A 72,089-nucleotide genomic window follows, 5' to 3' on the forward strand; every position below is an offset into this window, starting at 1 on the left:
TCGAAAAAAGGTCTTGCAGAAAGCTTCAGAATAATCAGTCTTCGTTTTATACCAAAACTAGTAAAGCGTGTTAAATGACTTCGTACAACATTAAATGGTGTAATTAATACTAGTACTAGGTAAAGTAACGGTAACATTTAAGACTTATAACGATCAAACGAAAGACGTTAAGTTCTGCTTCTGCTTAAGCTATGTTCTGCTTCTGCTTTTACAAGCCGTTCAGAACTTGATAAGTATTGCTTCTGTTTTAACGATACAAGTGCTTCTGCTATTTATGTTGTCTTCTGTTTTTACTATCACGGCCTACTGGTTTTGACTCACATCACCTACAATTAAATTAAGTCTAACAGATAGTTATAATTATTGTAATCTATCACTCGGAGAGGGGATTGAAGTTAATATTAAAAAAATACATCGCTGGGTACTTATATTGTTCGGAAGACATATAACCTCATCGGAGTCCATGTTAGAACGATCAGTTACACAAACTGTTCAAGTTTAAATTTTTCATAGGAATATTAAAATCAACACTAGATGATATATTATATTTATCACTTGGGAAAGAGAATCAGAAATAAAATTAAGCATTTGTGGCTATTAAACGGGTTGAATTTATGAATGTAATATCATAAAGGAATAATCATCATGACAAACCAAATAATAGCAAACCTCTAGATGTTTTCTCTCATCGATTTCTTGTTATTTAAGTTTCTGGAATTTTATTTGCTATTGAGATTAATTGATCAACACCACTATCGAATTTCTAAATAAAGTCATAGATTATTTTTAATTACAATATTAGATATATTCTTGAATATACACTCTTTATAGGAACGATACTCTATTCATCGTATATTAAAAAACTTGACGTGGTGCACTTGCGACGGAAAATAAGCGACAACATTAAAGTTCAAGACATTGTTAGGTGCTCCTGATCAGACACATGAAAAAATAATGTACTCATTTAGGCCATAACAAATTGGAGTTGCTAAACATTGTCTTTGTTTGAAAAATTGATGAAATAACATTCTTTAGCGCTCCATTAGAGATATTTGAATCAGAGTAAGATTGGTGTGATGAAATCTTTACCTGAATGCCGATTTCTAGTCTTCTGAAACTGGATGCGGATTTTCTAATCGTGTTCGCGAGCTAACTATTTGTGACTTTTCCAAGTGAGGGTTATGATTATTGATATACCTATGTTCTGCATCTCAACAAATTATAAGAAGCAAACCTGTATTTTATACATCTTCAAAATCCATATTCATGTTGGTGAGAATAACTCCAGTATATATGTTTGTATATGTACCGTATACAATTAAAGCAAGCAAGCATGCATGTATATAATTAGGACATCTTGAAAAACCATATGTGCTATAGACTTATCGTTGTGCAGATTATAGAAGAATGTGTGTGGAAGATAGAATCGATGAGCTTGTAGAGACTATCATGCAAAAGTTAATTTTACCGCCACATCCATCACAAGCAAGAACCTACGGAGGAGATTGTCGAGGACGAATTATGACATGAAACGGATCCATGTAAACTAACATTTGTGTTTAATTTATCGAACAAGTTTACGCTACATCGGGATGATCTGGACCTAGCGTAGCCATGACCAGACTGGATGGAAGATTCGCCCAACGGGCGATCTGCACCCGGTGGAGCGTCTCCAACCTGCAGGTCTTTTTTTTGTGTCCTAATGAACTTAATACTGAAAGAAATTGATGCGGAGCCAACTTGGTATATTATGTTTTATCAACTGTAGCCTGGAGAAATTATACATGGAATTTATATTTTATGGAGGGGCCTATGTTACATGTTAAGGGCTGTTCAAATATTCTAGATTTCCCACTTTAGTATTTGTATATGCCTGTCTTACAGCTCAACCTCTGGCCTGCACCGCAAGTTATTTAATCAGAAATGGACCCAACAAGGATACGATACCGACGACCTGAAATATTTATGTATTATTATTATTGGTTCAGAAATTCATACTCATCCTTAGACGTGTCCCCGGTTCACGGTTAGTCACAATTAACCTGACCCGAACCGGTAACCGACCGTTGACCAGTTCGACAGTACAAGCCGTGCGTAACCGTCCCGTCACAAGGCGGAACGGCCACGTTTTGTTAAACTTGAAATCATGAACCACCAATTCAACAGCTAACCGATAGTTCACGGTTTTCACATTTCCTTTTTTTAAAAAAAAAAAAAATTCTAAAATGTAAACATATTGGTTCAAATTCGAACTATGGACATCTCACTCTAAGTAAATAACACTCGATCACCAGGCTAGATATACCTTGATGCAAATACATGGTGTTTCGATTTATTTATATTAATAAATATATCAAATATATCTATATTATTTCATACTATATATGATATTATATAGATTTATTAACGATAAATAAAAATTTTCAAATATTAAATTATCTTTTCCAAATTTTCCTTACTCTGTAATAGCATATTTTTTAAAAGAAAAAAATATAATAAATTTATTACTCAAACGTTAACTTTAAAAAATTACTTTGTATTATATTTCATAAGTAAATTCACTACATATAAGCTTATATTTTATATTAAATTTAATCTATATGTAAACATGTTGAAATGCATGGAGGAAAACGTATTCAACCCTTTTATTATTTACATTTTTAGCAATGTTTTTAAGGTGTTTTTTGGAAAAAAATATTTGAAAAAAATAGAATGCTTAAACTGTAATTGTGATAGTTTGTTAACAGTAACTGTAAATGTAACCGTAATCAGCGGTCCATGAACCGTAACTGAAACCTTCAAAGAAGGTTATGGTGAAGGGTTGAGTTATTTTGAACTGTCGAACCGATGCTTCGGAACCGTCTAACTGACGATTCTGAGCTGTGGTCATATCTACTCATACGCTCTCATCTGTAGAGCTAGCCACAGTTCGGGTCCAGACACAGCTCGTGTTCAACGAGCAGATTAATCGGGTCAACGAGTTTGACCCAGAACCGTGATCGTAACCGTCATATACAGGGGTCGGATACGATATTTTGATCTAGAACCCGTCAACCCGACCAGTTGATAATATTTTTTATTTTTCTAAAAAAAAAAATGGATGAATGTATATATAATTCTATATCAGTAGTTGGATGAAGTATATTCATAGACTTTGCCCTATATACATACATACAGTGATAAGATGACATGGACCCTGCGCTAGAGTATTCTTTAAATCTATAAACTACCTATATTTTAGATAACATTTGAAATAATGCATGAAACCTTGAAAGACTTCCAAAAAGCAATACATGTGATTGAGTGACCACAAAAATTTGTCAAATCAAATATCACTTCAAATAATTTCCCCTATTTATACACAAACTTGTGGCATTTATTTTTTTTTTTTTTGCTTTCTAAATCTTCCTCTAAATTTATAGAATATTCAAATAAGTGTACGTGGTGTGGGAATGGGCAAACTGACTTGACATTTGGGTATGTTTTTCTTTTAAACAAATAGGTATCTATACTCAACCCCTGCACTGCCATGTGTTTGTTATAGGCCAACTTGTCTCACGTAATCTTTAATATAATACGCCCACACCCATATTTCACGTACGTGAAATTAATTCAATCATTCTACAAATCAATCCAATAATTGATTGATAAAAATTTGGCTGGTACGATATCTATGGATCGTATTTTGGGAGACATATTTTTTATTTAGGTTATTCATGAAAAAATATTACTTTTTATGCTAAGAATATTAGTTTTTATTGTGAATATTAATATGGTTGACCCATCTCACAGATAAAGATTCGTGAGAACCGTCTCACAAGAGACATACTTTAATTGAAAATGGTTTTTTTTATTCTCCCACAATAAAATTATATATATCACATTTTTTATTAACACTGGTTGTGGAGCCATGCACATATGTTAGGTAAATTCTGGTTTTTGAAATTTATACAACAGTTTTTCAAATAGATTCGTAGGATAAGTTTTTCAATTTTATTTTTTTCCAAATTTCTTAGTTATATTTACATGTAGTTTATTTGATGTAGGAGAAGTATATATTTAAATTTAGTTTGGTGTCACACTGAAGGACTCAATCGACTAATTTGCTTCACTCAAATTTAATAAATAATTAATAACAAAATTTACAAAAAAATATATAAGAGAGGAAAAAACATGAGAGTTTTTGAGATAAAATAGAGAAAAATGAAAAAAAAAAAATTATGGAGATGAGTATGAAGATTGATGATAAGTTCAAACCATCAAAGTCGCATAAAAAATTACGCAAGGATAACAATGAAAATAAACTTTGATTAGTAAGTGCTAATTATTATTAGATAATAGTAAAGATGCATATATGTTTTTACTTTGATTTGTTTATTAATAATAATTTTTTTAAAGCTATATAAAATTACGAACAACTATATTAAAAATATTTATAATTATTTTACTGTAGTAATTTATAATTATTGTTTGATAATATGTGAAATTTTTTATTTTCATATAAAAAATTTAACAATTATATTAAATATATGCGTAATTTGTTATGTCCAGTAGGAGAGTAACTTGAAAGTTAATTTGTTTAATGAAATGGAAAATAGTTATAATATGGTACCAAAGTACTTCGTGTCAAGAACAGAAACTTTATAATATATATGTGTGTGTGATTATATATATATAAACGAATTTACGATATTACTAATTGTAATCCAATGAAGAAATAGAAGAAAAGAATGAATATTTTTACACCATTTTGAGACAAACAGGGAAAATTGAAAATTTCATTAAATTGAAAGTGAAACATCATAAAAAAAGTAGAAACAGTACAACCAAATATCTGCAATAATTAACTGAGATTGTGAGAATTATTATTTTTTTAATAAGTTTATTGTGAAATAATTTTACGAATATTTATGTTAAGATGAGTTAATTATTTTTATATTTATAATAATAATTAATATTTTTTACATAAAATTAATATTTTTTCATTAATAATCTAAATAAAATATATATTTCGTACAGGTTTTGTGTATATTTTTTTACCAGATGGTTTTGGTCACCACAGTACAGTAAAGCGGAGTGGTCCAGAAAGCCATGAAACTGTAAAATATTTACTGTTAAAAACGTCTTGTCCACAAAATTTTGAATTAAATGTGACCTACTTTTATGTATCTGACTTTTCTGGCCTAAATTATCATTTTTTATTTGATGTATAAACAAAAAATATATAATTTATTTGAATAAAATAAATAAATATTTGTTAATTAAATTTTATTTTTTCTTAGCAAAAAGTCATTTCACTTTTTTGAAAAATATCGAATTGCCATGTTTAAAAATTACTTTTTTTTTTCTCATTTTAGCATTAATTTAAATTTTAATTAACTTTTTTTAGGCTAAACTTTAATTAACTTGATCTCTACCAAAATCAATAACTGGTCAACACCATATGGGACTTGTAAATACGCATTTTGTATCTTCAATTTGAAATTTCTGAGTGATTTCTAATAAATTGAAAATTTTATCGTAACAAAAAATAGCACGTATACCTAGACCAAAATTTATAGTTGTTAACAAAGACTTGACTTAATTTTTGTATACTCATGTTGCAGTGTAGAATCTCATACTAAATGATTGATAGACATGAGAAGTTGCAATGTATGTACATGATTAATAATAGATCGGGTTAAGCTCGTGTGTCTGAAAAAGGTCGTGTCTTATTGACGGTGTTGTCCCGTGTCATCTTACAGAAATCATTCTTACTTTTTCTTTTTAGTTATCTCTCTTTCACATATCAGTCTTGATCATTAAAATATGATATTTCTCTTTTAAAATTCACCCAACAAATCAAATCATATAATAACATTTATAGTTCGATACATGAGAACTTCTTAATAAATCATATCCATGTCAAACTTCTTTTACCCAAACGCGCTTAACCAAACATGCGCATTATCATATGGGTAAAATATACCACACTTGATTAATTGACATGAGAGATATGTATGTGTGTGTTATGTAATAAATGAAGTCAATAATTATTTATGGAATAAATAAAAGAAAAAGATATCTACCAAAAAAGCGTGTTTGGTGAAAAAATAAATAATAATTACATTGAAATAGTGAAATGCTCGCATGCACAATAATTGAGTTATTGTTTTAAAAAATAATTGAGATATAAAAATTCAGATATTATTTCACATCAAATGATATCCCTAGTAAAAAGGGTTCTATGAGGAGTGCTGTGCAAACAAGAGAGGAAATAGTTATTACTTATATAATATGATTTTCTATTATATATTTATATATATATATATGTTGGGAAGTTGGTTAAAAATACCTAATCAAAACATTTCTTTGGGTTCACTAAGTATATACAAAATTGTGATACTATGTCATACAAAACGTGGTACACTTCATGTGGAAATGTGGTAAACTTCATGTGAAAATGTGGTACTAAAAAAGTAACCAGGGACTGAACACAAAAAAAATCGACGGCTGGGAACTGAAGGCCAATTTCTCGTATATATAATAAGAGAGGAAATAGTTATTACTTATATAATATTATTTTCTATATATATATATATATACACTATTCAAAAACAAAAATAAATCTATATATTAAAAAAATTATCAAACTGTTAAATGACCATTTATTAAATTTAAGTGTGTGTCTAACTTTAAATTCTTTGAAAAATTACATTGCCATAATATACATGTTAATTAATTACTTGTTTTGACATCAAAATTATTCAATCGACTTAATTTTAGCCACTGTGTATGATATAAACCACTATATTAGTATGACATACAAAATTTTAAAACCAAAACTAAACAAAAGATGATCCAATTAAGTTGAATCTAATCCAGCGCACCAAACTATACATACATAAATTTACGTGTTTAAGAAATAAAAATAGACAAAACATTATAATTTCATATGAAATTTCAAGATTTTTTTTTAAAAAAATAATAGCAATGACCAACGTCGAGTAGATGCATGGTCCTTTATCTAGCTAGTTTAAGCTATTTAGAATCACTAGACATACCACAATAATTAAATAAAATTCGAAGAATAACTTAAATACAAGTATTAATTTCTTGGCAAAACATATATGAGCCGATCTCACATGTCGTATTTTGTGATACGGAATTTTTATTTGGATCATCCATGAAAAAATATTACTTTTTATAATAAGAGTATTACTTTTTATTGTGAATATCGATATGATTGACTCGTCTCACATATAAAAATTCGTGTCTCACAAGGTACCTGCTCTGTTTTCTTTTAGGCATACAACAATAATTAAATTAAATACGAAGAATAACTTAAATACAAGTATTACTTTCTTTCAGTCCCACATCACATGCATTAATGCATCCCATAAAGCCCACCACCAAAAGAGGGAAATAACCAGTAAACATTGAAACTAAAATAATGAAATTAATATATCAATCATTTTTTATCATTATTTATTTTATTTTTTCAATATTTTATCAATCAAATTTTTAAAAGACAGTTAGAGATGGAAAAATTACATTCCCAAAATTCTTATCTATCTCCCCAACACTTCAAACATAGGGAAAAAACAAGAAAAATATGGGTATTTTTTTTAAGATTATCAAGAAGATAGAACTAATATCTACGCAAATTTATAATTAAAAAAATCAGAGAATAGCAAAAATCAACAAATAATTAATAAATAAAAACCAAAATAGTTAGGAAAAAATCTTTTCCAAACCTCGAAAAGTTTCTTATCGAAGTACCCTACTATACAACACTGTGTTTGTGCAATACAATTATACCATGTGACAAGAAGTCATTGCCAAACAGTACAAATACAATTGATTTGAAAAGCCGAGACAGAACCAAAAATTTAATCGAGAGTACAAAAAAAATCAAAACTCACATGTTTTTTTTTTCGAATAATAATTACATGTTCGTCCCCTCAAGTCCTCTGGATTTAACTGATTGATCGTAGTTGATTTTTTTCCTCAAGGCATGAAAAGTTTGTTGCCACACTTGCATCTCCAAGCTTCTGGATAATACTCCAATGGCATACTAAAGCCTGGCTGAATCGGAACATGAACCGGTATACATGGCATACACCTCCAACACTTGGATCTGCAAGACGGCGGAGATGATCCCGGTCCGCCGAGCCTCCGCCGTGACAAGATTTCCTCCCCCGCGTCCTCTTTGAATTTTCTTGATTCAACACCTACATTGCAAAAAGAGAGTATTGGGCATCAGTCACATGGCTAGTGAATAGGATAATATTAGTACTTTGATGCTTAAGTTTATGGTAATTTCGAATGCACTTACTTAATTTAGCAGATGGGTTGGAGCCGAGAACTGAGACGGAGGAGAGTAGAAGAAATGCTACGGTGGCAAGATAGAGTGAGAGTTGCCGCCGGCAGCGGCGGCGTGGGTGGTGCAATAAGTCCATTGGTGGTGGTGTAAAAAATAGTGAAGCAAGATATGTGGGATTCAGTGTTTATAAGTAAAAAAATTATATGTATGAATTGGAATTTAGTATAGAAAAGTGTGGAGTGAAAAAGGGTCGAGAAAAAGAAGAATGTTAGGAATGAGAGAATGGGAAAAAAATTGATTGCAAGTTATAGCTAATATTGACGATAGTGTTGCGTGCAAGCGTGCGAGTCAGTCCAAGTCAAAGGGGCGTCCTAATTTACAGAAGAAAAATAGATATGTATATATAATATATTTAATTTATTTGTATAGGGTGAAAATTATGGGGATATTTTTACACTACCTTGACTCGAATAAGCTACATGTTCAAAATAAAAATTACCTCTTTATGATTCCAAATCTTGACCATAACTTTTCATTTATTAAAATAACATAAATTCGAAATTATCCCTACTACGTGACCTGCATCCGCTAGTTTTCATTTGTTTCCGCAAGTCATTTGATATCCCCATAAGAGCCTGGATCGTGGATTACCCAGGAATCTAAATAGATAGTCCAATTAGATTCAATATGCAGATTACTTTCTTCGTCAACCGGGCATGGGATAACCCGAGATATTTTCTACCAGGGCAGTCGGGAGCCGGGCTCTCATATAAGCTCTCGGGAACTTTTTACCGGGGATGCCTCGATAAGCGCACCACACTCGAGTGTATCGATATGAGCTATCTTATCTGTCAGAAAAACATGAATTTGGCGTGTTAGAGAAGTTATCAGAAATAGGGTATGGACAGCCACCTTACCATACTTAGCAGGTGGGCACTGAAAACAAAGTAATAATGAGATTTTCTCCTATAAATAGCAGGTACACTTCTCATTTACAGATTCTGAAACAGTGAATACTTGAGCACTTTCTCGTATATTCACACATATACAAGCCATTTCACCTTTAATTTCTTCTTCACCTGCTGACTTAAGAGTCGGAGTGGATACGTCGGACACTCCTCCAGCGCTCTTTCACGAGTTCATCTCATTCTGTCCAGGTCATGGTAAAAGCCCAAAGTCATAGAGATATATTTTTCTCACAAGATATATCATTTCCTTACTCATTTTCTTTAAACACTATATCAACTTCCGGTGGATCTCCTCGATTCCATCTACCCGATTCACCCGGATGACATCATTGTCGCCGTATGTGGAAAATTGAGTCTAAGACGTTGACATGGATCCTACCAGAAGAACAAATCAAGATACTTCCCAAGCTCCTGGAGACGATGCGCTTGTCTCTGGACAAGGTGTTCTTCCACCAACAGGACCTCCACACGTTATCACTTTATCCCCCGAGGAGTTGGCTCAGATTATATTTGAAGCAGTGGAAAAAGCCATAGCCCGGAGAGATGCTTCTCATCAAGCTACAAATGCAGAAGGAGAGCAGGAGAGAGAGCAGGAGGCAGGAGAGGAGGAACCAAGGATGGAAGAAAGAGAATCGAGTGCTGGGTCCAAGTCCCTGACTGTGGTAGAAGAGTTGCAATAGTTGAGACAGAAGATGAGGGTGTTGGAGGGACAGATGGAGGGTAGAAGTCATTCCCGGGTAGTCATTAGGGGATGCTCGTTTTCTGAAGCTATTGTCCGGGAACCTCTTCCCGGGAACTTTAAGCCTGCCAAAGTTAAAGATTATGATGGCAATGCAGACCTCGAGGAACATCTGGCCAGGTTCGAGAATATGGCCATGTTGCACTGTTATGCTAACAGAATTAAGTGCAAAGTGTTTTTGACAACTCTGGTTGACTTGGCGCAGAGGTGGTTTGAGGGATTGGCTCATCATAGTATCCATTCTTTTGAGGACTTTCAGAAGGTGTTTTTACACCATTTTTGTAGTAGTAAGAAATACAAAAAGACTACATTTAGTCTTTTTATGGTTAAACAAATCCTGGAGGAGAGTTTGAAGGCTTATATTCGAAGATTTAACAGAGTGGCCTTAGATGTCCCTTCTTGTGCCTCCGAGAATAAGACAACTGCATTCACCCAGGGGCTGACGGAGGGTGAATTTTTCAGATCACTAACGAAGAAGACACCTGGGGACTTTGAAGATTTGCTGGCCCGGGTAGAAAAGTATATAAATATGGAGGAGGCCCAGAAGCAGAATAGGGAGTCGGTAAGGAGAGAGAGAGGAGACCGAGTATCTAAGCCCGAGGATAGGGGGCCGAGAATGAGTAACCCGGGACATTTTTCTCATCATGTGTCCTTGAAAATTATTCGGGACCGAGAGGTCCAAGAGTGTAGCAGGGACTTGCCTCCATCTCAACAATATACTAGGCCTGAGAAGAAGGGGTTTTGCACCCTTCACAAAGTGTGTTATCACAACACAGAGGACTACAAAACGATCAAAATAGATTATGTCTCGCCCTCTGTCCAGAGACATAATCAACCCAGCAAGAGGCCGAGGTTGCCACCTTGGGCAGCTCAGTAGCCCGGCCCTAGTGCTAGGAAAGATTCAAGAAATGCCCCGAGGGGGAGGACAGATGCAGAGCCCGAGAGGAAGAAGGCTTCGCCCCCTAGCATGGGGGTAATTAAAATGATATATTGAGGCTCCACCGACGGTGATTCTAATCGGACTCGTAATTCGAGAAGCAGAAGGGATTGTATGGAGGTGGAAGGGGTAAGGAGAAGTGAGGTAGTGATTAGTTTTGGCCCAAAAGATTTGAAGGGTGTCAATATTCTCCAAAATGATGCCCTGGTAATTCAAGTCAGGGTAGTAAATTATGATATTATGAGGGTCTTTGTGGACTTAGGAAGTCCTGTAAATGTTATTTTCAAGGAGGCCCTTGTACAAATGAATTTGCAGGGATATCATTTGGAAGCAGTGAACACAAAGCTTTTTGGCTTTGTTGGCCATGATGTCTATCCAGAAAGGGAGATTCTATTGCCCTTATCTTTGGGCACCGGAGAGCTGAAGAAGACGGTGATGACCACTTTCATGGTGGTGGATGCCCAGTTTTCATATAATATCATCTTGGGGCGATCGCCCATAAATGAGCTAAGGGCCGTAGCATCCACCTACCACCAAAAGATTAAGTTCCCAATGGGAAGCCAGGTAGGTGAAGTCCGGGGAGATCAGTCTTCTTCTCAGAAGTGTTATGTAGAAGCAGTCAGGGTGGATCAGAAGAGAGCAAGGGAGGAGGGGAAGAAAGTTCAGAGTTGTGGGGAGATGAAGAGGGTAGTGGAGAAGGGAGAATTGCACTTTGTAGCAAAAGAGGAGCAGGAGGTGGTGGAGATTGGGCCAAGAAAAGAAATCCGGGTGGCCCAGGACCTTTACTTATCCCCCCGGGTTAGTTTGATAAATTGTTTAAAAAATAATTTTAATGTTTTTGCCTGTTCCCAGCAGGAGTTGATAGGGATCTCACCCCTGATAGCGGAGCATCACTTGAACATCCTCCCGGGATCTCAACATGTGAAGCAAAAGAAGAGTCATTTTGGTCTTGAGAAGAACAAAGTGATTGATGTACATGTTAGAGATTTGTTGAAATCCATCCACATTCGGGAAGTACAATTTCCTACCTGGCTCTCGAATGTGGTGTTGGTGCCAAAATCTACCGAGAAGTGGAGGATGTGTGTGGACTTCAGGGATCTCAATAAAGCTTGTCCCAAAGGCCATTATCTACTGCATAGAATTGACCAGTTGATAGATTCCACCTCTGGATGTGAGTTGCTTAGTTTCATGGATGCTTACCAGGGGTATCATCAAATTCCCCTGGCCAAAGAGGATCAAGACAAGGCCAGCTTCATTATCTCGGAAGGCACATTCTGCTATGTTGTAATGCCTTTTTGTTTAAAGAACGCATGGGCCACCTATCAGCGTCTCATGAACAAAGTCTTTGAGAAGCAGTTGGGCAGAAATGTAAAAGTGTATGTGAATGATATCTTGGATAAGTCCAGGGAGGTCTTTGATTTCATCTTCGATTTGGAGGAGGCTTTTTCCACTCTTATGCGATATGAAATTAAGCGCTTAACCCGGCTAAATGTATCTTTGGCGTGAAGAGTGGTAAATTTTTGAGATTTATGGTTACTGATCGGGGGATGATGTAAACCAAGAAAAAGTCAAGGATATACTGAATATACCATCTCCTCGATCTGTCCGAGAAGTTCAAAAACTGACCGGGAGAATTGCTTCTCTTTCCCGGTTCATATCCCGATCAACACATCGAAGTTATCCATTTTTCTAGGTCTTGTGGGAGGCACAGCAGTTCACATGGGATGAGAAATGTGAACAAGCCTTCCGGGATCTGAAGAACCATATAGCAGAGCTTCCCGTCTTAGTGAAGCCAGAGCCCGGGGAGAAATTATTTATTTATCTATCCACTACAGAGTATGCTGTCAGCTCAGTACTGATAAAAGAAAAAAGCTCTGATCAGAGTCCTGTATATTATGTCAGCCATGCTCTAAGTGGCCTCGAGCTCCGCTACAGTGAGGTGGAGAAGATAGCCCTCGCTCTTGTTATGACTGCCCGGAAACTGCGACCTTATTTTCTGTCGCATTAAATTATTGTGCTAACTAATAGTCCTCTCGGGATGATTATGACTCATTCAGAAGTTTTCGAGAGAATTATTAAATGGACAGTCGAGTTAGGGAGAGTATGATATTGAGTATAAGCCCCGGGTTGCAATCAAAGTGCATGCCTTGTCAGATTTCTTATTAGAGATGGTTCAGCCTGCTGAAGAAGAGGTCTGGAGGGTATTTATGGATGGGGCGTCTAGCCTTTCGGGATGTGGTGTAGGAGTTGTGATAATAGCTCCCCCGGTAGAAAAGATTAAAATGGCACTGAGAATTGACTCCCGGGTGACTAACAATGAGGCAGAGTACGAGGCTGTTCTCGCCGGTATCTGGGCTGCCCAGGAAATTGGAGCTTCTCGGATTATTTTATACTCTGATTCACAGCTGATCACTCAGCAAATAAAGGGCATTTATGAAGCTAAGGATGAAAAGATGCTTAAATATCTCAAGCTAATTCAAGCCTAGGCAGAAGTTTTTTGGATTGGAGTATTGAACAGATACCCCGGGACGAGAATGGGGAAGCAGATGCTCTGGTAAAGATGGCCGCCTCTTTATCAGAGGTCAGTACCTGAGACGTATTGCATGTTTTCCGGCTAATCCTCTCCACTGAAGAAGAGACATTGCCAGCACCAGATGACTCGTGGATGACACCCATGATAAAAGTCACTGTAAACAATGAATTGCCTGAAGATAAATCTCAATCTCAAAAGATCAGGAGACAAGCTCCCAGGTTTATTCTCTTAAACAATATCTTGTGCAGGAGATCATTTCAGGGACCTCTACTAAAGCGCTTATCTATGAGAGAGGTGGATTATGTCCTCCGGGAGGTTCACGAAGGGTTTTGCGGAGAGCATCTCGGAGGAATAGTATTGTCCCGGAAAGCAATGCTTGCTGGATTTTGGTGGCCTACTATTAGCCAAGACTCTATCCGAGTGGTCCGGGCTTGTGAGGGTTGTAAACATCATTCAAATTTTCAATACAACCCGGCAACCTTCATGAAGCCTATCTGGGCATCTTTCCCCTTTGATCAATGGGACATGGACATTGTTTGTCCCTTTCTAGTTTGCCGGGCTCAGAAGAAATTTCTGTTGGTGGCTGTTGATTACTTTTCTAAATGGGTAGAAGCCGAGCCCCTGGCAAAGATTACTGAGCAGGAAGTTTTGAAATTTCTGGGAAGAATATTCTTTGCTGATTTTGAGTTCCCAGGAGACTAATCTCGGACAATGGGAGGCAATTCCAGGGAAAGGAGATCATAGCTTGGTGCTAAGAAATGAAAATCACTCAGTCTTTCACTTTTGTTGCTTATCCTCAAGCCAATGGTCAAACAGAGGTTGTTAACAGAATTATTGTGCAAGCCTTGAAAACAAGGCTATAGGGCACAGGAAAAGACTGGGTGGAGAAATTGCCTAGTGTTCTCTGGGTATACAGAACTACTCCCCAAGGCGCTTACTCAAAAGACTCCTTTTAATCTGGTGTATGGTTCTGAAGCAGTTTTTTTGGTTGAAATTGGACAATCTTCTGCCCGGGTAGAATCTTACCCTGATAATAATGATCAAAGTCGGGCAGTAGAGTTGGATTTGGTAGAAGAAAAGAGAGGACATGCTCTGATTCGAATGGAAGCTTACCGAGGCCGAGTTATGAAATCATATAACAAGCGAGTCTGAATTCGAGACTTTCAAGTAGGAGATCTGGTCATGAAGAAAGCTAATACAGCTGGAAGCTCGGTGGGAAGGGCCTTTTAATATAACCCGAAAGGTTAGCTCGGGAGCTTTTTATTTAGAAGATGCTCAAGGACGCTCTCTGAAAAGACCCTTGAATGTATTTCATTTAAATAAGTATTTTGCTTGAATGATGTAATTATTTGTTTGAAGATATAATGAAAGTAATGTTCTTCTCATGAAAATGCATGAATGTGAATTATCTAAACCAGGGAGGTACAAAGTCCCGGTTACTTAAAAAGCCCAGGGCTCCACACCCTGACTCGGGACACTACACCTCGACCATTCCCAAAGTCTCGAGACATGATCCTCGGCCAAGGCTCCGTACCTTGGTTATTAACAAGCCCAGGGCTCTACACCCTGATCGGGGCACCACACCTCGACCATTCCCAAGTCCCGGGACATGATCCCCGGCCCAAGGTTCCGTACCTTGGTTATTAACAAGCCCAGGGCTCTACACCCTGGCTCGGGGCATCACACCTCGACCATTCACAAGTTTCGGGACATGATCCCCAGCCCAAAGCTCTGTACCTTGGTTATTAATAAGCCTAGGGCTCTACACCCTGGCTCAGGGCACCATACCTCGACCATTCCCAAGTCCTGGGCATGATCCCCGGCCCAGGGTTCCGCACTTTGGTTATTGAAATTATCTGAGGGCATGTGCCCTAACTTAGAGGGTCTACACCTAGAGTATTTATTAAATACGAGGATTTTCATTCAGGCTCAAGGTTCAACATCCTGATTACTTATTTGGAGTGATCGGTTGATTTACAACACTTAGAAATTTTTGTGATTTCTTAATCACAAGCCGTGATTGAGATTATTTCTAAAGTCGGGTATATGAAAATCATTAAAGAATAAATGGAAACATGGCATATGATGACAAAATGATTAACATTTCATTAATAAAAGCCCGGAGGCTAGAGATTACAAGGAAAAGAAGAAAAAAAATTACAATCCTATTCTATGTCTATTGGGCCTGACCCCAGCTGCTCTTCCTCTATTTTATCCCCCTTCTCCTCTTCGCCATCCTTGGGAAGGGATGCTATGGCTCGGCCGAAGTCCGAGAAGTTTTCCCTATCCTCAAGGATAAGCCCGACCTCTTCAAATTGCTCCCGGCATCATTCAAAGCCGGTCTTGAAGAGAGGATATGCCCGGTCTGCGACGGCCGCCTTGAATTCAAAAGATAGGAGGAAGGAGGCCTGCCATTTATCTTTGTTATGCTCAGCCAAGGCCAGGGCGTTTTTCGCTTTCCTCGGCCTGGAATTGCTGTACCTCTACCTGTTCGGATAGAGAAATATTCCTCGACTCCAAGGCAGATACAGTACCTTGCAGAGCTTCCTCCCGGACAAAACCCTCATTAATGTCATCTCTGGCCTTGTCCAGAGTGACGCGGAGATCTGCCATTCTTCCTTTGTGGGCTGATTGAGCCCGGGAAAGCTCCCCTCGCAATTGCTCCTGAAGCTCTTGGAAGGACCGGGCTCTGTCATTGGCAGTGGTGGCCGCCGCCGCCGCCGCCGCCACGTCTTCAAAAGCTGAGACTAGCAGTTGAACACTCTATACACAAGAGGTTAGTTCAAAAAAGGAGAAGGAGGAAAGAGAAGATCGAAGAACTTACGGATAAAATACGATTGGACCCCTAGAAGAGTTTGGGGGTGGGAAGGAAGCTTTTCAAATGCGCCTCCTCAATTGGAAGAAGCATATGATTTAACAATAGGAGTCCAGTTGGAGTGGCTCCCTTTGTCAAGATGTTGGCCCGGGAAGGCAGGCTAGGATGCAGAGGCTCTTGGAGTGGCCGGCTTTGGAGGGGAGGGTTGGATTGTGTTGCTTAGGAGGTTGCGCCCTGGTTTTTCCCTTGGGTATTCTCAATCAGCACCAGTTCCGAGCTTTTGGTAGCCTTTCTTTTCCTCTGGACGAGGGGAACATGATGTTCATCTTCCTCCAGAGAGCCAGTCACCTCCCGATCTTGACGACTTTCGACCTGGGCCATTTCCTTCAGCGGGCCGCCTTCTCCTCGGCATTTTTCTCAGCAGCAACTCTCCGGGCTGCCAGCTTCTGCTCTTTAGCTGCCTTCTCAGCCGCCCACACCTTGGCAAAGACCTCCTGCATCTCTGTAGTATCTATACAAAAAAAGAAGGAAAGATGGTCAGGATGATTATAAAATAATAAGACAAGAAATCAGAAAGAAGATAAGGAAGAGAGAGTTACCGGATTGAGCGCCCGAGCCAGCGACTTCATCTATTACTCGGTCGATCGGGTCCTCTACCCAGGTACTCAACCCGTAGCTTATTAATTCTTCTTAGAGATGAGAGTGGAGGAGGAAAATTTTTGACCCTCCACAAATTCTTGGCTTCGGGTGTAAGGCTCTTCAAATTTGTAAGGACGAGGAAGAGAGGGTTGTGAAGGAAGAGAAAGGAGAAACCCGGTAAAGCAAGGGAGGGGAGCCAGGAGTTGTATATAAAAGTAGAGTTCTTTCCATCCCTTCTGAGAAGAAGGGATATCATCAAGGAACCGGGAGTTTTGCCGGGTAGACAGGGAGAAGGCCTTGTCTCCCAGCCGAAAAATAAAAAAGTAATGAAGGACGAGAGGGTTAATAAGAAGATTATTCATTTTAAAGAGGATATAGGTCCGAGGCCATGATTCAAAAAGAATTGGGATGAAGTTGATTGATAGGTACACCAAAAAACTTGACGACCTTGATGTAAAAAGACGGGATAGGAAATCGGAGACCATTTCTGACTTGGTCTCGGAAGAAAGTGGTAAAAGCCGGGAAGGGGGTTGTTGGCCCTATCAGAAGGTTCAGGTATTAAAATTTGGAAAGATAGAGGGATGGAGCCGAGGGTCCTAAGTTCCTCATCTGCTCCCAAGCGCAGAGTGCTGCTCATTAAAGCCGAATCAAGGAACCCCTGAGAATCTCAGATTGGGGTGGGGAGGAAACTCGGGCTTTTCCCTTGCCCTTGCTCTTTTTAAAAGTTCAGGAAGGGCCGGTAGAAGAGGGTTTGGACTGTTTGGCTTTGGGCTTTTTTGAGGAGAGAGTGAAGGAATGCTGCGGGGGAGGAGAAGGTGGGTGGGAATCGGAGCACATCGCGGTGGACTCGTAGCTAGGCGAGCCTCGTACATTTGCTCTAGAGGTAGAGAGGTAGAATTTGAATTTAACATTTCTTAGAAAAAGTAAAAAGAAGAACTTACGAGGGCAATAGAACGATGGAATCGCGAAGGAACGGTGGTTGGAGATCGTCGGAGAAGATGAGCGCCGCACGTCTGGGGATTGGAGAAAATCTTGAGAGATTTTGAATTTCATAAAGTAACAAATGATGGGAGTGTTTTTAAATATAGACGAAATAGGGATTTGATCATAATAGTTGATCTAAAGTTGAATCGAACGGCTAGGATGAACGTTGGAAATTGTGCGGGTAGGCGAAAGGACGTGCACGGATATCGAAGCGTCAGACTTATCATATTTTCGGAATTCGAAGTGTTTTCCGACCGTTGGAATTCTAGGGCATACATCATCATGACATCATCTCCATTGCCCGAGAAGACTAAACGACAAAAATATTTAAAGTCAGGGAGACAGGAGGCCACGGCATAATATTTAAAGTCCAGGAGACCGGAGGCCCCGCATCTTATTCAAAGTCCGGGAGACATGAGGCCTTGACATCTGATTCAAAGCCCGAGATACTGAAGCTCTCGGTATCTCAGCCCAACTTTGGGATATTTGAATCCCCCAATGACTTTAAAATCGGAGTGGATTATGTAACGCCCAAGATTCGACGACTGTCCTCACTGTACCAAGACGAGTCTTTCCAGCGTGCTTATGTCCTCACTCACACGCACCCCGGAAAACTTCCCAGGAGGTCACCCATCACAAAATTGCCCCAAGTCAAGCACGCTTAACTTTGGAGTTCTTATTAGATGAGCTACCGAAAAGAAGATGCACCTTCGTGATATGAGTAGTACAAATCAAATCTTTTAAGCCCTCTTCAACTGTACAGTCCATTACATTGAACAGTCTCGGAATCCCTCTCATTCCTGTGTGGGTCGGTTCATTCATGTTCCCTCCACCTAGAAGCCTGCCGCCAGGAGCCGCTCATTGTCCGTGCAACTGATGGCACCGGCGATCACCCCCCGCCCTCTTCGGCCCTGAGCCTCACATGCCCACCACCTTCCGCTTGGTTCGTCCCCGAACCACACCGTACTAAGAGAGGTCGGCTCTGATACAAACTGTAACGCCCAAGATTCGACGACTGTCCTCACTGTACCAAGACGAGTCTTTCCAGCGTGCTTATGTCCTCACTCACACGCACCCCGGAAAACTTCCCAGGAGGTCACCCATCCCAAAATTGCCCCAAGTCAAGCACGCTTAACTTTGGAGTTCTTATGTGATGAGCTACCGAAAAGAAGATGCACCTTCGTGATATGAGTAGTACAAATCAAATCTTTTAAGCCCTCTTTAACTGTACAGTCCATTACATTGAACAGTCTCGGAATCCCTTTCAATCCCGTGTGGGTCGGTTCATTCATGTTCCCTCCACCTAGAAGCCTGCCAGGAGCCGCTCATTGTCCGTGCAACTGATGGCACCGGCGATCACCCCCCGCCCTCTTCGGCCCCGGGCCTCACATGCCCACCACCTTCCGCTTGGTTCGTCCCCGAACCACACCATACTAAGAGAGGTCGGCTGTGATACCAACTGTAACGCCCAAGATTCGATGACTGTCCTCACTGTACCAAGACGAGTCTTTCCAGCGTGCTTATGTCCTCACTCACACGCACCCCGGAAAACTTCCCAGGAGGTCACCCATCACAAAATTGCCCCAAGTCAAGCACGCTTAACTTTGGAGTTCTTATGTGATGAGCTACCGAAAAGAAGATGCACCTTCGAGATATGAGTAGTACAAATCAAATCTTTTAAGCCCTCTTCAACTGTACAGTCCATTACATTGAACAGTCTCGGAATCCCTCTCATTCCCGTGTGGGTCGGTTCATTCATGTTCCCTCCACCTAGAAGTCTGCCAGGAGCCGCTCATTGTCCGTGCAACTGATGGCACCGGCGATCACCCCCCGCCCTCTTCGGCCCCAGGTGTGATTGATTGGGACAGCGAGTAAGACTCTAGCCCGACTATTTAAAGGATGGGTGGTGATACCCCCATAAGAGCCCGGGTCGTGGATTACACGGGAATATAAATGGATAGCCCAAATTAGATTCAATATGCAGATTACTTTCTTCGTCAACCAGGCATGGGATCACCCGGGATATTTTCTACCCGAGCAATCGGGAGCCCGGGCTCTCATACAAGCTCCTGGGAACTTTCTACCCGGGTTGCCTCGAGAAGCGCACCACACTCTAGTGTATCGGTATGGGCTATCTTATCTATCAGAACAACATGGATTTTGCGTGTCAGAGAAGTTATCAGAAGTAGGGTATGGGCAGCCACCTTACCATACATAGCAGGTGGGCACTGAAAACAAAGTAATCATGGGATTTCCTCCTATAAATAGCAGGTGCACTTCTCATTTACAGATTCTGGAAATGTGAATACTTGAGCACTTCCATGTATATTCACACATATACAAGTCATTTCACCTTTCTTCTTCACCTGCTGACTTAAGCATCAGAGTTGATACGCTGGACACTCCTTCGGCGCCCATTCACGAGTTCATCTCATTGTTTGCAGATCACGGTAGAAGCCCAAAGTCACAGAGATATATTTTTCTCACAAGATATATAATTTCTTACTCGTTTTCCTTAAACACTATATCACCTTCAGGTGGATCGCCCCGATTCCATCTACCCGATTTACCTGTATGACATCATCATTGTTTTTCGATCGAGAGTTTCAAATCTAGAAAGAATAATCTGACAAGTGACTGGACGATACCTTTTTATATTTGTATTTGAGGATATTTTAGACATTTATAAAAGTTAAAAATATTATCATTTGTAATAGTCTGTGCATGAGACACAAAACATACGAGGAAGATTATGTGCTCAATATTTGAAATCATGAGAAGTTAATAGCTCATTGATACTCGCTGAAAATTTAGGGTCCAATTCCAATAAGTGACACTAGTCCAGACGCATGCTTCGAATTTGCCATGAGCCTGAAATCACGAAAAAGATCGTTAGAAAGGGACCTGGAGGGTGTCCCGGTGTAGCCTCTCCGACATTCAAGTCAGAGACTGATGATATATATGGAGAACAGATAAGGGTACTGCTGAAAAATAATATATAGTGAATCCATCAATTGGACGCTCAAACCTTGTATTTATAGGAGCGTACCTGAGCCTGTCATGGTCATTCCATCTGGGTTAGGGATGGGCCGAGGGTTTGGGCCTGATCTTGAGGGACCCATTTATGGGGTATCACCAGTCTCCCACACCCAAGTCGAACTGAATCGCATGTTCGAAGTTTGATTAATTGTGTTGTTCTCGGTTTACAACTTATGAGTTGCGTGTTCTTCCCCTATTGCTCATTAGTATCCAAAAATTCAGAAGAAAATTAAATCATCTCTCCATTCTGAGGTGCCAGATCTGTGCGGGGCCACTTTATCCTCATTTCCCCAACACAGAACTTTCTTCGTGCCTCATTCGCTGATACTCACTCACCTACGCTTCACCCTCGCTTGTGCCCAGTCTCACCTTTGCCACTCGAGCCCTCATCATCATCTGGTCCCTTCTCGCCGGTCCCCGCCCTTCTCACCACCCTGCCAATAGCCCTCGCCCTTCGCACAGCCTCGCCTCTCCTCACCAGCCACCGCCCCTCCCACCGTCTTCTTGCGCTCGCCCACGCATGTCCTTGCGTACCCTCGCCAGCTGTCGCCAACACCAGCCTCGCTGCAGCCTTCCTCGAGCGTCTGTCCTTGCCATCCCTCACCCTCGCCAACACCCACGTCTCACCCTCGCCACATCTGAACGCCAGCCCTAGTCTTGCCCACGCAGCATCCTCTCGCCATCCCCGCTGCCAAAGCCCTCACCCACGCCCATGCCCACGCCCTCGCTCAGCACACCTGCGACTCACCCGCTGCTCTCCATGTTACCTCCCATCCTCACCCACTGCCTCGCAAAAGCCCTGCGCTAGCACCTCGGATTCTCCTAGCACCGCGTACATCCTCCCTCGCCCTCGCCCTCGCCCATCAGCATCTAGCCATCACCTCTCCTCGCCGCAATCTCCCTCAGCCCTCAATAGCCCTAGCCGCCTCGCACATCCTCCCTCACCCTCACCCATCATTACCCTCGCCCATCAGCGCCTCGTCTCCACACATCATCGCCTCTCCTCGCCTGCCATCACCTAGCCCCACGTCAGCTGCAGTCCTTCTTGAGCGCTCGCTAAGTCATCACGCTCGCCCCTTGAGCGTTCGGCCAGCATGCCCTCGTGCTCTCCTAGCCGCCAAGCTCGCTCCCCGCGCACTCGCCTCGCATGCCACGCTCGTGCTCGCCATTCCAGTGTCGCCCTCCGCCTGCACATCCTCGCCCAGTACGTTGAGAATTTTATTTCGAATAGGATACAAAGGAGATACTCCCTTGCGAATGATTGTGTGGTTTCTGAAGAGCTTTTGGGGGCGGCCCCCACGAGGTGGCTCTGTAATTTCGTAGCTGTAAACATTGTTCGTTATCGACAAACAAAATAATTATGAAAATTTTTCTAACACAGCATGTTCTCGTCGCCCCCATTTTCGATGTACTCTACTAAGCTTTAGGTAGGAGAAACGAGTACTTCACTCACCCTCCATACTTCAAACACTTCACTCTCTTTACTTCGAGCTCCTCTACCTAGGGTCCAAACTTACCCCACCACCTCAATCTCTTTTACTAGGCTCCAACCTTCATCCTAATCACCTCAAGCTCCTTCACTAGGATTCAGATTTAGTAAGAAAATAAAACTCTCACCTCTTCATTTCGTAACTCTTCTGCTAAGCCGGGCCTTAGCAAGAAATATAAAAGACCCCATACGAGCTCGCACTCGACCTAACTCCTCTTCTAGGCATAGACCAGATAATAAAAGTTCCACATCCTCACCCGATGACTCCTCTGCTAGGCGATGCCTTAGCATGAAAATAAAAGTTCCACCTCCTCACCCCTGACTCATCTGCTAGGTGATTCCTTCACAGAAAAATTAAACTTCCACACCTCCGCACCCTTTGACTCATCTGTTAGGCGATACCTTAGCAGAAAAATAAACTTCCACCTCCGCAACCTCTGACTCCTCTACTAAATGATGTCCTTAGCAGACAAATTTAATTTTTCTCCTCCCCAACTTTTCTCCTTTACTAAACGCAGCCCAAGTAGGTAAAATTTAATTTTAAGTCTTATCAACTCTTCTCTTCTACTACGCGCAACCTAAGTAGGTAAAATTTAATTTTAAAGTCTCCACCTCCTCTCCTCTACTAGACTCAAACCCAGTAGGTAAAATTCAATTTTTCTCCTCCCAACTCTTCACCTCTACTAGGCTCAGACCCCACTTCTTCTTCTCTACTAGGCTCAGACCTAATAGGTAAAATTCAATTTCAATCTCCTCACCTCTGCTCCTTTAATAGGCGTAGTCTAAGTAGTTAAAATTTAATTTCAATATTCTCACCTCTACTTCTCTACTAGGCTCAGCCCAAGTAGGTAAAATTTAATTTCAGTCTCCTCACCTCTACTCCTCTACTAGGCTCAGTCCAAGTAGGTAAAATTTAATTTCAATCTCCTCTCCTCTGCTCCTCTACTAGGCTCAGTCCAAGTAGAAAATTTTAATTTTTCTCTTTCACTCTACGCTTCTACTAGGAGATGCAGTAGTACGAAAATTTAATCTCAATCTCCTCACCTCTGCCCCTCTATTAGGCTCAGACCAAGTAGGTAAAATTCAATCTCAATCTCCTCACATCTGCTCCTCTACTAGGCTCAGCCTAAATGGATAAAATTTAATCTCAATCTCCTCACCTCTGCTCCTCTACTAGGCTCAGCCAGAGTAGGTAAAATTTAATCTCAATCTCTCACCTCTGCTCCTCTGCTAGGAGATGTCATAGCAGAAAAATAAAAATTTTCCACCCTCAACCTCTGGCTCCTCTTCTAGGCGATGCCTTAACAGGAAAATAAAAACCGTCCACCCTCACCCTCTGACTTCTCTACTAGGTGATGCCTTAGCAGTAAAATAAAAATTCTCCACCTCACCCTCTGACTCCTCTGCTAGGCGATTTCTTAGCAGGAAAATAAAAATTATCCATCCTCACCCTCTAACTCCTCTGTTAGGCGATATCTCAGCAGGAACCTAGAACTTCCACATCCTCGCCCCCTGACTCCTCTGCTAGGCGATAACTTAGCAGGAAAATAAAATTTCCACCTCCTCACCCTCCGAGTCCTCTGCTAGGCGATGCCTCAGCAGGAATGTAGAACTTTCACATCCTCACCTCCCGACTCCTCTGCTAGCGATGCCTCATCAGGAAAATAAAACTTCCACCTCCTCAGCCTCTGACTCCTCTACTAGGCGATACCTTATTAGGAAAATAAAATTTCCAGAGCCTCACCTTCTAACTCCTCTGCTACACGATGTCTAAGCAGGAAAATAATAAATTACACCTCCTCCTAACTCTTCTCTTTACTAGGCGCAGTCTAAGTAGGTAAAAAAAAAATTCCCACACCCTTACGCTCTAACTCATGTGCTAGGCGATGCCTTAGCAGGAAAATAATATATTACACCTCCTCCTAACTCTTCTCCTCTACTAGATGTAGCCTAAGTAGGTAAAATTTAATTTTTATCCTTCTCAACACTGCTTCTCTACTAGGCACAGCCTAAGTAGGTAAAATTTAACTCATATCAACCTCATAATACAACAACATCCACGAACATAATATAAGAACTTGACTTTATTAAATTTCAACCGATTATATAGGACAAATTCAAAAACGAAAAACATTAACAATAAAGTCAAAAGTAATATTTTCTAAGGTGGTAAGCATTCCAGGGCCTCGTTAAAGCATTGCCCTACACATTTTCCAACTTTTCTCTCTACTCTTCTTTTCTACTGTCTATCAAGCGGAGGCAATCTAGCATCACTCTCAACCCTCTGTGATTTCTCCCACTTCCCTCCTGATTCCCTCGTCTTCGTCACCTTGTCTCGATTCCTATTCATAGGAACATGGGATGAGAATTGTCCTCTACCTCTAGTTTTATCATCTTCTCTCTCACTCACACCTCTCTTGATACCCCCTCTCTCCGCCCCCTCAACCCTGCTTCCTCCTAGTCGCTGCTCCATCTTCTTGTGTTGTTGGGCATCTTCTAGATTCACATACTTTTCTGCCCGAGCTAAAAGATCATCATAGCTCAATGGAGGTTTCTTGAACATTGATTTGAAGAATTCGCCTCCTCTCAGTCCTTTGGTAAAGGCACTTATCATGATGTCGGAGGTAGCCGCTTGTATCTCCAGCGCTGTATTGTTGAAACGCTAGATAAATTCTCGCAAAGTTTCAGATTTCATGTTGATTCATCACGAACAAGCTTATGTTATGTTTTGATACCTCTTGCTGCTAGCAAATCGATGCAAAAAAGCAGTGGAAAACTCCTCGAAAGACCGTATGGAATTGGGCTACAACATATTAAATTACTGCTAGGCTGATCTCACCAACGTGCCTAGGAACACCCTGCATCTAACACCATCTGAATACTAATGTAACAAAGCTGCATTCACAAATCTTCCCAAGTGTTCTGCTGAGTCAGTACGTCCATCATACTCTCCCACGCTTGACTGTCGAAAACTTGGGGAAGCCTTCCTCCAAAATGGTGGGGGAAAAAGGACTCTTTTTCTTGGGCGCTGGAGCTCTGTTTCCCAATTGTTGCCTCAACATTCCTATCTCCCTCTACATCTCCTTCATCTCCATATTCTCCCAACTTGGGAGGGGCCGCGTATCTTGATGCCCCTCCGCATTATCCTCTCGTTCCTGGCGAGTGGCCTGTTCTTCGGCACACATAGACTCTCGGTTCCTCTTCATGCCTCGTCTACTGTCTTGTTAATGAATTGATCCAATTGTTCCAGGGTCAAGCTCCCCAAAATCTCATTGGGACAAAGTTGTTCGGCTCTCTTCTCAGGACGAGGTTCTTCGGCTCTCGTCTCGGGACAAGGTTGTTCACGTCTCATCTCCTCAAGAAGAGGTTATTCGGGTCTCAATTGAGGACATGACGACACTGAATTATTTCTTCTGCTTCTTCTCCGGCCTACCATCTCTACGTTTCAGCTCGAACTTTCCCATAGACGGCATGAAGTGATACTCGTTGAAAATTTAGAGTCCAATTCCAGCAAGTGACACTAGTCCAGACGCCGGTTTTGAATTTGCCCTGAGCCTGAAATCATGAAGAAGATCGTTAGAAATGGGTCATGAGGATGTCCCGGCGTTATAGCTAATTTAAAAAATGGAATTTTTATCGCCACTCCAAATTTTTTTCACACTTCACTTTTATGATTAAAATATTAGATACAAACGATAAAAATAAAATATAAAAATAATTTTTGAAGTGACCATAAAAATTATATTTTAAAAAATATGCTCATCTCTAAAGCAACTATATTACTCATTATTTAAAATACTATTTGGACGGTAGATTCACGTTTTTCTGTCTCCTTCATTCCTTTTCTTTTTCTTTCCATTTTTTCTTATCCCATTTAGTAACATTTTTTCCTCTATCCTTCTCCGACGATTTCAGCCAACAAACAAGCATCCAATTTTAATCTCTTTTCCGACTAATCGTTCTTTATTCGGCGTTATGGAAATTTTCCTTTTATTGAATATTTTCAAATGAATCCATGTTTAGACTAGTTTTTTTTTTTAGTTTCAGTATTAATTTCGACTGTGTTCTAGTTTATGTAAACTGATTTAGACTGAATTTTAGCTCACGTGGACACGTGTCGACGGATTTTTAGTTCATGTAGACCAGTGCCGTCGGAGATTTTCAGTTAAAGTAGATTGATGTTGACTGATTTTAAGTTTATTTATTTATTTTTTAAAAACATAATTAATCAATAAGATCTCCAAAAGTGTAGTGGCATAAACTCATTCCAACCCTTAAAACCATATTATTATTGCTCTTGAGTTGAATCCCCCTGCTCAAAACTGTCACGTCTCGGGATCGGGGTTAGTCGATACTGGCGTTGTTTTACAATCATACAATTGAAAACAACAAGTCTCGTAGTATAGTATAAACCAAAAACCAGTATATTCATCATAATTAATCATAAGATTATCTTTACAACGTAGATTCTTAAAATGATAAAAATATACGGAAACGTTTACAACTTACTAAGCGAAAACTAAAATAAATTTCTTGATTCTTCTTTTATCAGCCTCAAAATTAGTCTTGTTCGTCTTCCTCGATTTTCTCTTATGACTTATCCAAGGAGGGTAGAGTAAGGGGTAAGTGATATATCGTAAATCAGTAAGCAGGGGCCATTCGATCATATACATAACAAATACACATGAATTTCGAAAATCACATATCATATCATGCATAACATGATTCTCATAACATATCATCATAACCATAAACATAATTTTGGTCAAGACACTGAGATTCCTCTACTTTCCATGGTTTACTGATATCAGTCCCTAATTTTTACTCCTCTAAGGGGGCGAGGCCATATAACGGTTACAATCCGACCGTGTAAGGGCCACAAACATATAATGCGTACTGGGATTCTCACTCATAGCTAGTTGTATCCTCACAGTGTCGAAACATAAAACATAAGATAACATATCAAGAAGGGGTAGAAACAGAATAACGGTGCTCAATCGAAACTTTCAAAAATTAAATAATTCATACGCAACATATTTTAAAACATGTTCACTTACCTTAAACTGGAAGAAAACGTGAAGAATTCAGAAATCATAGAAGAATCATGCAACTGACACTTCGAAAACACAGTAGCACATCTGCCGAAAAATCAGTCGCTTTGTAAAATCCCTTGCGCCTTATTGCACAGTTGGATCGGGCTCAAACTTGGACATTACATTCAAAAGTAAGTCAAATAAATTATGAACAGTGGAGATCGAGTTTGAAAGTCGTTTTAACCTGTTCATAGACGAAAAACCGTAGATATGTTGTTACCGCCTAGAATCTGAGCAGTTTTTGTACGAAGGCTATAAACAAAAAAATAAGCGTTGGATTTGGCTGAAATTTGGATATGTTATTAAAAACATACGAAAGCATATTATGGATGGTGGAGATCGGATTCCAACAACCAGAGCGAGAGAAAAAAATTTGAACGTGGAAAAAAATTTGATGACTCGTGCAAAATTTTTGGGAGGAAATTTCGAAAATTGGAGAGGAAACTCGAAAATTTCATTGTAAATTTTGAATGAGAGCTTCTCCTATTTATAGAGGGATGATAAAAATCTTATCAAAATTCGATTGATATCCTTCCCTAATTTGGAGATGGTCCTTCCATAAATTTTGAGATACTACTTCCATAAATATCGAGATACTTTCTTGTAGAGAAAAATTGCCTTATATATAATATTTTCTTCCAATTATGTCGATATTCAGCCTTAATTTCAAATTTACTTTGTATCTTGCACTGAATTTAGAATTTCATATATTTATTGACTTGAAATTTCAAATATCACGTATTATTAATATTTTCGAATTTATTATTTTTACAATAATACCATAATTCGAAAATAAATTCTTATACATGTCTATATTTAAAAATTACATTCCAAAAATTTTGGGTTCTCACAAAAACCAAATTACAAATTAAAATAGGCCTTTTAAAAAAAATTCTCACGGATCCTAATTCAACGTTTATTTTCTAAATTTCGGGATAATTCATTATTACATCTCTGCTGTTTCCACTCATTCTTGTTTTTGTATCTCAAGTTTTTAATGAGCCTATGATATTCCTTATAAATTTTAATTTTGCCCAATTATGTCCTTAAGACCAAAATATTTTCAATAAATACCTAAAATAACCCTATTTGTTGAATGTTTATAAAATGCAATAAAACTGGTATAAGAACATATGTTGAACAGTTCGGGCGTACTTTATTATTATTAGTACGTAAATTAAATGTTCGAGGATAAGATATTTCTCAAAAAAATTATGGATCTAAAAATATGATCGAGATTTATTATTTTCAGGTCTTATTTTAATATTATTCAAAACAAGAAAATCTAACAAATATTATATATAAGGAGAAACTAGGAACGAATAAGATTACTAAGGTAAAACTGAAACGTCTGCTACTCGTTTTTTTAAAACGTGCTAGAAATATTTTTTTCTCCTTAATCTCCATAATTCGAAATATACATATATATATATTTTAAAATACCTTGACACCATTTTTAAAATAAAACAACCAACTAACATTTGAAAATCCAAAGAAAATACTTTAAATCGTAAAATCGTCACACGTTTTACCAAACAAAAAAACAGTTTTTGAAAAGTATATCGCATACTATAACCTCTCAAAAACCCCTCATAAACATAAGAAAAGTCATAAAATATCTTTAACATAACTTAAAATCATAAATCATAACTAGAACGAAAAACTAGCGTAGATCCTCGGGTTATGTTCACCTTCAGTCCAGTAAAATCAACCATCAAGACCTCCATTATCATATACATAACCAATATCACCTGCATCAATCACATCTAGTGAGTCTAAAGACTCAACACACCATAATCTTGATAACAAGTAATATATATACAGATTACATGCAACCGTGAAAATATTTGTACTTAAAATATCGTTTTCATGAAGGTGCATAAACTTTAAACAATAACATTCTCGTATATTTTCATTAGGCATAAACTTTGAATAAAAACATATTCATAATAATGCATCAACTTTAAACATAAACATATTCATAACCTTTACATAAACATTTTCGTAAATCTTTTCGTAAACATTTTCGTATCACCCTCAACATATTCATTTGAACATGCATACTTTATACCTCAACATTTTCCTTTTCCTCATTCATAACATGTATCCTTTCATCATGATCATAAACATTTCCTTTTTATTGAATTCAGATCGTTAATTGTGACTTTCCCCATCCTCAAAAGTCGATGGATCCATTTATATGTACCCACAGTACTGAGCGGAGAGGACATCAACGACGATCTCTCGTCAACTGAGCCTTGGCCTATCCTCATCGAATGGAAATACGATCGTCGGGGTCCCTCTAGGGCCTTCTCCCATAAATGGGCTCCCTCTGGGGTCTTTTCCCTCACGATATCCTTATTCTTATCCTCATAGTCACAATTACTTCACTTCCTTCAACGTTTCAAATTTTCATCACTTTATAAAAATCATGCTTTTAATATTCTTTTCCTTTTAAAAACAAGCATGCAACATATCCTTTAACTTTATCGTTTCATTAAAAATTCCATAAACAATCATAATATTCCATAAACATTTAAAATCATAATTTAACATGTAAAAATTCGTAAACATTTGAAAATAAACTTTTTAAACATTATAAAAATCCATAGACATTTAAAATAATCATATTAGCATATTAAATCATAAAAATTTTTAAACCTTTAAAATAAACATTTAAACATGTGAAAATTCATAAACTTTTAAAACAATCATTAACGTTTGATCATAAAATTTCATAAACATTTAAAATAAGCATTTTATCATATATTATTGCATTCGGGCAGTGCCAGGACGTCTACCCATTTTTCAGTGTAAAATGACTGTTTACCCCTAGAAGTATAGTTTTTTCGCATTTATCCTTAGACCTCTAAACGACGAACCAAATCATTACAACTTAACATATAACCTTTAAAACACTCCTATAATTATTCCTTAGGCTAAAAACTTAGCTTTTTGATAGATTCATCGATTCGTTTTTAAACTTAAACATACGTCCCGGTTTTGACTCATATGGACTTGAAACTTAACCAAAACTTACCAAACTTGAACCAAATCCCCCGAACACACAACTAATCCTTTACCAACCCAAATCAAGCCCATATAGTCCCTTGAACACTTCCTAGCAGCTACTGAATTTCTGCACAAGGAACCCTAGTTCTAGAAGGTTTCAAACTCCTCATATCTCCGCTCCAGCCCCTAACCCCTAGGTCCAGCCCCTGGTCGACCCTCCTAGGACCCTAACCAAACCCTCTAGGACACTCTGAGACCAGCCCTCACGAGCCATGCACGAAGACGTGCATGGTTCTCTTCCTTGGCTCGGCCACAGCTAGATGGTGCTCTAGCCGTGTGCCCATCCACTTTTACCGCTTCTAGCCCTGTGTACACCCCCTTGGCTCAAGGCTAGGACCCTCACGAGTCCATCCCTTTGCCCTGATGAAGTCCGCACAGTCGCCTACCCCCTAGTTCTTCCAAAATCCGCAGCTAGCCTCTCGGGTTCTTCCACCGTGCGGCCCCTTACTCAGTTGCTTCCTACCCTTGCACAACCACTTTAGGACCCTCGTACCCTCCCCTTATATCTCCTGGTTGTGACCTTAACAGCAGCAAGCTGCCGAGAGCCTTAATAAACCCTAGTCGAAGGGTCCTTGTAACAAAAGGATTCTAATTCCCGTCTCCCTTGTCCCATGGTGATGTCCAGTCTTTAAACCTTGATCTAAGTACCCTTAAGCACTCTTAAACTCCTCCCTATTGGTGTCCCTATGATGGCAGCCCCTTCAGGCAATCATATTTTAAGTTTTGGAACAAAAATTCATACCTTAATCATATAAGAATGCATAAAAACGAATTTATTCAAAAAGGGATCATGTTTTCATACAAAAGTAATTCAAAACAATAGTATGGTGTGATAGATGAGAAAAAGAAGATTTATGGCATGCCTTTGCGTTTTAAATGCACGAAAACCGTTGACGATTGAAGAACGACGACGAAGAGACGATGGCCTTGTTGTTCCCTTGAATTTACAAAAATTTCTCTTCAAAATATTGTGTGTGCCGTGCCATTTGAGAGGGAGGGTTTGGAGAGAATTTGATTGCTTTTGGCGTGGGGTTCAATGGTTTAATGGGGTGGTTTAGTATATTTTATACTAATTAAATAACTAACAAGGCTTACGCCCACTAAGGAGGGTGATTAGGCCCATATTAAAAATAGTTTTGTTTAAATAAGTTTGTGAATTTATTAGCCGGGTTGCCCATAAGTTCGTATTTTTGTTGAAAATCCAACACCGATAAAAATTACGTCACAGCGTATAAAATCACCTCAAAACTCTTTATTTTCAAAGATAAGAAAAAGGATCACCCATATTTTAAATAATTAGAAACAATTATTTAATAAAAATATTTTCTATTTCCAGCCCTCGGTCTCTGTTTCCTCGATCGCAACTCGAATAACCTTTTAAAAATACATTTTAATGCAACCACATAGAAAAATATAATTTAAACACATCATTATGCATAACATAATTAATCCATGCAATTAAAATATTTAATTAAAATACACAAGGAATTTAATAACTTGCGCATGTGGTTCGCGTGAACTTTTAAATTTCGAGGCGTTACAATTTTCCCCCTTAGTTTGAATTTTGTCCCCGAAATTCGCTTATCCTTAATAATCCAAAGTTTAGATTCAGTTCTAGTATCCCAAAAATCCATGCTCCCGCTGCGCTACTCTGATCAAACTTAAGTTCTAGAATATCCTTACGTCTCCTTGATCCCAATTAAATTTTTTTTCTAAATCTTTATTTGCAAATTGCAACTTAAAAAGACTCAAAATGACTTAGTGATGTTACTATTATAACCTCGACTTCAACTTTTCTTACAATTCCCCATAAAAATATGGATGACCACGCTTATCGTATACGACTTTCCTTATTTTATTCCCAAAATGTTCATCAACCTATCCAATTTCAATCTTAAAATCCCAAACACAATCTGCTAACGCTTAAATTTTTCAAGCCTAATATCGATTCATCCTTAAAAACCCTTGATTAACAATCCTTATAACACTATAACCAAGATATCACAAGGTTCCAAATATTCTTAAAAGTCTAAATCCTCGAAAATTCTTATCATTTAACCAATTCAATTCTCACTTATTGCTAAACTGGTCCCCAAATTCCGTAATAATTGCAAAATATATTCTTAATTTCCTCAAAAATTATCCAATTGATCCTAAATTTCGAAAATAATACGATTAACCCATAAATTTTTGGCATTCTTAATTTCCATCTACAGGTTTCTCATAACTTAATTTCGATAATTTTAAACTTATTTACCAAAAAATCAATTCTCATAACCAATATTTACCTTTCATCAAACTTAAAATCCCAATTAATACATTTTATTGATTCCAAAGATAACCGCAGTTTTCGAATAATGATTCCTTATGTCTAATTATCAAAAATTAATTCAACTAGTAACCATGAATCATAAATATTTTCTTAGAAAATCTACGTGTCCCAAAGCATTCATAATATTCACGATTTACTTATGGCCCAAAAGTAGAATATCAATACTAAAACCCAAAAATCATCATAGTCCAATTCCACCACAAAGCCAACATGCATTGAAGTCAAATAATTTCTTATTTCATATCGTATCACATACAAAAATTCTAAAGCATATAAATCATATATTATCATAAAGCTATTAAACATGTGACGTAAACATATGATTCATATACTTACGCAGGTAACATCATAAAATTATATAAAGCATGTAAACTTACGAGTTTGAGGCTTGATGACAGAGCTTCCTCGCACTGATGGTGGCACAACCCTTTACAGAACCTGGCTCTGATACCAACTGAAACGTGTGCTACTCGTTTTCTTAAAACGTGCTAGAAATTTCCTTAATCTCCATAATTCAAAATATACATATATATACTTTAAAATACCTTGACACCATTTTTAAAATACAACAACCAACTAACATTTGAAAATCCAAATGAAATACTTTAAATCGTAAAATCGTCACACGTTTTACCAAACTTAAAAATATTATTTGAAAAGTATATCCCATACTATAGCCTTTCAAAAACTCCTGATAAACATAAAGAAAAGTCAAAAAATATCTTTAACATAACTTAAAATCATAAATCATAACTAGTGCGGAAAACTAGCGTAGATCCTCGGGTTATGTGCACCTTCAGTCCAGCAAAGTCAACCATCAAGACCTCCATTATCATATACATAATCAATATCACCTACATCAATCACACCTAGTGAGTCTAAAGACACAACACACCATAATCTTGATAACAAGTAGTACATATACAGATCACATGTTACCGTGAAAATACTTGTACTTAAAATATCGTTTTCATGAAGGTGCATAAACTTTAAACAATAACATTTTCGTAAATATTTTCATGATGAAAAAACATTAAACATAAACATTTTCATAATGATGCATCAACTTTAAACATAAACATTTTCATAAGCTTTTCATAAATATTTTCGTAAATCTTTCCGTAAAAATTTTCATATCACCCTTAACATATTCATATGAACATGCAAACTTTACACCTCAACATTTTCTTTTTCCTTATTCATAACATGTATCTTTTCATCATGATCATAAACATTTCTTTTTTATTGAATTCAGATCGTTAATTGTGACTATCCTCATCCTCAAAAGTCGATAGATCCATCTACATGTAACCACATTACTGTGCGGAGGGGACATCAGCGACGATCTCTCGTCAACTGAGCCTTGGCCTATCCTCATCGAATGAAAATACGATTGTCGAGTTCCCTCTGGGGCCTTCTCCCATAAATGGGCTCCCTCTGGTGTCTTTTACCTCACTATATCCCCATTTTTATCCTCATATCCTCATATACTCATAGTCACAAGTACTTCACTTCTTTCAACGTTTCACATTTTCATCACTTCATAAAAATCATGCTTTTAATATCCTTTTCATTTTAAAAACAAACATGCAACATATCCTTTAACTTTATCGTTTCATCAAAAATTCCATAAATAATCATATTATTCCATAAATATTTAAAATCATAATTTAACATGTAAAAATTCTTAAACATTTGAAAATAAACATTTTTAACATCATAAAAATCCATAGACATTTAAAATAATCATATTAGCATATTAAATCATAAAAATCCTTAAACCTTTAAAATAAACATTTAAACATGTGAAAATTCATAAACTTTTAAAACAATCATTAACGTTTGATCATAAAATTTCATAAACGTTTAAAATAAGTATTTTATCATATATTATTGCATTCGGGCACTGCCAGGACGTCTACCCATTTTTCAGTGTAAAATGACCGTTTTACCTCTAGAAGCATAGTTTTTTCGTATTTATCCTTAGACCTCTAAACGACGACCCAAATCATTCCAACTGAACATATAACCTTCAAAACACTCCTATAATTATTCCTTAGGCTAAAAACTTAGCTTTTCGATAGATTCCTCGATTCGTTTTTAAACATAGACATACATCCCGGTTTTGACTCGTATGGACTCGAAACTTAACCAAAACTTACCAAACTTGAACCAAAGCCCCATAACACACAACTAAACATTTACCAACCCAAATCAAGCCCATCTAGTCCCTTGAACACTTCCTAGCAGCAACTCAATTTCTGCACAAGGAACCCTAGTTCTAGAAGGTTTCAAATTCCTCATATCTCCGCTCCAGCCCCTAACCTCATGGTCCAGCCCCTGGTAGACCCTCCTAGGACCCTAACCAAACCCTATAGGACACTCTGAGACCAGTTCTCACGAGCCATGAACGAAGACGTGCATGGTTCTCTTCCTCGCGCTCGACCGCGGCTAGAGGGTTCTCTAGCCGTGTGCCCTTCCACTCTTACCCCTTCCAGCCCTGCGTCCACCCCCTTGGCTCGAGGCTAGGACCCTCACGAGTCCATCCCTTCACCCTGATGGAGCCCGCACAGTCGCCTACCCCCTATTTCCTCCAAAAGCCGCAGCTAGCCTCTCGGGTTCTTCCACCGTGCGGCCCTTTACTCTGTTGCTTCCTACCCTTGCACAACCACTTTAGGACCCTCGTACCCTCCCCTTATGTCTCCTGGTCGTGACCTTAACAGCGGTAAGCTGCCGAGAGCCCTGATAAACCCTAGCCGAAGAGTCCTTGTAACACAAGGATTCTAATTCTCGTCTCCTTGTCCCATGGTGATGTCCAGCCTTTAAACCTTGATCAAAGTACCCTTAAGAACTCTTAAACTCCTCCCTATTGGTGTCCCTATGATGGCAGCCACTTCAGGCAATCATATTTTATGTTTTGGACCAAAAATTCATACCTTAATCATATAAGAATGCATAAACACGAATTTATTCAATAAGGGATCATGTTTTCATACAGAAGTAATTCAAAACAATAGTATGGTGTGATAGATGAGAAAAAAAAGATTTATGACGTGCCTTTGCGTTTTAAACGCACAAAAACCGTTGGCGATTGAAGAACTGCGGCGAAGAGACGATGGCCTTGATGTTCCCTTGAATTTACGAAAATTTCTCTTCAAAATATTGTGTGTGTGCCGTGCCATTTGAGTGGAGGGTTTGGAGAGAATTTGATTGCTTTTGGCGTGGGGTTCAAGGATTTAATGGAGTGGTTTAGTATATTATATACTAATTAAATCACGAACAAGGCTTAGGCCCACAAAATGGGTAATTAGGTCCATTAGTGCGAAATTAGAATATTAAAAATAGTTTTGTTTAAATAAGTTTGTGAATTTATTAGCCGGGTTGCCCATAAGTTCGTATTTTTGTTGAAAATCCAACACCGATAAAAATTATGTCCCGGTGTATAAAAATTCTATTTTTCAGCCCTCGGTCTCCGTTCCTTGATCGCAACTTGAATAACCTTTTAAAAATACATTTTAATGCAACCATGTAGAAAAATATAATTTAAACACATCAATATGCATAACATAATTTATCCATGCAATTAAAACATTTAATTAAAATACACAAGGAATTTAATAACTTGCGCATGTGGTTCGCGTGGACTTTTAAATTTTCGGGGAGTTACAAAAACAATTCAAAATAATATATTCTTATAAATAGTCTTGGATTAGTCTAAACTCTTAGGAGATTTTAGAGAAATCCAAAAGAAGGTACAAAAATACAGCAACAAATTATACTAAATACCACGGAAAATTGAAGAGATCCTCGAAAAAGAAGAAATTATTAGAACATTGAAGGATATTCAAACAAGAAATCAAACCTTATAACAAAAATCTAATTCTACCAATAGCATTTCGGGAGGAAAATTACTACAAACCTTTGGCACTGGACCTTTATTACATCAAAGAGGTAAGATCAAAGTGATACAGAAATATTTAACTAACGACAAGAAAACGATTAATATTATCAAAAATGTATCATAAGAGAAAATAATATGATGACAAATATAGATTTATTCGCAAACATCATGCTTGTAGATCTAAAAATGAATCTAATTAGGCGTTAACAGTCCATAGTTAATATGATACGTTCTCAAGAACCAACAAGAGAAAGTGTGAGATCCTCTGAGACAAATATAGGAACACCCCAAATAGAATTCCAGGTTGGTGGAGAATCACACCAAGCGTGAACACTATCAAAAACTCCCTTGTACCAAACACCATATGTGATGATCGGACGTTGATTATGAGAATCGCAGAAGGAACACTTGATCTTCATATAGAAGAATTCATTAAATTTTTAGAAATGAGTCTTATGAGATCAATTATAATTGCCCTAGACATGACTTCTTCATAAACAAAAGAGTCAGTCCTAGTTAAAAAATCTCTTATGAGTAAATTATTTCAGTAGTCAATAAACAGAGAAGCAAAATAAATATACTCAAATTCTGCATTTTCTTAAATTAAAAACATATGTTTAGTATTTGAATACATTATATTATTCACTAAATATAAATGAAATTCAGGAGTTGAAGAAAGCACAACAATGAATCTTTTCTTCAGGCTATCTCTTAGTGAGATAGCTGGAAGAATAACTACCCTGTTTAAAGCATAATATATATGAGTAGATTATTTCAGTAGTCAAGATATAGAGAAAAACTAATATTCTCAAGCTCTGTATATTCTTGAATTACGTGACATATGTTTAATATATGAATACATTATGTTATTCACTAAATATAGATGGAATTCAGGAGTCGAAGAAATCACAACAATGAAGCTTTTCTTCACCAAAATTCCAAGTAGAGAAATGCTAATAGGAAATACATCATGTCGATCTAGATACTCTGTCTTTAAGAAAAATTGATAGAATAATGTCATTTGGCAGCAAAAGAACTACAAAATTTTAATAGGTATTAAAAAACTTACTCATTTATGTTGTAGATAAAATGATTTTCAAACAATTATAAGAAATAAACCACAAAGACATAAGTAAAGAGCTTTAGATCTCATCTATATGCCAGAAGTGGAAAAGTGAGAGGAGTTCTTGGAAATCAAGAGCAATATGGTCACAAAAATCCGAATTCTACAAATCTAGACAAAGAAGTTGATCATCAAAAAGTAGGATGTTGTCTCAAGCATCAAACTCATATCAGAGTATGAGACGAACAGCTACAAGAAAAATTTTCAGAAGAGCTCATACCAGAGCTAATAAAAGTTTTAAAGATTGTGATTGCTGGATATGTGAAGCAAGAAGTCACATTTAGACCAACTGTCCAGAAAATAATAGAAAAAGAATAAAATGCTTTGAACCAACTATGGAAATTGACAAAATATATACCAGGATCTTGTTCAAATATACAAGTTTGAAGATATTTCTTCAGAAAGAAGAAGAATTTTTTAGCCAAGAAGAAACTAATGGAAAGAGAGAATCAGAGTCCAACTGAAGACGAAGTGTTTCAACACAAAACACGTGAAGATTTGTCTGGTTTCTTTAGACAGACAAACATATATCACATCATGACCCAAAAGATCATGAGATAAAACCCTAGCTTACAGAGATACAAGGATTCTCTACAAAACATGTAGTAAAGTTCTTAGGAAATCTTGGTCTAAGAAACATAAAACGTCATCTAATTTATAAGGTTTCCAGAAAAAAATGACAATCTAAATGGAACTTACAGAAAACCAAATGAAGATGAAATTAAATATTTTTGAAGAAATAAAAGAGGAATTAAAAAAACTCAAGCCAAAAGTAACATGAAACATGTCCTGGATTAATATTGGAAGTAGTTTCACCCATTGATATTGCTATATATGATAAATGAATGAGTAAACTTCAAGACTCGATATTGGGAAATATCTTAGAAAATGTATATGCATAAAAAATTGTAAAAGTAATTTATCCAAAAATTGCTTAAAACCTGACAAATCGGGATTTCAACCGAGCCTTGACGTTACATCAAAATTATTTAAGGAAAAAAGGTTGATGAAAGAAGATAATGGGTCATATTCTATTACTTATCGAGTTCCATATGCTCTTTCTTATATACATCATTCAGATTTATTTATTCGAAATGAGTTTATTTAAATACTAGAAATATTTGAAAAAGTTACTCAAACAATTTATCTAGAAAAAATCGAATTCCTTTAATACAAGAAAAATATGTCAAAATCCAAGATAAATATCACATGTGAGAAAAATACTTGTCCGATAAACCCAACCGGTACCAAAAAGCTTTTCAACAATAGAAAAGCTTAGATGTCTGGAAGAATGAAGATAAGTCCAAATATTATTTTATATTACAAGACAGAAAAATCAATTCCCTTGTAATACTATATATTATTTTGAGCAACTTATGATAGGAACTTACTAAAAAATAATAAAAATAGAAAATTGGAGGTTCATATTAAAGGATTCCGTGAAAAGAACCTGATAAACTATTTATTGATTTAGAGTTGCTCGAGGAATACAAATCTTGGAAACGACTCAAAAATTGAATGAAATCATGGCAGGAGATTGAACGTGGAAAATCCAATGACCACAAATTCATTCTCGATATACATCCCAATAGAGATTTTATACGAACAATATAAAGAAGAATAATTTGTTGCTTATATTGATTCAAGTACTGGAATATATACACCGAAACGAGTAGTTTTCCGAAAAAAAAAATGGAAGAAGAATTGGCTCAAATAGTTGGATGAGATTTCTTAAAGCGAATCTTAATTTTATGCAAAAAGATTAAAAAACATAAATCATAATCGAAGATGCATGAAAATCAACTTGTTAGGAAACAATTTCCTATAAATGTTTAAATCATATACACAAGAAAATGATACTAGAATATTAATGTTAACAACACCATGCAATTGTAATGTCATAGTATAGAGACTAAGAGAAACATTTTACATGTCAATCCAGTTTTGCATCAAGCGTGGTGATGAAGGAAAACTTTTAAACTCAAAAAAGAATTATTCTATAAATTTTGGAGAAACTTTGATGGATTGGTTTGGGCACCTGCGAGGGTGCTTCAAACACAATATTCTCAATGAGCTGCAATAGCTCGTGTTCTAAAATGTATACACCGATGAATTAGATCGAGTTTGGTTTCAAACCAAGCGAAAAATACTCGAAGTATTCATTCGTTAAGAAAAACTAATAGATTTTAAAGTCTAATGATTTGTGTAAACTGATCGACTAAAATACGAGGAATCAGTTTTGGCTTCAATCAGTTCAGCTATGGATATAACTGAACTGATCAAGTCTGTTTAAAACACAGTTGGGCAGTTAATACACAAGATATGTTTATGGATGTTCGGATACTTCAACTGCTCCTACGTCACCCCTTCTACCACCTCGGGTAGGATCCACTAGAAGACTTTGATTTATACAACACCTTGTACAAACCCACCCAGCTTAAGAGTTACCTACTGCTTAACTGAACTCCTAGTCTAGACTGAAGGCATCACCTTCCAGCCAACACTTGTTTAACGTCTGTGTGTCAAAGACTACATACACAAGTTTTACGTCTTTTTGCAAGACATTATATGAGTGGTGGTGTAGATGTGTGTGAGAACTAATCTCTGAAAACATTCCGAAAGTTGTTCTCACACACTGAGGAAAATAAGCTTCTACACTAAGCTGATATAACTTAAAGTGTTTCCCTCGACTAGGTTGATTGCTTCTTCAAAGCTGATAAGCATTATGCGTGCGCTCTCTGTATTTTATCTTTTCACTTGTCAACTCTCATCCTCGTCTTCATTGAGCTTCGGCTTCTATTTATAGGCATTTGGCTGAACGTACAGTGAGACTCAGTGAATGAATCCGTTGCATTTTAATTTGTTTCTCCAAATAGATATCTGGAACATTTGGCTTTATGCGCCATTTTAATTTGTTTCCCCAAATAGATATCTGGAACATTTGGCTTTATGCGCTGTTGCAACGTCTCTTATTGTACCTTGATCATACAATAGCTTTTGTACCTTTGTGCACAGTTGGATTAAGCTTGTCGTATCTGAAAACTGGTTAGCTTCCTAACTAATGTTTTGAACTGGTCAGTTGAATTGGTCTTGAACTGGTGAGGTTAAATAAGTTGACTCGTCAGTTGAACTTATTTCACTTATTCAGTTGAACTGGTCAGTTGGGCTCTTCATTAGCTGGCCAGGCTTCTGAAGATCTTCTACTGGACCACCTATCAACTAGACAATCAGTTGAACTGCTCTTGATACTTCAGTTGTACCGGTTCAGTTCGATCAATTAATTGACACTTTCAGTTTGTGTCTCGATAGTTTCAGTTTAAGCTTGGTAACTTATCAGTTCGAAACCTGATCAGTTTCAGTTTTTGCGCACTTAGGTAAACTTATTAGAAACAAATAAACACATTTTCTTAAAATCAAAATCAAGATTACGAACATGAAATGTTCCAACACATGCTCCAGATAAGAGCAAAACAAAACCTTCATTAAGAGAAAAATGAACTCCTTAAGATAGTGTAACACTAGAAAGATGTAGAGTTTGAATAAAAAAATATCTCTAGAAGGTTTCAAGAGAATGAACAAAGAAAATTGCAATGAAGATCCCTTGGCATGATAGGAAAAGAACCAACTCCAAGCCAATGTTACAAATGAGGAAGACAATGAATATGATTTGTTATATGAAAGCATATCCCAATTAATATAGTTTATCGAAATGATATGAAGATTATTATCAAGGAACATTTGGACCTTGACTTAATCAAAGTAGGAATATCACAATGGCAGTCAAGCATTTATGGTAAGAAGTCATGGTAAAATCAAAATGAACACACCCAATTTAGTAATTAGTTATCAAGAAATTAATAAAATTCTAGAGTTTAATGAGATTTTATACCTAGTAGAGATCATTTAATTAATTATATATGCAACGCAAAAATGTTCTCTACATTTTATTGTAAGTCCTGATTTTATTAGATTCGGATGAATGAAGAAAACAAGAAATTTATAGCTTTCTCTACACCAAATTATCATTATATTTTGGAAGTATTATTACCAATAGATTGGCTAATACACCCCATATATTTCAAAGAAAGATGAATAATTTATTTAAATATTATTTTAACTTTATATATGTCTATATTGATGATATTTTAATAGCATCTAAAAATATGAAGAAACATATTAAACATTTAGAGATTTTCTCTAAAATTAGTAAACAATAAAAACTTGTCCTATATGAAATGAAAACGTCCTCGTTACAAGGAAGATTGATTTTTTTGGAGTAAAAATCAACGAGTCATAAATAATTATGCAAGAATACATTGTGGAAAAAGTGCATAATTTTTTAGATATACTTGCCGAGAAAAAAAACTTCAATGTTTTTTAGAAGTTGTTAACTTTACTGGAATATTCAAAAAAATATAGCAAAGCACGTAAAAGTGTTTAGTTAATTAGTGATGAAAAATGAAAAATTCATATGGACTTAAGAACATACTAAGAGACAGCCAATTAAAAAATATTTGTAAAAATCTTTCAAAAATTGTTTTTCCTCAAGATAAAGATAATCCGATATTATACAGAGATGTCAGTGATCATTGATGGGAAGTAGTTCTTACAAAACTCATGACAGATAAAAGAAATTGAATTCTATGTCATATCCCAGTGCTCATCCTAATTTGCATATAAGTTGCCAAGCAAATGAAAGCAGTTTTAACTTGCTATATGAAAGCAAATACATTCTATGTCATATCCCAACGCCCATCCTATGGAGGTCAAGTCATGGTATGAATTTGAGAATCTTGTCTCGGTCTATACCATAACGCCCAGTTTCCCATAAATATCAGCACTACCGAAATTGATCCAAGAAGATAACGACTATTTTTCTAGAGGAGATATTCTAGAGCTATACTTCTTCAGTGCAGTACCAAAACCGTTTTGGAAAGGATCACACGATACTTTTCATTTCATAAAGCTAAAGAAGCCAGATATGAATACACAGAAATTCATCAAGGATTTTTTAGTAAATTAAACAAACCCTTGTTGCTCCGCTTACTAAAATGACATATCTACCAGAAGAGCATGAGGATTATAGGTGTGTCTCACAAAGATGGATAAAGTCAAGTTTTCGTTTAAATTTTATCAAAATTCAGTTAATAAATATTTTCTGTTAAACACAATGACATGGAAAATATAGGTTTTACGGAAAATATATTTGAAAATTTTTTTGCAGAACAGCAAGCTGTCGGAGAGCAAAGAAATTTGCAGAAAATTGGCTCATATTTGAATATGGTGATAGAGAATTTAGTGGAATGAAGGAACACTAACGGAAGACAGAACCACCCAGTTCAAGACGTTATCGAAAAAAAGTGACAAGAATTACACATAAAGTTATCTACAAGCTTGAATTCCAAATCCGAAATATGGATGAGGCTTCTACAAATAACAAGGTAGAAATAATTTGAGAGTATCGATCATCATCTTCAATTTTCAATCAAATAAATATTGTAATATTTTTTTTCTAGTTTATGTGTATTATATCTTCAGTTACAAATTAGTAGCTAACAAGTTATCTTCTCCTCCACACTGAGGTTACTAGTGTAACAATATTTAGTATATCTGAATAAAATCATCACTCATCATGTTTTTGCCCCTATCATGATTTATTTACAAATTAAATCTATTATCATACTCCTTGAGGTAGGAAATGAAAAAAGATTCTGCTAAGTGCTGCCAAAGGTATTTATGATAGGAACCATATGTTGCGACTATATGGTTATGCTATGAGAAGTAGTTTGTAAAACGAGATAGATACAATCCTACGTCATTTAGGACAAAAAGATAAAATCTTTTAATTTATTTTACGGAAGCATGATGAGCTAGAAAAAAGTTACGAAAAAAGTAAATAAAAAATAAAATTAGTGGTAAAATTGAAATTGAGGAAAAAATTGATTTAGAACGTAAAAACAGAGAAACAATTTTGGCTCACTGAAAGAAAAAAGAAAAAAAGACACAATCGAAAATTAAGGGAAACTAGAAAAATATTTTAAAATATTATCCCCTAAATTTCTAACTTAAAAATTGAAAATATCGACTCCGTCTACTATTCTTTGTTATTGTCTGCAAGTTCATGTACCAGGGAATGATCAATACAATCCATCGTAGTCTAAGAGTATATTATGTAGAATAGTATATATCAAATGGCATCTTACATTTTTAAACCTTGTATAAAAGAAAATTGTAAATTTGATTATTTATATTTATTTCTTTGTGATTTTACTTTCTTATATTATTGAATTTCTGTTTTTTCAGTTATATTTTCTTTTTTTGAAATTTTATTCTTTATTGTGGTGCTCACTTCTACGTAATCACTTTCACGTAAAAAAAAAACTAAAATTGTTGAAAAAGAAAGGAAGAATCAAATTGCACCACAGGAGTTGGCGGTGAAAAATCTTCACTTGTTTTCTTAGTAAAAATATTTGTTCTTTTTTACACACTATTGTACTACCGGCTATCCTACTGCCTATATATATACAAAGATGAAATAAGCGTGTTTAGTATATAAAAGCATATATACAATTCTTAAATGTTATTTTAAGACTCCCCTTCACGCTTGGAATAAGTCCAACATTCCAAGCTTGGACATAAGATATTGATGTTGGACTTTCCCAAGTGCTTTAGTGAACAAATCCGCTGGCTGCTCTCTTGTGAAAATATAAGAATTTTTGATCAGCTTTTCACATATCTTTTCTCGTATTAGGTGACAATCAATCTCTATATACTTCATTCTCTCGTGATACATCGGATTGGCCGCGATATGCAATGCTGCAGTGTTGTCACAGTAGATAACCACAGGGAGCGTTAATTTTATTCCCATATCTTTTAGAATCCCTACAGTCCAGATTAATTCACATGTTGTATTTGCCACGGCCCTATATTCTGCTTCAGCTGAAGACCTCGAAATGGTTTCTTGCTTCTTGGTTTTCCACAACAACAGCGAGCTTCCCATTTTAACGCAATATCCAGTGATCGATCTTCTAGTCATAGGGCACGTTCCCCAGTCGGAATCACAGTATGCTGTTAGATATGATGAGCTTTGGGCAGTGAGTTGAATTCCTTTTCCATGTGAAGATTTTAGGTATCGCAGCACTCTCAAGGCTGCCTCCAAGTGTGATGTTTTTGGATTATTCATGAATTGACTTAACGTTTGCACAACATAGCATATGTCAGGTCTTGTAACAGTGAGATATGTAAGTCTACCTATCAACCTTCTATACTCACCCGCATTTTCTAACAAAGGATCATCATCAGCATCTTTCTTTGCATTGTCATCAAAATCCTTCAAAGTGAACTTAGCATTTTGTTCCATAGGCGTATTACAAGCCTTAGCACCTGCCAAGCCTGCATCTGATATAATTTCCAAAGCATATTTTATTTGGTTCAAACATATTCCATTCTTTGATCGAGCCACGTCTATACCAAGGAAATACCTCAATTTTCCCAAGTCCTTAATCTTGATATGACAGTGTAAATGCTTCGTCAATGCATCAATTGAAGCTTGATGGTTACCTGTGATCACTATATCGTCTACATATACCAGCAATATAGTAACAGACTCTTGATCTTTCTTGACAAACATTGAGTGATCATGCTTCGATTTGTAGAAACCAGCAGCTCTCATGATTGACGAGAATTTGATGTTCCATTGTCTTGAGGCTTGTTTGAGCCCATATAAGGACTTCATCAACTTACATACTTTAGTAATTTTGAACTCCCCTTGGCTTCGAAGTCCCCACAACTCTCCCCTTTGCTTCAAACACCCTGAGGAAGGAGCATATAAATCTCCTCATCAAGGTCACCTTGAAGGAAAGCATTCTTGACATCCATTTGAAACAAAGGCCATTAGTACATAGCTGCAACACTAAGAAGGCACCGGACAGTAGTGATCTTAGCTACGGGAGAAAATGTGTCATGAAAGTCCACGCCATAAAGTTGAGTATAACCCTTGGCAACAAGGCGAGTCTTATAACGGATCCACACTACCATCAGGATTGTATTTAATTTGGTAGACCCATTTATTTCCAATGGGAACTTTACCCGGTGGCAAATCAACAATCTCCCATGTATGATTATTGGACAGGGCTCGTAACTCGAGTTCCATAGCAGATAGCCAACGAGGATCAACCACTGCCTCATGATAGGAGGTAGGTTCTCTTGTGGCAGAAAGTTTGGAAAGAAAAGAATTATATCGAGGAGACAGGTTATCATAAGTGAGAAAGACAGATATAGGATGTGGAGAAGAAGAAGAAGAACACATGTAATCATGAGATCAGATAGGTGGCCGAGGGGTGCGAGTGGAACGTCGAGGATTACATGGGACAAGAGTCACTTGTGGTTGTGGGAAAGGGGGCCAAGATCAAAGGGTAGGTCGATGGGTGGACTGGGAAATAAGAGCTCATGGCGGGGAATTTGTGAAAGCGGGAACATGATCTCATGAAACAAAACATCGCATGAGACAAAGAACTTATGTGTGAGTAAATCTTGGACCTTATACCCTCTCTATGAGCTTGAGTAACCAAAAAAAACACAGGCACTTTCACAAGGAGCAAACTTATCTCCTTAGGTAAGGTGGCATAACAGAGACATCCCAAGACTCGTAGATGAGAGTATGAAGGGAAACACCAAACAAAACTTCGAAGGGTGTTTTATTGGATAAAATAGGTGTCGGAGTACGATTAATAAGATATGCTGAGGTAAGTATACAACCACCTCAGTACTTATTAGGTAGAGAGGCTTGAAATTTCAATGATCGAGCAACATTGAGGATGTGTCTATGTTTACGCTCCACTAGACCATTTTGTTGTGGGGTATAGGGACAAGAACTTTGATGCACAATGCCGAAAGTATGGAACAAATCGGTGCACTCCCATTGAAAAAATTCCATTGCATTGTCGGTTCTAATCATCTGAATTGCATTGGAAAATTGAGTTTGAATGAGTGCGAGAAATCTCTTAACTGTTGGGAGTACATATAGTTTTGAGTGCATGAGGTATACCAAGTCATACGTGTATGGTCATCTACAATGGTGAGGAAGTATCGTTCCCCATTGTAAGTAGGTGAGTGGAAAGGACCACATACATCCATGTGAATTAATTGAAAAGCAGTGGAGGAATTAGATTACCTTTTTTCGGAAAAACCATGCGAGTTTGTTTCGACAAGGGACAAATAGCACAATGAGATAAATCTAAGAAGCTTGTAAGAAAGGTAACATTCTCATTCGAGTCAAAGAAATATGTCCTAGGCGTTGATGCCATAAGGTTTCTTGTGATACAGCAGTGGTTTGTGCACCATTTACAGCTGAAAGTAAAGACCTATACAAAGGTAATCTAGAATCAGTTAATGTGAGATTAGGTTGTGAATCTAAAAACTTCCAACTTGAATTGTCGAGATAGTAAAGTCCTTGTCTCTCTCTACCAATCCCCATGATCTTCCCATTTGATAGGCCCTGAAACACACAAAACCGTGGAAAGAATGTGACAAAGCATTGATGATCTATAGTAAATTTAGATATGGATAGAAGGTTGTGACGAAATTCCGGAACAATGAGGGCATTCGAAAGTGAGCTGGTTTGATTGATAGGAATGGTACCTAGGCTACTAAATTTTGTGGAACTACCATTTGGCAATTGTATTGAATCCGTGGCATCTGCATAGGAATTACGAACATGTGGTATTCCATGATATCCAATCATATGATCATTATCACTAGAATCAATAATCCATTCAATATCAAGAATGAATATTCCATGGCTCCAACCCTTCCATGGTCCCTTATAGAATTTGTGTCCAGGTGGGTAACCAATTAGTCTGAAGCAGTTCTCCTTATTGTGACCAAGTAAATTACAGTGTTCACATATAACATCATTGTTCCTTCTATTCTGAGCAGAGAATAAGGCAGAGGATTCATGTTGTTGCGGAGACACATTCAATAAACTCCGATGTGATTCCTCTTTTGATATGATAGCAAAGGCATTGCTTACAGTAGGAAGTGGATCCATCATCAATATGTGGCTTCGGATATGAACAAAGCTCTCATGAAGTCCTATGAAATATCGAAAAAGTTTGTGTTGCTGATCAAATTCAATGAACTTCCTCGAAGACTCACATGAGCATATAGGTAATGTCACAAGAGAAGCATACTCATCCCATAGTTGTCTAAGCCTCGAATAATACGTTGAGATCGAACTATTACCTTGGGTATAACAGCCTATTTCTCGGTGAAGTGCAAAGATCTGTGAGCCATTAACTTTGTCAAACCGTTCCCTCATATCATTCCATACCACTGTAGCATCAGTGGAATACACAAATACCACCAAAGATTTCCTTCGATACAGCATTCATCATCCAGGACAACACAATCGCATTGCATCTCTCCCATTGAAGTACTCGATCTGATCCAGAATCTGGTTTCTTACAGCTCCCGTCAATAAATGCAAGCTTATTTCTAGCTCGCAACGCGATCTGCATTGCGCGACTCCAAATTCCATAGTTGTCAGTACCAATCAGTTGCTCATTAATCAAATTGAGCCCTAGAGTGTCGGATGAATTCACATAAAGTGGATCCAAAACATCGATCGCATAAGAAGCCATCAGAATAGAAGATGATGAAAGAACTGATTCCAGAATGAACTTACCGATCAACTAGGAGAAGAAAAAAATTCTCCAATCAATTCTCAGAGAAGAAATACAATCCAATCTCCCGCTCTGAAACCATGTTTAAAAAGAAGGGAAGAATCAAATTGCATCACACAGGAGTTGGCGGTGAAAAATCTTCACCTGTTTTTTGAGTAAGAATATTTGTTCTTTTTTACACACTATTGCACTACCGGCTATCCTACTGCCTATATATATACATACAAAGAGGAAATAAGTGTGTTTAGTATACAAAAGTGTATATACAATTCTTAAATGTTATTTTAAGAAGAATTGCAAAACAAATTACTAAATTGTCGAAAAAAATGAAAGATTAGTACTAAAACTCGATTCTGATAGCATATGATTTCAAAATCGGGAAATGTCAAATATAGAGGATAGAAAATGAAATTTTCCCTAGCATCAATGTAGAAACACTAGTAGAAAAATCGCTTTTTACTTCGCGTATTCAATGAAGTAATAAGGTAGTTAATTGCCGAAGTATATGGACGTGAAGTAATAGATGTACCTTTTACTTCGCATAATAACCGAAGTTGTATGATTGAAAATACTGAAGTCTTTGGCCTGTTTTCGAAGGAAAACCGGTCCAGAATTGGACCGGTGCCGAAGTAAGAAATGTGTTTTACTTCATCGATTATTGTAAATAATGAAGTAATATATTATATATAACTTCGTCTTAATTATTATTTAGCGAAGTAGTTTATTATATTTTACTTCATTTTTTACAATAATCGACGAAGTAATTCATCTGAAAGACCTCGAAGTTATGTATTTTGATGAGGTAATAGACACAAACAACTTCACAATTTATCCTATTTGTGGAAGTAAATATAATCTATAACTTTAGCATTTATCCTATTTGTTGAAGTATTTTATATTATGTTACTTCACAATTTACATTTAGTGACGAAGTAAGTGGTTCGAAAGACTTCAGTAATTTGTATTTTGATGAAGTAATTGCGCAAAACAACTTCGCTTTAACATAACAATGTTGAAGTAAATTAATTCTATCACTTCGTCTGATTTCTTATTGACGAAGTATTTAATATTATGTAACTTCATAATTTGCAAATAACAACGAAGTAATTTACCTATTACACTTCATTTTTTTTATTTTGATGAAGTAATTGTTAAAAAAAGACTTCGCAATATATGACTTAATACACTAATATAATTAAACTCATAAATTATCCATCTAAAAATTATTAATATCCACGAATCCACAATTACATATTCATCAATCCACAAGTAACCCAAAAAATGTATCCACAAAACCAAAAGTATATCCAAAAATCCACAATGACAAACAAAATATTTGTCCCAACATACACCATCCATCTAAGCACCTACATAGGAGTAAACAAATTCACTCCATTCACTTCTAACCTCGTCATATTGACATTGGGTGTAATATTGGTTCTTGATGGATCCTGCAAACTGAAATTTGAAACATAAAAAACGTAAGGCTGGATGATTAAAACATAAAAAACGTAAGGCTGGATGAGCCGCCAAGCTAGCTAGGAAAATTAAAACTTAATCTTGGAACACAAATATAATTAACCCATGCTTAAAAACAATTATAAGAATTTTCCATGTACAACATATTTTTTTCGAAGAACAAGCTGTCACAAAAAAGTAAAACCATATTAATTTGAGGATTAACGTAAAAGAATTAATATATGAGACAATTTTGATATGATTAACATGATGCATGTACCAATAAACGCAGACAACAAGAGTCTCGAGTTCAATCCGATATGAGGGAACCAATAAGGACAGATATAGACCAAAAAAACAGGAAAAGACAAAACCAGATCACCTTAAACTCCAACAAAATCTGAAGCCACCCAACTTCTTGTTTCAAGAAGCGAAATCAACTTAAAAGTAAGAACAGATTGAATTTGTGCCACTTGGAAATGATACAAGAATCTTGAAAAAAAGACAACACTTACAGTCCAGAATCTTACTCCCGTATATGATTTCTGGGCTTCAAATTTCTTGATAAAACCAACAACCCACCAAATAAAACAAATGAAAAGAAAGTATTTTAACCAAAACATATATCAGCAATAAACAGAATAAACACAAAAGCTTAATATTACAACACAGAAGATATGAAAATCAGGAACAAAATTTCCTTTTTTTTATCAATAATATAAAATATATCACAATGACAACAATTCATCTCAAGCAATTATCTCAACAATAAAATATATCCCAATGGCAACACATTATCTCAACAACAACACATTATCTCAACAATAAAATATATCTTAATGACAACAATTCATCTCAATCAATCAACAAATTTATCCCAAGAAGAAACTCACCATCTTCTCCAACTATGGATCATCGCAATCGACTATCTCTTTCATGTACCTCATCACACAATATCCACACTCAACCGAACCACTTTGTTTCAGATTACCCTATAATGTAATTGAAAAGTTAATGCAACAATCACAATATAATTAATAACCACTACCAATTCATGTATTCATAAATAAGTACGATACATACCGTCAATATTTTAAAACCTGGCCCTTTAGAAATACCCTTGGAGGCATTTTGACTAAAACCATGGAAATAAAGATGCTCTCGAACGGACTTAGCTGGTCTTTTTTTAAGATTTTTACATTTGCAACAAGGACAATGAATTAAATTGGGGTCAATATGGGGATTCTCTAAACAACCTCTGATAAACAGTTCCACACCCTCCTCGTACTGTTTTGACCTTCTATCCGAGTGAATCCAAGAATTATCCATTTCAATACAGCAAAATACCAGAAATATATAACAATAAATTTGATCTAAACCTGAAAATATTACATTTAATAATGTCATTTTCAATTTAATTTGTAGAGCGCAAAAAAAACGAAAGAAGACTACCTATTGACTAACAAACGAAAGAAGACTACACAGATGCATATAAGTTAGAAAAACAAAAAAATTCGACGGAGACAATGACTAACAAACACCGTCATGTCCAGTCCTCAACACATAGTGCATATAAGTTAGAAAAACCGAAAATTAGACAATGCCTAACAAGAAGGGGACAACAAATATTTTAGACAATGCCGAACATTAAGAACACAGAGACGGACAACCAAGGCCTTAGAAAACAACACGCATCTCCAAAGAAATGGTGTGTATCTCAACCACCAACCTCATCAGAAACTATTGAGTCATACAGAAAGGGACTTCTCAACTAGTAGCTCTTGATAATACAAGACAATAGACTACTGAGTCTTTGAACACAACAATATATCAATTACAGTATCGAAAGACCTACCAATCGCTTGCATTAATTCTGTCAACACGTGAGCCGCATAGAATACACTTGACTTATAAAGTCTTAACACCATGTATTTCAAACTTCTGATAAGGTTGGTGGTGGCCATTTTCAATAAATAACTCAACAGAGGTATGACAACAAAAAATTACCAATTATCGTTTCAATCAATACCATACCTCGGGAAACTGGTGCCAGACTAACTCAGTGCTTTGCACGGTGGTGGTGGTGGTGTTTTGCTTCCCTCTCGGTGAGTGGAACGGCGGTGGTGTTGGTGGTTCGAAGCCCACGGCGGTGAGTGGAACGGCGTGGTGTTAGGGTTAATTTTGAGAGAAAATGTGGATGGATATAATGAGCTCGTCTGTGAAGGAAATATGATATATTCGATATTATTCAGCGACGGTTTCTACAATCCGTCGCTACTAGCGACGGTTTTTGAAAAGTCCGTCGTTAATAGCGACGGTTGTTAATAACACCGTCGCAGACTAAATCGGCGACGGTTTGAAACAAACCGTGACTGGAAATGTGATTACATGCGAAAATTGATGTGTGAGGGGCAGTGTCTCTTGCGCATATGCGTGACACCGATGCGCGCATATGCGCGAGGAGGCCAGTAGCTACGATGCGAGAACAGAGGCACTCGCGCATATGCGCGAAAAAAGCGTCGCTATTAGCGACGGCTATTTGAAAAATTGTCGCTGATTAAATCAGCGACGGGTTTTTAACTGCAAACCGTCGCTAAATGTTCAATATAGTTTAACTTCCTTTGTTAATCGGCGCAGTTCATCTTATTACTTCAGCATGAACTTATTTTTCTTATTTTTTTACTTCGTCAACATTGATATGCCGAAGTAAAATATAATAAAAAAATATAGTGAAGCCCGTTTTTTTAAACATCCGAAGTAAAGCTTATGTTATTACTGAAGTTATTGGTAATGTATTACTTCGTAATTTATTATTGCCGAAGTAAAGCCTGCCGAAGTAAAATCCGATTTTTCTACTAGTGAAAAAAATGTAAAATTAAACCATGTGGAAGTACTTTAAATGTTAAATCTTAAACGTAAGGGATCAAACCTAAAAGCTTTGCAAATTAAAACATGATATTTTAGAATTCCCCACAAAAACAAACATGGCGGTTTTGAGTGTTAATCTTTAATTTTTTTAAAAATAAAATCATATTTTGGTTAAAACAATTTAATTTTTTATTCATTCTAAATTTCAATTTTTTTTTTAGAAAAATAAAACTATGTAGTTGCTTGCAAGTCATAATGACGAGAACGAATACTCTCGTGGGTGAAAAAGGTAATTTGACCAAGAATTTATTCATTTACTGTGATAATTTGACTACGGATTTATTCCTTTGGTCAAAATATTTTGGGATTGCTAATTTGTTGTTTGCCTTTTATTTTCGATACCCACTTGATCCAAGTTGATGACGACAGTTTCTTGACTAATAAATAAGAAGATTGTTTGGGTAAATTGTAGAAGGGACCATTTTGAATGAACGATATATAGTTGACTTTGTTAGTGTAAATATTTACTGATTGTATTTGTTATTTTTTTATATAAAAATATTATTTTTCACTCAACGTGTGAACTGGTTTAACATGTCTCACATATATAAATCATTGAAATTGTCTCAAAAAAGATCAATTCATAATTATATTTAAGAGCATAAATTTCACTAATATTAAGTGTGTGTACTTAATCGTTCCCTGCTCTAATGTTTTTTCAGAAATTGAGAAAATGAGAGCTGAAGTAGTTTATATAACATAATTAGTGCGATTATTTGGTTCGGCTAATTCGTAAGTTAATATTCAAAATATCCTTATATGTGTTAAATTTAATGATTGATTTTACGGAGCCAGAAATGGTATTAGAACCTAGGTAAAATTATTTCAAACATACAAATTTATTATTATCATGTAATTAAATGTTTGAGTAGGAGAATGTACTCAAATTACATGAATCTGAATCCAGGTTCGAGATTATTTATTATAGGATTCATTCCAGAACTCTGGAATATTTGAAACAGGAAGATCTAACCAATGTTAGATATCAAGAAAACAGGAGAACTTATCAGAGTCCAAAGATAAACTTATTATTCAAAATAACAGGTTCCTAGAAATAGTACCGGACTCCTCTAAACTTTCCGGAGATCTTAGAGAAATTCAAAAGACAGTACAGAATTATGACAATATATTATATCATGTACCAATAAATATAGTGAAAATCCTTGAAAACCATGAAGAAATTCTTGGAATATTAAATAATATTCGAACAAGAATTCAAAACCTATAACAACAATCAAGTTCTAGTAGAAGGAGTTCTGAAGGAAAGTTATCACCATCATTTGGTACTGAACCCTTATTACATCAAAGAAGGAAGGCCAAAGTGATACCAAAAACCTTTAACTGAAGAAGAAAAGATGATCAAAACGGTCTCAGAAAAGAAATTAATTTGATGACAATTTTAGTAAGAATTGGTCTAGAAAATCTCGAAGACCTTGCAGAATTTTTTGCAAATCTCAAAGCTGTAGATCTAAATATAAACACAACTGGGGGTGAATAACCCACCATAACCTGGTCATCTTCGCAGGAACCACCAAGAGAGGTATAGGATTTCAGAATATAAATATGAGATAATTTCAACCAGACTTTTACACTGGTGAAGAATCACACTCAGCAGAAACAAGGTCAAGAAAGATTCAAATTTTTTTGTACCAAACACCCTATGAGAAATCTGTTTTAAAAACTATATATCATTATGGGGTTATGCTTAACCTAGATGTATTAGACTTAAAAAACAGAGAAGATATCATATATGATTGGACATCCGCTAGAGAATCGCAGCAGACACACTTGATCTCAAAAGAGAAGGATTCATTAAACTTTTATAAATGAATCTTATGGGATCAATTAAAATTTCTTGAGACATAACTTCGGTAGAAACCAAAGAATCAGTACTAGCCGGAGAATCTCTTAGCAAGATAGCCGGAAGAATGGCTACCCTTTTTAAAGTACAATTTGTAGGGGTAGATTATTTTAGATACAGAGAAGAAAAAGAAATATACTCAAGCTCTGTATAGTCCTGAATTACATGACATATGTTTAGTGGATGAATTTATTATATTATTCACTAAATATAGATGGAATTCAGGGATCGAAGAAGATATAGCTGTGCAACTTTTCTTCGTCAAAATGTCAAGTCCCTGGAAAGAAATGCTAATAAGGAAATATGTCACTGGCAATTCAGATACATTGGCACGAAGAACCTCTTTTCTCAAACGAAAATTGGCAGAATGAAGTCATCTGACAGCATTACAAAATAATTACAAATGATTAAGGGGTATTAACAAACATACTCATTTGTGTTGGAAAGAAAATGATCTTCCAACAATTATTGGAAGTAAATCAAAAAGGCAGAAGAGGAAAAGTTTTAGAACTCATTCTTATGACAGAAGTGGAAGAAATTCTTGAAAACTAAGAACAGTTTGGTCTAGAAAAAAAGGCCAGATATTACAAATCTGGGCAAAAAATGGACCATCAAGAAGTAGGATATCAGCTCAAACATTGAGTACATCTCGAAGCATAGGAAAAACACCTACAAAGAAAACTTTCAGAAGAGCTCACTCGAACTAATGAAAGTTTTAAGGATTGTAACTGCTGGACATGTGGAGCAAGTGGTCATATCTCAATCAACTGTCCAGAAAATTAAAAAAGAGGTATTAAACGCTTCGATCCAACCCTGGATATTGAAGAAGCAGTTTATTATCAAGATCTTATTCAAGTATACCGATTTGAGGATATTACCTCAGACGAAAGTATATAAGAAGAAGAGGAAGTCTTAAGTCAGGAAGAATCTGATGGAACAGAATCAGAATCTGACTGAAGACGAGATGTTTCGACATGAAAAACATGAAGATCTGTCTGGTTTCTTTAGTCAGACAACAATATCCCATAACATGGTCCAAAGGATCATGAGAGAAAATCCTAGTCTTCAGAGGTATCAGGAATTCTCTGTATGACAGGTAGAAAAATTATTAGGAACTCTTGGCCTAAGAAATAGAAAGCATCATCTAATCTATAAAGTTTCCAGAAGGAATATCACAATATCGATGGAACTTACAAGAAATAGAATGGAAATGCAACTAATTTCTTCCGAAGAAATTAAGGAGGAATTAAAAAATTCAAGATAGAAGTAGCACGAACCATGTCCTGGATTCATATCGGAGCAATCCAGATTATGCTAAAATATATTTTTAAAGAAGGAATAGATTCACCCATTGATATAGCTACATGGGATAAACGAATGGGTAACCTTCAAGATTAAGTACTGGGAACAATCTCAGGAAATATCTGTGCAGGAAAAATTGTAGGAGTAATTTATCCAAAAATTGCTTACAACCTAGCAGATCGAGATTTTAGCTTGCATCATAATTTTAAAGAAAAAAAGATGATGAAAGATGGTAATAGATCATGTTTTATTACCTATCAAATTTCATATGCTCTATCTAATACACATAATTCAGCATTTTTTATTAGAAATGAGTTTATTGAAATACCTGAGATATTTGGAAAAGTGGCTCAGGAAATTTATCCAGAAAGAGTTGAGTTTCTCTTAATACAGGAAACAAATATCTAAATACAAGACAAAATGATTCTACAGATGAATCAAAGTTTTAGATTGAAATCAAGAAGACTATCTTTTCAAAGATATAGAATTAAGAGCTACGGGTGGGAAAAACACATGTCCAAGAAACCCAACAGGCACTAAAAAGCTTTTCGACAATAGGAAAGCTTAGATGTCCAGAAGGGTGGAAGGAAGTAGAATTAGTATTTGATATTACAAAGCAAAGAAATCAATTTTCTTGTAATACTATATACTATTCAGAACAACCTATGATAGGAACATACCAAGGAATGATTAACATTGGAGAATTAGAAGTTCATATCGAATGAATTCTAGGAAAAGAACCAGATCGATTGGTTCTTGGGCTAGAGTTTCTTGAGAATCATAAACCTTGGAAACGTCTGGAATATGAAATGAAGTTTACGGCTGAGGATAAAATGTGAAAAATCCAATTACCACAGCCCGTTCTCGATATATATTCCAGTAGGAATGTTATACGAATAATATAAGGTAGAATATTTTGCTGCTTATACTAATTCAGACGTTGGAATCTGTACAGCAAAATGAGGAGTTTTTCCAAATAATTTGGAAGAATATTTACCTAAGATTGCTGGAAGAGATTTCTCTAAAAGGATTTTAATCTTATGTAAAAGGATTAAAATGACAGGAACCGTGATTGGAGGTGCTGGACAAACACCTTGGTATAAGGTAAAAACACCACCAATTTATTTTCATGATAAAGACGTTGACATTCTATTTGGAAATAATTTTCTACAAATTTTTATGTCCTACACGTAAGAAAATGAGACTAGACGCTTAGTTTTTACAACACCTTGTGATAACAAAATCATAGTCCAGAGACTAAGAAAGACATTTCACAAAAAATTCTTAATTCAGTTTCGTAGCAATCGTGGTGATGGAAGAAAACTTCTGAACCCAAAGATGAAGGATTCTAGACCGTTTGGAGAAACAATGCTTCAATTAAGAGTAGATAAGATGCTTCAACCGGAAAAAATAGAATGTCTCAAGATAGCTCTACAACAGAATGATGTAGAGTTGAATCAAAGGTATTATTAGAAGATGTCAAGAAAAGAATCAAATGTATCATTAGAAGATGTCAAGAGAAGAATCAATGAAAATTACAATGAAGATCCATTGGCTTGGTGGGATAAAAATCAACTCAAAACTTGCCTTAAAATTAAGGAAGGTAAAGAGTATGAATTTTTTCGATGGAAGCCTATCCCAATGAACATAGTTGATCAAAGAGATATGCAAATCATAATCAAGGAACATCTGAACCTTGGTTTGATTAAAGCAGAAATTTCACCATACAACAGCCCAAGATTTCTTGTAAGAAATGGTGAAATAAAAAACAAACAAACCCAGACTAGTTATTAATTACCAAGAAATTAATAAAATTCTTGAGTTTGATGTGTATTTTATACCTAGTAGAGAGTATCTAATTAGTTGTATACGCAATGCGAAGATATTCTCTAAATTTGATTGTAAGTCTGGTTTTTATCAGATTCGGATGCAAGAGGAAAGCAAGAAATTCACATATTTCTCCACACCACAAGGACACTATATATCCGTGTGGGGACCCGGACGCTAATCATCTTATTAATCGTCATTGGGACTAATTTATTTAATTATAATAAACAGGGTCTAAATATATTTTTTTTTTAAAATGCGGAACGTAATGGCATACATCTTAACATACACGTCAGTATTAAAAGTACAAATCTTGCACTATATACAATCAGTCTCAACTAAGGTTTAACAACTATATAACAAGTGTTTAAACCCTAACTCTAGTCCAAGTCCGTAGTCTCCACTCTAACTCGATCTTTCTTCACCTCTGTGACCCTGAACCTGTCCCACCTGTTGCCATGCACACATACAGACAAGACAACAGCCGAATAACTCCAATGAGATATAAATATCCCAGTATAAACAATGTATCAATGCAATCATATAAAACATATATAAAAGCATAAACAATCATTAAAACAGGTATCCAATCTGACTACATGAACCAATACGAATCTGTATTTAAGTCAATGACTTATTATCTTATCTCAACTTATTTCTAACCTAGGGATCCCGATCTAATTTAGACTTTGGTATGCTGTATCGAATGTCTACAATAGACGTCGATCTACATCTAAGCTCATCGATACACCGTAATTCTAGAGTCTTCGCGGTTCTGACAAAGACTCGGCGGTTCTGCCCTAGCTAGGCTGATCTGCCCTAGACTCGGACTCTTGCTCTGCTATAAATTCAATAGACTAAACATATCAATCTGATAATTTTCAAATATCAATGCAATAAAATAAAGTATGTGATTTTGGGAAACTCAAGTCAAGCCTAACTCGAGTTGTGTAATACCGAATCAACATTTATTTATACCTTTCTTTCTGTCGCTCTGATACAATCGAAGTCTCGACTCAAAGTCTGTCAATGTTCAATCTGGCAATGACAATATCAATATACTGCATTAATATTCTATTCAAATCAAGACATCTCTGTCTTATCAAATTCTGACGGTACAACAGTACAATCTTGCGATACCGGTGATACCACACTGGTATATACTAATTCCAATAACTTATAATCAACCACCGTACGAATCTGACATCACATCTCAGTCAATTTAACTCTGAAATTCATAACAATTTCATACTCAATCTGTTTCTTAATCTGACTTCGATTCTATGATGTCTACTATGTCAAGAACACTATATATGAATCGTATCTGATTCTAGACATAGCATAATTTCCAATCTTAACAAAACGTAACAAAACTTACGTCATGTTGTAGCCTACGTCGATATGAACACAGTACCGAAGTCGGATTCAATTTTGAATGGACGGATTGATCTCAAATCAAATTATGAAATCAACGAGCAATTCCTTCTCAACTTTCGTTTTTTCCTTTCTTCTGAGGAAAGAATTGCATGTATATATATATATACCAACGTTGCATAATACACCACATGTCGATTTTTCCTTTTGCATGACTCGCGCATATGCGCGGAATTACTGGCGCATATGCGCGAGACCTACTGGTCTCGGCCTTGGCAGCTCGCGCATATGCGCGACATTACTGGCGCATATGCGCGATGTCTTCTGGACCTCACTTGCATAGGCTCGCGCATATGCGCGACATATTCCGCGCATATGCGCGAGGTCTTCTGCCTGTTTGGCGCATGTGCGCGCATCCGGTAGCGCATGTGCGCCAATGCTACTGTCCTCGCACATCAATTTTCACACGCGATCTCATTTCGTGTCTCGGTTAGCCCTTTCATAATTATCTCGATTAAAATATAATAATCGTAATTTAACACGGTATAAAAATCTCGGGCATTACATTTCTCCCCCATAAGATACGATTTCGTCCTCGAAATCACAGGCATTCAATTATATCAATAGGGAGTATATACAAAAACGGTCTAAAAGTTTACATTATCGAAACAACTCAGGGAATTCTTGTCTCATATCTGATTCAGTTTCCCAGGTTGCTTCTTCAGTGCCATGACGAGTCCATTGAACTTTCACTAGTGGAATGGTCTTCGTTCTGAGCTGTTTTTCTTTATGATCAATAATCTGAACCGGTTTTTCAATATAGCTCAACGTCTCATCCATTTCGGCCTCGTCTGGCTGAATAGCATGTGCAGCATCAGGAAGGTACTTCCTTAATAACGATACATGAAAGACATCATGTATTTCGGATAATGAAGGCGGTAACGCGAGTCGATATGCACGATCTCCTATCTTTTCGAGAATCTCATAAGGCCCAATATATCGTGGAGACAGTTTCCCTTTCTTGCCAAATCTGACAACTCCTCTGAAAGGTGAAATCTTTAAAAATACTCGGTCTCCTGTCTCAAATATCAACGGTCTACGTCGAACATTGGCATATTTGGCTTGTCTGTCTTGTGATGCCTTCATTTTCTTTTAAATTAGCTTCACTTTTTCTGTCATATCTCTGATCATATCAGGTCCAATCTCAGGCACTTCAGAGATATCATCCCAATAGAGAGGGGATCGACACTTTTTTCCGTACAACGCTTCAAATGGTGCCATCTCAATACTTGTCTGATAGCTGTTGTTGTACGAAAACTCACAAAGTGGCAATGCATCTTGCCAATTAGTGCTAAAATCAAGCACTAATGCTCTCAGCATATCCTCCAGTGTCTGGATAGTCCGCTCTGACTGTCCGTCGGTCTGTGGATGATATGCAATACTCAAATGTAACTTTGTACCGAGAGCCTGCTGCAAACTCTGCCAGAAGTGCGAAGTAAATCGAGGATCACGATCTGATACAATTGACTTCGGCACTCCGTGCAATCTGACCACTTCTCTGACATAGATCTCTGCCATCTAGTCAAATCTGTATGTCATCTTGTACGGAATAAAACATGCAGATTTGGTCAATCTATCAATCACGACCCAAATTGCATCACAACCTCGGGAGGAATGCGACAATTGTGTCACAAAATCCATGGAAATGTGATCCCATTTCCATTCAGGAATGGACAAACTCTGTAATAAACCTCCTGGTTTCTTTCTTTCTGCTTTCACCTGCTGGCAATTCAGACATTTGGAAACAAATTCGGCAATGTCAGTCTTCATTTGTTTCCACCAGAACTATCTTTTCAAATCATTATACATATTTCTGCCACCAGGATGAATACTGAATCGACTGTTGTGCGCTTCTGACAATATCTGTCGTCTCAACTCTGAAACATTCGGCACAACCAAACGATCATTTACATACAAGACGTTATCACGTACCTAATTTTCCGATCGATGTCCTGTTCCGATCATCAATACTGATTTCTGTACATTCTGATCAACTTTTTGAGCTGCCTTAATTCTTAAGATCAGCTCGGGTTCCACTTGCACCGTATAAAGTTTCAACGGTCTATAATCTGTTTCAAATGCTAATCCAGACAAACAGAAGTCTTCTATCAAATTTGAAACACCGATTTTCGACAAGGATAAAGAACATACCTTTCGACTTAGTGCATCAGCTGCTGCATTAGACTTTCCTGGATAGTATTTGATTTCACAATCAAAGTCTTTAAGCAAATCAAGCCATCTTCGTTGCCTCATATTCAATTCAGATTGTGAAAACAGATATTTCAAACTCTTATGATCAGAATATATCTCAAACTTTTCCCCGTAAAGATAGTGTCGCCATATCTTTAATGCAAAGACAATGGCTGCCAATTCAAGGTCATGGATTGGATAACGGGTCTCATGTGGTTTAAGTTGTCTTGAGACATAAGCAATAACATGCTCTCGCTGCATCAGAACACATCCCAACCCTCTGTGAGAAGCGTCGCAATAAACCACAAAACCACCAGTACAAGATGGGATAGTCAACACCGGAGCACTGGTTAATCTCTTCTTTAACTCCAGAAAACTGGTCTCGCATTCTTCAGACCAAACAAATGGAGCATTCTTCTGAGTCAGCTGAGTAATTGGTTTAGCAATACTCGAGAAATCTTTAATGAAACGACGGTAATATCCCGCTAAACCCAAAAAACTGCGAATTTCGGGCACTGACGTCGGTCTTGGCCAAGAAATCACGGCCTCAACTTTGCTGGGATCCACTGATATCCCATCTCCGGATATAATATGCCCCAGAAATACTACCTGTCTCAACCAAAACTCGCATTTTAACAGTTTAGAATATAATTTCTCAGCCTTTAAAATTCGCAACACAGTTCTTAGATGCTCAGCATGCTCACTCATATTCTTTGAATAAATCAAAATATCATCGATGAAAATAATCACAAAATCATCGAGATATTTCTGGAATATACGGTTCATCAATCCCGTAAATACAGCTGGAGCATTCGTCAGACCAAATGGCATGACAATAAACTCATAATGCCCATACCTGGTTCTGAATGCTGTCTTTGAGATATCAGAATCTCTGACTCTCAGCTGATGATATCCCGATCTTAAATCAATTTTGGAATATACTGAAGAACCCTGCAACTGGTCAAACAAATCATCAATACGCGGCAGAGGATATTTATTCTTTATCGTTGCCTTGTTCAGTTGCCGATAGTCGATGCAGAGTCTCATCGAACCGTCTTTCTTTCTTACAAACAATACTGGAGCACCCCAAGGAGAAACACTCGGTCTAATGTACCCCTTGGCCAGTAAGTCTTCCAGCTGATCTTTCAATTCTTTTAATTCAATTGGTGCCATTCTGTACGGAGCTCTAGAAATCGGTACAGTACCTGGCATCAATTCAATGCTGAAGTCTATTTCTCTAACTGGAGGTAATCCCGGGATCTCATCTGGAAAGACGTCAGCAAATTCACGTACCACAGGCAAGTCTGCCAATGCTGGACTCGACTTCAATAGATCTACTGAATATACAAGGAATCCTTCTGCTCCTTTCTGTAACAATCGAATCATAGATAATACGGATATTAAAGGAATTCTCGATCTAGAACCCTTACCGTAGAATTTCCACTCTTCAGCCATGTCTGGTCTGAATCTCACTATCTTGTGGAAACAATCCACAGTCGCTCTGTACTTGGTCAGTATATCAATACCGATAATACAGTCGAAATCAGACAACCCCAGTACAATACATTCTAATTCAATCTCATGCCCGTCATACCGTAGTACACAATGTTTAACCGAATTTACTGATATCAAATCTGTCCCCAAAGGAGAAGAGACAGACACTACAGTAGCTAAAGACTCTACAGGAAATGCATGACTCAATGCAAATCGTTCAGAAATAAATGTATGTGAAGCACCGGTATCAATCAATACATAAGCAGGGTAACCACATAAAGAACAGCTACCTGCCACAACGTCATCTGGTGCTTCCCGAGCCTGCTCTTCTGTCAAAGCGAACACTCAAGCCTGCTGTCTAGGAGGCTGGCTAACAGTCTGGCTACCTCCTGGCCTCTGCTGTGACTGAGCTGGCGCTGGCTAGAATGTATGAACAGCAGCTGATCGTCTCTCAGTCTGTGCTGCTGATCCCGATGACTCGGCTCCCTGAGATCTTTGGGAATCTCTCTGTGGACACACTTTAGCAAAATGTCCCGGCTGTTTACAGATGTTGTAACTACCAGTCACTCCCTGGCATTGCTCAGTTGCATGTCTTCCTCCGCAAGTCTTGCAATAAACTCCAGTGTAACTCTGGCTCTGTCTGGAACCACAGGAGCTGGAAGAACTGCTGCCAGATTTCTTGAATTGCTTTCCCCTGGCTTTCAAAAATTATTTCTTCCCTCCACTGCTGCTGCCACGCTCGAATCTGGGAGGTGGTTGCTGTGGTCTCGGTGCTAAAGGCACAAATGAAGCCCCTTTCTGTCTCATCAGACCGTCTTCTACTCCCTTAGCTCTGTTCAGGGCGTCAGTAAAGTTATTCGGTCGCCCTGTTTTCACCAATGTGAAAATATCGGGGTTCAAGCCATTGATGAACTAGTCAGCAGTAGCTTCCTCGCTGTCAGCCACATGTGGAGCAAATTTCAACAAGGTGGAGAATTTGGACTCGTATTCTTCTATGTTCATCTGTCCCTGCCTTAGATTGGCAAACTCCGCCCCTTTGTCCTTCCGGTACGACACTGGAAAGAATCATTGATAAAATTCAGTTCTAAAAACATTCCAGGTGATAGTCGTACCTCTATGCTCCAAAGCCCTCTTTATCGTAATCCACCGGTTCTTTGCAACATCGTGTAACTGGTGTCCAATTAATCGAATTCGCCGCTCATCTGTATACTCCAATGAATCAAACAGCATTTCAATATCGTCAAGCCAACTCTCGCACTCCACCGCGTTCTCTGTTCCTTTCAAAGTTGGCGGGTGAAATGACTGAAATCTTTTCAGTAACGTTTCCATTGGAGTCGGTGTTACATCCATTAGAGGATTTGATGTACTACCCTGTTCTGGAATTCGTCTGAGAGGCATATCTGGTTATCAACAGAATTAGTAACAAATACCACAACTCTGTTTCAATCCTCCTCTGATCATCTTACTGCTGATCTAGAATCGGTGCTGATCCAATCTCAATAAAACATATTACTATATCAGATCAGATAAAGAAGTAACATGTATTAAAGCAGTAAGACATGCTAGCATTCAAAAGCAGGAAAGAAAACCTCAATCTACCCCGCTCACTAGCCTCTTCTATCTCAATCTAAAGGATCTATCGCTCTGATACCACCTGTTGTGGGGACCCGGACGCTAATCATCTTATTAATCGTCATTGGGACTAATTTAATTAATTATAATAAACAGGGTCTAAATATATTTTTTTTAAATGCGGAACGTAATGGCATACATCTTAACATACACGTCAGTATTAAAAGTACAAATCTTGCACTATATACAATCAGTCTCAACTAAGGTTTAACAACTATATAACAAGTGTTTAAACCCTAACTCTAGTCCAAGTCCGTAGTCTCCACTCTAACTCGATCTTTCTTCACCTCTGTGACCCTGAACCTGTCCCACCTGTTGCCATGCACACATACAGACAAGACAACAGCCGGATAACTCCGGTGAGATATAAATATCCCAGTATAAACAATGTATCAATGCAATCATATAAAAGCATAAACAATCATTAAAACAGGTATCCAATCTGACTACATGAACCAATACGAATCTGTATTTAAGTCAATGACTTATTATCTTATCTCAACTTATTTCTAACCTAGGGATCCCGATCTAATTTAGACTTTGGTATGCTGTATCGAATGTCTACAATAGACGTCGATCTACATCTAAGCTCATCGATACACTGTAATTCTAGAGTCTTCGCGGTTCTGACAAAGACTCGGCGGTTCTGCCCTAGCTAGGCTGATCTGCCCTAGACTCGGACTCTTGCTCTGCTATAAATTCAATAGACTAAACATATCAATCTGATAATTTGCAAATATCAATGCAATAAAATAAAGTATGTGATTTTGGGAAACTCAAGTCAAGCCTAACTCGAGTTGTGTAATCCCGAATCAACATTTATTTATACCTTTCTTTCTGTCGCTCTAATACAATCGAAGTCTCGACTCAAAGTCTGTCAATGTTCAATCTGGCAATGACAATATCAATATACTGCATTAATATTCTATTCAAATCAAGACATCTCTGTCTTATCAAATTCTGACGGTACAACAGTACAATTTGCGATACCGGTGATACCACACCAGTATATACTAATTCCAATAACTTATAATCAACCACCGTACGAATCTGACATCACATCTCAGTCAATTTAACTCTGAAATTCATAACAATTCCATACTCAATCTGTTTCTTAATCTGACTTCGATTCTATGATGTCTACTATGTCAAGAACACTATATATGAATCGTATCTGATTCTAGACATAGCATAATTTCAAATCTTAACAAAACGTAACAAAACTTACGTCCTTTTGTAGCCTACGTCGATATGAACACAGTACCGAAGTCGGATTCAATTTTGAACGGACGGATTGATCGCAAATCAAATTATGAAATCAACGAGCAATTCCCCCTCAACTTTCGTTTTTTCCTTTCTTCTGAGGAAAGAGTTGCATGTATATATATATATACCAACGTTGCATAATACACCATATGTCGATTTTTCCTTTTGCATGACTCGCGCATATGCGCGGCATTACTGGCGCATATGCGCGAGACCTACTGGTCTCGGCCTTGGCAGCTCGCGCATATGCGCGACATTACTGGAGCATATGCGCGATGTCTTCTGGACCTCACTTGCATAGGCTCGCGCATATGCGCGACATCTTCCGCGCATATGCGCGAGGTCTTCTGCCTGTTTGGCGCATGTGCGCGCATCCGGTCGCGCATGTGCGCCAATGCTACTGTCCTCGCACATCAATTTTCACATGCGATCTCATTTCGTGTCTCGGTTAGCCCTTTCATAATTATCTCGATTAAAAATTAATAATCTTAATTTAACACGGTATAAAAATCTCGGGCATTACAATCCGGAAGTATTATCAATGGAATTGGCTAATTCACCTCAGATATTTCAAAGAAAAATGGATAATCAATTTAAAGATTATTTCAAATTTATGTTTGTCTATATTGACGATATTTTAATTGCTTCTAAAAATATGGAGGAACATATCAAGCATTTAGAGATTTTCTCTAAAGTTTTCAAGGAAGAATGACTGGTTTTATCTGAAAAGAATGTTGTCATTGCCACAAGAAAGATTAAATTTCTCGGAATAGAAATCGATGAGTTTGGAATATTTTGCAAGATCATATAGTAGAAAAAGTGTAAAATTTTTCAAACGAGCTAAAAGAATAGAAACAACTTCAAAGTTTTCTAGGAGTTATTAATTTTGTTGGGATATTTATTAAAACCTAGCAAAACACAGGAAAGTGTTCAGTTTATTAATGAAAAAAGATGCGAAATTTATATGGACGAAAGAACACACCCAGGGACTTAGCCAACTAAATGGGACATGTAAAAATCTTCCGAAAATAGTTATTCCCCAGGATGAAGATGATCTGGTATCATATATAGACACCAGTGATCATTGATGGGCGGCAGTTTTAACCAAGCTCACATCAGAAGGAGAACAGTGATGCAGATATTGCAGTAGACTTTTCTCGGACGTAGAAGTCATAAGATGACATATCAACGAAAAAAATTTTATGCAGTAAAAAAGGCTTTTGAAAAATGACTATTATTTTTATTTGCAAAGAAATTTACTTTAAAAGATAACACACAGGTAAAAGCTTTCTTGAGGAATAGAATAAAATCTAAACCCGAGAAGGCCAGATTATTATGATGGAAATCGTTATGTCAAAATTATATTTTGATATTGTGATTATTAAATCTCATGAAAATATTCTTGCAAATTTTTTAACAAGAGATGGACAACGGTGATATCGATTCCATCATAAAAATGCAGATGCATTTGTGAGAACTACTCGAAATGCTTCAAAACGAGTTCAACATGCTTTCTCTGAATGCAGAAGTTGCGAGTAGGCTACAACATGTCGACAAGAGAATTGTCTCTGATCGAATCATAAAATGTTTATAGGCTTATACTCAGCTATGGTCTGTAATACAAAGGTCTATCCTCCAAGTCATTGAGAAGCCACTGGTTTCCCAAATAGAGAGTTTTCGAATACAGGACTCTATATCTGGAGCAGGGGATTCAAATACCCCTAGCACAAGTGATAACTCGATATCATCTCTAGATGAGTCAGCTGAAACAAAAATTGAAACTCCAGATTCAAGTCTCTAGTCTTCAAGTCAACCCTTCACCTTGGACATCGAAGATGGAAAGATCAACTTTAGACCTAATACAGACAAAGAAAAATCTAAGGTTGATACTAATGAAGCTACAATTTCTCAATTTCAGGTTTTCAACAAATTTAGGAGAAATTTAAAACAAGATTAGGCATTAACGTCGTCACAATCAGGGTTCATGTTTCATGAAAATATTCTAGAGTGTGGATGAAACCAAATTCATATCCAAAGGAAGTAAAAGCCTGGTATGAATTCAAGATTCTTGCCTCGGTTTATACTACATCACCCAACTTCCCAAAAATTTCAGGTCTACCTAAATTGATTCAGGAAGCGGTTCATAAAACATGGGCAAATAATTACTATTTTTCAGAAGAGACACTCTGGAGCTATACTTTTTTTAGTGCAGCACCAGAACTAGAACCAGCAGGAAAAGGCTCTCACGAAGACTTTCATTTCATAAAGTTAAGGAGACGAGATATTAATGTTCAAAAATTCATCAAGGATCCTCCGATAGAAGAAACACCCCTTGTTGCTTCAATAAATGAAGATGACATTTTCACCAGAAGAGCATGGGGTATATGGGTCTGTCTAACCGAGATGGACAAAGGTCAAGTTTCCGTTTAAGTTTCATCATAAATCGGTAAACGAATCATTCATGTTAAATACTATGACTGGAAAAATAACAAGTTCTGCAGAAGATCTATTTGAAAATGTATTTTACATATTTTACATTTCCACCAGAAGATCTATTTGAAAATTTATTTTACAAACTATTTTACATATTAAAGAAATACTCCTGTTAAAACGAAGTTTGGAAGCAAAGAAAATATATTTTACTTATTTTAAGGTTTCCAACAGATGGATTAAGGCGATAAGAAAGCAGCTGATGATTTTCAAATATATATACAAACTGTTAAAAGAATCAGGGAATGAGATCTCGGCTGATATGATACAAACACATATCTACTGGTTATGTCAGGAGATAAAGATGGAAGAACAAGTTGTTTCTAGATTAATGATCTAGAAAAAGACAATTAAAGAAAAGATGGAGGGACCATTCAACCACCCACTCAACCCACTCAAGAGATAGTGTCAACCACAGCTGGAAGGCATTAAAGAAAATCGAAAGCAAGTTTTGAAGTCCGGAATTCAAATCTGCAAAGGATTTTTATAAATAACAAGCCAGAAGGAAGATGAAGGCATCATTCAACCTCTTCATTTTCTTTCAAAACATCGTAATATTTTCTCTTTCTAGTTTATTTGTGTTTTAACTTCGGCTACTATAAGTAGTTAAACAAGTTCCTCCTCCTCTACAGGAGGTTACTATGTAATAATAATTTATTATGTTTGAATAAAAATATCAAGGCTTTTTCCCCGCTCATGTATTATTTTCAAATTGAGCTTTTACGATATACATTGAGGTAGGAAACAAAACAGGGTTGTGCTAAGTTCTGTTGAAAGAATCTGCGTCAGGAACCATCTGTTGCGACTACGTGGTTAGACTGTGAGGAGAAATCTATAAAACCCGGTGGATATAACCCAAAGACACTCTGGTCAAAGAGGTAAACTGTTCAATTTATTATACGAAAGCATGATGGGCCATTTATTAAAAAAAATCGATCATTTGAATCTGGTGTATAGGTTGAAAACCTTGTGTAGCTGTATGTATTGAGGCTATATGCCTTTAAGGACAAGCTCGATAGATAAAACAATGCCACGTACTATGATTATGAAAACTAAGGGTAATTTGGAGAATTTTAAAAAATTGGGGAGTTAAAGCAAAGATTTGAGGGGATGGGGTGTAAATAGAAAGTTGAGTATGAAGATGGGGATTTATTGTAAAGTTGCCTTTAAATTATCTATCTGACAGTAATATCTTAAGTTTGCATTATAATTTCGAATTCAAAATCCAATTGTAACAATCACATCCCAACAAAAAAAGTGTTAAATAATCCCCAAATTACATCGTAAATTTTTTTCTCGAAAATGGAGCAATCTTACTTAGATTTCAACTTAAAAAAATGTTAGAGTAGATGTCTAATGAGCCAACTTGTGTCTCAAGCTAACTTGTGTCTTAAGCTTTATTGACTCTTATGTAAATAAAGTTATTTTAATAATATTTTTACGATTTTATCCAATTATGTCATTTTCTTTATATGTATACTGATGCAAGCTGCATAGACAAAGTCTTTGAATATACAAAAACATGAGGTTTGTCTCACAATGTATGATCATGAAACACATTAGAAAGGGTATCATATATTTTAAATAGGTTTCTAGTCGATTCAACCGCATAAAATAAGGATAAATGTAGCTTGAGCTCGAGACTAACATCCGTGATACAAACGTCATGTTTCATTGGTAAGGACATGGACATTTTAATTCATACATATGGGTGATCATTTGATGATGCACTGAAAAACCCTCCCCTGAGCTTTTCAAGTGGAGTAGTTCAAGGTTATGGTTGTACACCATTAGTCCTTTGACCAAAGATAACGTAGAGGCTCTATGTACTAGCATGCATTTTGATCTGTTTACCGAATATATTGAAGTTCATCATGTGGCGTGATTGGATGTAATTTCAAAATACATAGGAGCAAATTCATTGTAGTCGGAGATTCACCGCTCGCCTATGAGTGAAGATATTTTTGATATGATTATTTAATAGTGCATGTAGGGGTGGGAAAAAATAACGAAATACCGAAAAATCGTACCGAAAAAAATACCGAACTTACCGAAAAAATCGGTATACCGCCGTACCGAAATGTTCGGTATCGATATCGGTATGAAATATTTTTTTTTTCGGTATTTCGGTATATATACCGAAATATCGAAATAATTTTTTATTATTATTATTTTTTAAATTTAAGTTCGGTATACCGAAAACATTTTCGGTATATCGACATTTTTTCGGTATACTGACAAAATTTTCGGTGTCGGTACGGTACCGGTATGAATTTTTTCCATACCGAAATTTCGGTATCGGTATCGGTATGAAAAAATTCCATATCGATATTTTCGGTACGGTATACCCACCCCTAAGTGCATGAAGTACTTGGCCAGAGCAAGACATGTGCTTTAGGAAAATTTTTTTTCTTAGTTACACATACATTGTCACTATTATTACTCAAATATATATTACATTGTTACCGAATTCATATACAACTCCCGTATATCAATGATTGCAGATTCGATCGAGATATATGAGTTGAAGGAATCGTACTTTACGATAACCATAATTTAATGTTCTTGCTGAAACTATCAATGATATCTAGAAGATCATGAGGCGATGCTACTAGACACTATTATCATAATCTAATAGATGCAATCAGACTTGAATTCTGACGTTCTTGATCAAAGGGTTGATGAAAGAATTATGCTAATTATGGTAAGTTCGAATAAGAATAAATGTTATTTTGAATCACATGAAGTTGTGAACCCAGGCTAGTTGCATCCCTGAGCTATTTAGGATCACACAAGTATTGAATTTTGTGTTCTCGTTGAGATAGTTAAGTTCAAGTAGTTAAATTTGACGATATAGTTTGATGGAGGTCAAACAGATAGCTTATAAAGTAGTTTATAACTTGATTCCATGTAATGGAAGTTGTGGAAGTCAGCTTAATTGCTAATTAAGTGAGGAGAGTGGACATTTTGTTTTAGTAAAATAATTCACAAAAATAACAGCTACCAAATATGGATCTGTGTAAATTTTTTTCATTCGAAACTTTCATTTTTCATTATATGAACAAGATTTGCACTTTCAACACATCGACGCTGTATGATTGTCAATCGGGGTTTTAATGAGCTCACATTTATTTATTTAGTAATTTAGAATGTATTAATTATATAATAAAAGATTAGTCATAACTATTAAGTCCAAAATTCTCATGAAGCTTTTTAGAAGAGTCTGGAATAGACTAATTGAGTAAATAAATAAAAGTTGTTTTTAAAGCATAAATAGATATATATTGCATTATCAAAAGTTGATACTAATTTAATTATGGATGATATTTTCAGAGTAAAAAATACATACATGAGAGATTTGAATAATGAAATTATTTTATCTTGATTAAAGAAGAATTCCTGATATGATCAGAATTTAAAATTTATAAATATTTCATTAAAAGTTATATGAAATTACATAATTTTTATACACATAATTTTCTTCTACTCTCCCCAAAGATTTTCAGCCACATTAAATTCAGAGGGAAAATATTTCGACCTCCCTTCCACCACGCTG

At 36.7% G+C, this 72,089-nt stretch overlaps 3 protein-coding genes and 1 long non-coding RNA gene across 4 annotated transcripts; 1 reads left to right on the forward strand and 3 right to left on the reverse strand.

The window, feature by feature from the left end:
* Positions 1-7,734: 7,734 nt before the first annotated feature.
* On the reverse strand, positions 7,735-8,570 carry LOC142556482 (EPIDERMAL PATTERNING FACTOR-like protein 4). Its single transcript, XM_075667938.1, has 2 exons — positions 8,318-8,570; positions 7,735-8,213 (listed from the first exon to the last, which is right to left on the reverse strand). The coding sequence occupies exons 1-2, from the start codon at positions 8,439-8,441 to the stop codon at positions 7,990-7,992; spliced, it is 348 nt and encodes a 115-aa protein (XP_075524053.1). The 5' UTR covers positions 8,442-8,570; the 3' UTR covers positions 7,735-7,989.
* Positions 8,571-9,965: 1,395 nt separating this feature from the next.
* LOC142556889 (uncharacterized) lies at positions 9,966-10,889 on the forward strand. Its single transcript, XM_075668385.1, has one exon. It carries the CDS (start codon positions 9,966-9,968, stop codon positions 10,887-10,889), a length of 924 nt encoding a protein of 307 aa, XP_075524500.1.
* Positions 10,890-47,204: 36,315 nt separating this feature from the next.
* On the reverse strand, positions 47,205-48,287 carry LOC142556890 (uncharacterized). Its single transcript, XM_075668386.1, has one exon. It carries the CDS (start codon positions 48,285-48,287, stop codon positions 47,205-47,207), a length of 1,083 nt encoding a protein of 360 aa, XP_075524501.1.
* Positions 48,288-49,862: 1,575 nt separating this feature from the next.
* Positions 49,863-51,240, reverse strand: LOC142554941 (uncharacterized). Its single transcript, XR_012822282.1, has 3 exons — positions 51,193-51,240; positions 51,003-51,101; positions 49,863-50,109 (listed from the first exon to the last, which is right to left on the reverse strand). It is a non-coding gene; the product is annotated as an uncharacterized LOC142554941 (long non-coding RNA).
* Between the last annotated feature and the right edge of the window lie 20,849 nt (positions 51,241-72,089).

This window comes from Primulina tabacum, chromosome 9 (assembly GCF_025594145.1).
Source record: "Primulina tabacum isolate GXHZ01 chromosome 9, ASM2559414v2, whole genome shotgun sequence".
Lineage (NCBI taxonomy): Eukaryota > Viridiplantae > Streptophyta > Magnoliopsida > Lamiales > Gesneriaceae > Primulina > Primulina tabacum.

Coding starts and splice junctions, on each gene's coding strand:
- LOC142556482 (XM_075667938.1), bottom strand. CDS start 8,441: ATGGACTTATTGCACCACCCACGCCGCCGCTGCCGGCGGCAACTCTCA. Junction 8,214..8,317: donor CAACCCATCTGCTAAATTAA/GTAAGTGCATTC, acceptor TTTGCAATGTAG/GTGTTGAATCAAGAAAATTC.
- LOC142556889 (XM_075668385.1), top strand. CDS start 9,966: ATGAGGGTGTTGGAGGGACAGATGGAGGGTAGAAGTCATTCCCGGGTA.
- LOC142556890 (XM_075668386.1), bottom strand. CDS start 48,287: ATGAGGGAACGGTTTGACAAAGTTAATGGCTCACAGATCTTTGCACTT.